The 60948-nt window shown below is 45.4% G+C and overlaps 1 protein-coding gene across 1 annotated transcript; it reads right to left on the reverse strand.

Annotated features, from left to right (window-relative positions):
- Positions 1-14496: 14496 nt before the first annotated feature.
- PHAX (phosphorylated adaptor for RNA export) lies at positions 14497-51915 on the reverse strand. The gene is made up of 5 exons (XM_077462165.1): positions 51720-51915; positions 37697-38298; positions 31618-31738; positions 25375-25458; positions 14497-14919 (listed from the first exon to the last, which is right to left on the reverse strand). The coding sequence occupies exons 1-5, from the start codon at positions 51825-51827 to the stop codon at positions 14659-14661; spliced, it is 1176 nt and encodes a 391-aa protein (XP_077318291.1). The 5' UTR covers positions 51828-51915; the 3' UTR covers positions 14497-14658.
- Positions 51916-60948: the final 9033 nt, after the last annotated feature.

Below are 60948 nucleotides of genomic sequence, written 5' to 3' on the forward strand. Positions count from 1 at the left end.
GGTGGAGCTCCTCTTTAACAGTGGAGTGGACACAATTTGTACTGAACAGAGGGACTGCAGAGCAATTTATAGTCCGGGGTGCGCTTGCTGCTGCAGAGGATATGCCTCATGAGATGAAAGGGCCGAGTGAGATTGATCACATAGCAGAGGTCGTGCCCACAGCCCACAAAGAAGTTAATGGTGTGGTATATCAAACTGATGTTATCCATAGAGAAGACTTGGAACAGATCATTGACACCGAACATGAGTTTTGTGGTGAATCCCACACCTAGCTACGTTCTGGGAGAGCACCAGGTTATTGCATTGGATACCTCCAGAGGGGAAGAAGCCCTTTTAAGAAGCATCACTTCTAAGGCATCAGTAAATTAGTCTCTCTATGTCCCCGGTGTATACCTTGCTGTCTCTTCCACATTAGGGAGTACCATTAATTGAAGTTGGGTATTACAGGCTGTACTGGACAAAGGTGGCCAATATGGGAATTCTGTGATACCATCCCTGTTCATGTTGAAAATTGTCTCACTGTGCATTGCCAGGTTGCCTCCTAGTATTGTTCTGTATGAGAGGCACTCCAGAGTACTGTTAGAAAGGACAGAGGTCTTGGTGCACAAGTATATGTGATGTGGTTGGGGTCATCAACCCAAATGTGGAATTGTGTAATGATGGTTTGGTGTCAGGTCAGTTGCTGGAAGAGGTCGTGTCAGTGGAATTGGTGAATAGTGACGATGCCATGGGAGACAACTACTCCATTGACTGCAGACACTGCTTTGCAGAACACTGGTAAAATGAGTTCTGAAATATTTGTTGATATTTCTAACAATGAGGAAAAGTGCAAGGCACTGGTAAATGTTGATTTTGTTACCTTGGTTGACAACAAAAATAATGAAAGACCAGATAGATGGTCATGTTGAAATGGTTCCTACTAACCATGAAAAATGTGATGAGATGCATATTGGTATGACAGACACAGCAGAGGTAAATAGTGCGGTAGAAGCAGGCCCCCTACAGGTTGAGGAAAGTAATTTTATGGAAAGATTTTCTACAATTTATTCAGTGCCAGGGAAAGAAAACTTTGAATAGCTTACCTGCTTGGAAGGAAAACTTGGATAAAGATCTGGGATCCTTAAAGGTGACACCTGACTTAAAATTCTCTAAAGGGCAAGGGAATCTGCTCTTCAGGAAAAGAATAGGATCTTGCTGCAGTCATATGGAAATGTTAGTGATGAAAATGACAAAATGAAGAATGCAGAGTATATGGGGAAACAAGTGAAGCTAAGTTTGGACAGAGGGACCAGTGTCACCTCAATAAAAGTACCCGCACTTATTGCTAAAAAAGGTGTTTAGAAAGGTGACCCCTTTAAAGGTAAAGAGAAAAGAGTTAGAGAAAACCGAAGTCCTTGGTAAATTCCTTAATAGTAAAAAGTCTACTGTGATCACAAAGAAAAGATTTGGCTTTTGAAAGCGCACCTCTAAAAAGTCATGGGGACACAGGGGAAATCAACTCACAAGACAGGCAGTAGAGTTTGCCTTTAAGATCGATGCCATTTGGGAATAGGCCCATGTGGATGATAGCTGGCACAGAGGTGCAAGCTGAAATGTTTAGGCTTGTGTGTTGTGCCCCCTCTCGGGTTTGAAACAAAGGTGGGGGGGGGGGGAGATATGTGGCAGAGTGTTGCCCTGCCAGGGTCTAGAAAGAGGTTATGACCCAGAATTCTCAACCAGGCAGGTTGAGGTGACCCAGGGAGCTTGTGTCATGGAAAGGAAACTGGATTTTCGGGTTCCTAAGTGTTTGGTAAAGTTCTTTTTGGGACTTGGGCCTGGAGATGTGGTCTAGGTGGGATGAAATCTCCAATCCTGGGTCCAGGTATTAAGAAAAGCCAGCACACTAATTGGTCAGGTGTTTGCTTGGCTTTTACCTGACCATGGTTCTGGACTCCACCTGATAGACAGGAGGTGGTTGTCCAGGGGTCAGGAGAGCTCCACCTAGGAGAGAGATGGGAGCCAGAGCAGCAAAGGGGCTGCTAGCTGTGTGCACTGAGTTGGTGAGCAGTCTGTAGGAGACAGACAAGGACCTGGAGTGTAAGGTCAGAGCGACAGTGCTGCAAGTGCAAGTCAGAAGGGCTAAAGGTCTTTTATTTTGATGGAAAATGAATGCTGAATCGTGAATCCCCTGCAAAGGCAACTCATGTTTGTGTTTTTTTGTTTGGAACTCTCTTTTAAATAAAAATGGGCAAGAATAGTTTATAAAAAGAAGAAAAGTGAGTGGCGGTATCCTATAAAAGCTCTAAATTTGATGCTAGTTCTCACAAGGTTCTTAAGACACACACTGAATTCCTGAGTGTTTCTCAGCTGCAGTCCTGAAGTACTTACAAGTCATGCCTTCAGAATGTCTAGATTTGATCTAAAGGCCTATTTACACCATGTGTTGTGTTAATGCACCTGCACTAACCCAATGTAGGTTACCACACATTAGGGTGTGTTGTATTAAGGTAGCCCATTTATTTTAAATGAGCTTACAGCCACTTTAGGGCCACAAAAAAAGAAAAAACAACAGAGTATGGCATAAGTCTTGTGATGGGAAATCCGCAATTCTAACAGCGTGTTGGGGTACCATTCAAAATGAATGGCACTACAATGCAATTACAGTGATGTGCACATTATCATACACTGAGGTAATGCAGTGAAACATTGCGATTTACCAGGTTATTGCAACTCGAATGAGAATGTTTAACTACCTCCCACCCACCGTATAGTAAAATGACAGAGGGCAGGATCCTCTCTCATTCTGGGGCAACATCAAATGACATCGCCCCAGTGTCATCACTCTCATGTGCCCGGGGGGGGGGGGGGGGGGGGGTGCACAGCGCGGCGGTCATGTCATGTCCCTAGGACATGGTGCCACCTTTATCTGTGTAAAGAGACGATGACACAGCTCTTTAACTATGTGTAATCGGCTGTGTCCAATCACATGTAAACAAGGAAGTGCCGTTTTTCAGCTCTCCTCACCTCACACTGACATAGTGTGAGGCAAGGAGAGCTGATCAGCGGCATCTTCTTTCAGCAGAGACTGTACAGATACAGTGATGCCAGTCGGTACTGTCTTTCGGTGCCCAACAGTGCCACCTATCATTGTCCATAAGTGCCAGCTATCAGTGCTGCATATCAGTGCCACCTATCAGTGCGGCATATTAGTGCAGCCTCATTAGCGCACATCAGTGAAGGAGAAAAATTACTTAATTTACAAAATGTACTGAAAGTGCCCAGTATTGAAGCAGTTAATTATGACATTATTAACTGATTATTTTGCTCCCGAGTGTGTAACAAAGTAATGTACCAATAGCACATTTAGGCCTTATGCACACGAGACGCTGTTAAACGTGTGTTCAGAGGCAGTTGGACACTTTTTTCAACTGCCCCTGAACTCATTCAATGTTATCCTATGTGTCCATGTACACAGTCTCGTTTCTTGCCGTTTTTATGCAGTTGCGTTTAAGCTTGTTTTTTCAGAAGCAAAAAAAAATGGGTTCAGACGCAAAAGTTTTCCACGTTTCAGACGCAAAATGCGTGTTTTTGTTTATAAGCGTTTTTAAAGGTGACCTATTTTTTTTTTACATAAACATCTCAAAAATGATGGCAAATGATGAAAAACCATTAAAAAAATATTTGAAACAATTGCAATTGCAAGTGGACAATCCACAACTTGTGGCAAATGACATGGCAGGTGGCAAGTGGACAATCCACAACTTGTGGCAAGTGACATGGCAGGTGGCAAGTGGACAATCCACAACTTGTGGCAAGTGACATGGCAGGTGGCAAGTGGACAATCCACAACTTGCGGCAGGTAAAGTGGCAAGTGACGTGGCAAGTGGACAATCCACAACTTGTGGTAGGTGACGTGGCAGGTGGACTATCCACAACTTGTGGCAGGTGACGGGGCAAGTGATGTGGCAAGTGGACAATCCACAACTTGTGGCAGGTGACATGGCAAGTCATGTGGCAAGTGGACAATCCACAACTTGTGGCAGGTGACGTGGCAAGTCATGTGGCAAGTCATGTGGCAAGTGGACAATCCACAACTTGTGGCAGGTGACGTTGCAAGTGGACAATCCACAACTCGTGACAAGTGACGTGGCAAGTAATGTGGCAAGTGGACAATCCACAACTTGTGGCAGGTGACGTGGCAAGTGACACGCTAAATACAAGTACACAGCTGCTGCTACTCACTCTGGTCTCACAAAATGGCTGAAATAGTTAATAATACTGTTTTTTTTTGAGCTTGGGGAGGGTCTATGATGTTAGCTTAACTAAACGCCTCTAGACACAAACGCGGTAAAACGCAGCTAAATCACGGTAAAAATCACGGCAAAACTGCGTTTCTAAACGCCGGTTTCAGCTTTTAAAAACATGTGTCCAGCAGAGTTTGCACTGGCGTCTCGTGTGCATGAGGCCTAACAAAATTTAAGCTTAACTACAAAAAAAAAATGGAAATGAGAAATCAATGATGAAGTGATCATCTTCTTTGAAAGTTGTTAAAACATACATCAAAGCAGTGTACAGGCATACCCCACTTTTAAGTACACAATGCGGTTTATTTATTAAAGCTGGAAAGTTCAAAAGCTCACGGACAAAGCCCAATACAAAGATATGTGCTTAAAGTGACACTAAAGTTTTTTTTTTTTTTAAATAACATCATAATTACCTCTACTCTGCAGCTCGTTTTGCTTAGAGTGGCCCCGAAGCTGCTCTTCTGGGGTTCCCTCGGCAGCTCTCAAGGCCTCCCCACATCAGATAACACTCTGGGAAAAAGAAAAGCGCTCTCCCTGGGGGTTACCTTGCAGGCGCACTCCCGAGTCCAGCATTTGGTGACCATAGAGACCCAATGCAGGACTCGGCCCTGCCCCATGGCACTCGCGTCATTGGATTTGATTGACAGCAGTGGGAGCCAATGGCTGCGCTGCAACAATTTATCCAATCAATAGCCCAGAACCCCGGGCAGAGAGACAGCGCGTCCCTGTGGGTCAAGTTCGATAGTTCAGGTAAGTAAAACGGGGGAGGGGCTGGTCACTTACAGGTGTTTTTTTTTCACCTCAACCCCTTTAAAGTGAAAATTTACCCATAACAACTTGAAAGAACATGAATAATTATGCTACCGAAATTAGTGTGTGGTATAAATTGCCATGTTTCTTCATGCTGGAGGCTGCCATTTTGCTGAAGTCCAGAGCCCCTGAACAGCAGTAAAACATAAAGCAGAATTAAATCCATCTATTTAACAGTTTCAAAAAGCAGTTACATTCCTGAAAGGCCAGGAATGCTAACTACCACATTTGCTTGTGTCCTCAACCAAACCATCAAATAGCTGGTGTCATAACTGATCACATGTGCAGCACCATGGCAGATACAGATCAAACAGAAGCAGCTTTCTTGGCTGTAAAGGATAGGAGGGTTTAATTCCAATTTAGGGCTGTCAGCAGATCGGCCTCTACAAACTCAGCGGTGCCTACAAATGGAAAGCAACTGAGCATGTGCAGAGCAGGGTGAGACAGTGTATTACTGGCTTTTAAATAGTATAGGCACTTATTTAAAAAAAAAAAAAAAAAAAAAAAAAAAAAACATAGCTATACCAGCAAAAAGGGCCAGCATGAAGTGATCTAGCATGACTTAATTTTCTTAATATAGTTCACTTTAAAGATCTTAAGGAATAGTATAGTCCAATTCCAGCCAGCACGGCCATTACCTTTTAAGAGGAGTTCTATCAATAAATCCTTCAGCCATACCAATGTAGTATTATTGAGGAACTCTATAACTTTATTTGGGTTACATTTCCACAAACACCTACTCTCTATACCCTCCCCAAAACACTGAAAAGCCTTAGGCACATCTCCGATAGGCCCATCATATCTGGCATAGGATCACATACTGAACCAGCAAGCCAACAGTTGATGCGTACTTACGCCATGTTACCCCACTACCATCATATATCAAATACACACCAGACTTATTACGTCGCTTGGAAAACATTGCAGTACCTGACAATACGCTTCTGGTTGCTATGGATATTGAAACTCTTTACAGTAGTATTCCCCACGCTAAGGGCATCTCTGTAATTTATAGCTTCCTAAGGGAAAGACCATCAAATTCATTGGGGTATACTTGATTCATCCTGTCAATATTGGATCACTTATTTGCTAGGAATGTGTTCACTTAGGCTGGCTCCCACTACCTCCAGGTACAGGGTGTCGCGATGGGCACATGTTGTGTGCTCTCCTATGCAAACCGGTACCTGGTGGGTGGGAGCGGATGGTCTTTTCGGATGAGAAATTTTCTCAATTTTGGTATATTTTTATTTTGGCATCGCTTTATTGATGATGCCATGATGTTCTGGACTGGTTCTAATGCTGAACTAGAAATGTTCATGACAGCTTTAGGTCAACATTTATTTAATCTTAAATTCATGATGCAGTGCAATCAGAGAATGGTCTCATTCTTGGATATTCAGATTTTGAAACCAGATAATGGGGCGATCATAACTACATTGTATCGTAAACCTACTTCCGTAAACACAATACTGCATGCAGGTAGTGCACATCCAGTCCAATCACGTGAGGATAATCACACCATATACATGCCAACATTTCCAGTTTAAGAATATACTACAGAAGCATTGGTACTTACTAACAAATGATCCAATCCTAAAAAAATATCTAAGCGATTTTCCAGAGATTACATATAAATGAGCCACATCTTTCAGGGACAAACATACAAGCAGTTATTTCACCAATGAAGGATGTTTGACCGGAGGAATCTTTACCCAATTGCACCTGGAATGGTGGGTTTGCAACTATTGTAAATGGATCTTTGAAAACCAAGCTATGTACCTGCCAGATGGCAGGCTACATCGATATCATCATGTGGACTACTAAACGGCAGGAGTTGTATACATCATGTTCTGCAAGTGTGGTGTTTTACGTTGGTGCAGTATACGGTACCCTTAATTAGGATGTTTACATCACTGGGCTTCTCTGAGGTTCTGTTACCGTGTCTATGTTCTCCACACACTTGTTGACGTTTTTTTTTTTAATATCTATATGATTTATTCATGTTGATTACTTATCTTTATATTTTGTAACTTTTGTGGTTGATCCTGGGATGACTTTCATGCAGGCTGTGGGTGGGCATATGAACTTTGGCACCCTCCCTTTGGGGGATGTCTCTCCAATCCGCCTTGTGCACATACGCAGTGTCAGAGAACATGTGTGACGTTACTTGCCCACGATGCTACATGGCAGGGGCAAATAGGGGTGTCCACCAGAGCAAGATCATGTAGCATGCTTTGGCTACAGTATACCAACAGGCAATCTGAATAACTATTGCCATTATCTGGGCCCCATTCCCATGTGGATCTTTCTAACTATGAAGGACAATAAACATGCTCGACTACTCAGTCTGGTCTCTCATTAAATCTATAGATGTTACCCACTATAATATTGGCTGGCTTTTTTAACTTTAATTGGAGTACTATATGACAATCTGTATGGGGGGGAGGGGTGTCTGTAGACAGAGACCTTACAGTTCCTAATTTTTATTTGGATCCCTAAAACCCTGGACCTATTTTAATATCTTGTGGCCGAGCAGTACCTTTCTGTGCCTACTGACCAAAACTCTCCTGTAAGTTTGTTATATATACACATACAGATATTATTGAATTTATACTCTGGACTCTTACTACTGCTTGCACTCTACCTCTGCACACTGGTCCGCCAGCCCGTGAGATGCCCCCTATGCCTGCCCCCAGGCTTTGCTCTGTGGACGCCTTTTGATCCACCACATTGTAAGCAGTTGTTCTATACACTTATAATATATGTGATTATGTTGAGACGTTTGGAATTTTATGATGTACATTTTCTCTCTTTACCAACATAGTCAATGTCACTCTACTGTGACATAATTGGGTCCTAATGAAGCTGTGTAACTGGCAAAACGTTTACCATGCAGACCTGGTTTAGCGGCAGCATACAGTTCTTACATCTATGCAATCTTGTTTTAAACCTTACATGTAGTGGACGTCTGGTAACAAGTGTAGAGTATCTTTGGGACATTGTTATGTGGATTATCTGAATGCCTTTAAACGTAAGCTTTTATAATTCGATTTTATTTGTTTGTAAATAAAGATATTATATTTTATTATAATTATGTTTGGGCTCCTCTACTGAGCCTGTAAAGTCCAGTTACCTAGGCAGAATCTGGTTAATGCCAGTCCTGCACTTTCTTTGCATGTATAGGCATGAATACCTTATCCAAAAAATGCAGGCACCCTCTTTAAACATAGGCATTTAAAACATTTTTTTTTTCTTTTGTTTTTTAATAAAGAGCAGCAACATTTGCCAATTAGTCAAATCTGAAGAAAGTGCACTTAAAAAGTACAAATTAAGCCAATTGTAATATTCAAAGAAAATATGATGTGGTAGAAAGCAGCTTACACAAGAGCGCATATTATGATAGACTGTAGAAAATAAACAAGACCACATTGAAATGAAGCACCTCGTATAGAACATCCATTCCATGACAGAAGAACTACAAATACTTTTTTCTACACATTTCTTGGGAGTTTATATAGTCTACTTCAATAAAGAGGCACAGCGATGTTTGTACATAAGACTACAATTACAAAGTAAAAGTAAAGCGTTTTTTTTTCCCCCTGCATTTAAGCCTGCAAGAAACAGTAAAAAGAAAACCTATAGATGACCGAACAGTTAGCTACATGGAATATGGTAGACATTTTCCCGCCTCCATATTCCTTCCTTGGTGATGCTAAAGAAATGCAACTTAAACCTTTAGAACAGCCAAGGAATGGTGGCCACAGACGCTTTGATAAATAGATTTCTTTTCAATAGATAACTTCTGATAGGAATAAAGTGATCTATAGCCAACAGCTCATTTGATTGATATGCCACACTGTAAAGTGGAATGCTAACCATAGTTAAAAGAGCAGCATGTGGGCGTTTTTTTTTTTTTTAGGTGATTGCAGATTTAGATTTGCCTAGGTGGATGCAGCATCTGTCTGATGCTACCTGTCTCAGGCCAGCTCTAACACTGAAAACTGAGCGATCAAACACTGCAGATTACTCGGTTCTCACAGGGGCAGCTCAGGCTCTCAGCAGCATGCTGAGAGCCTGAGCCGGGTGCCGGGCCAGGCATGCGAGTGGATCCCAACTCCAGTGTCGCAATCTTGCCCAAGCTGGGACTGACCCTCTGACATCAACAGGCAGTGGGCTGAAGTTACGTGGGTGCAAAATGAACTACAGCCAAACGAGCTTGGGCTGCACTCCAGTAAGAGATGATCATAACTTACAATTGTAAGTTATCGATTGCATCTGTTTCTACCATGTAATCTCAAACCCATTGCTTGAAATATAATCAGATTCATGAGCAATGGGTCTCTGTACTTCTGATTTAATGAAAATTATCAATAATTTTCAACCTTGGCCAATAAACTCAGTTTGATCAAACCTGATCTACACAGTCAACATTGAGCAGAAGGGACATTATGGCCATCAATTGTTTGAGGTTTAAAAATTGTTTGAATTGAATACTGACTGGAGGAAAAAAAGTCGAAGCGGGTCTAGAAGTCAGGATATAGAGATTACAAAAAAAAAAAAAAAAAAAACACTAACCATACACAAAAGTTTTAAATAAGACCTAAAATGAAATCTAAACCCATACCCCCAGCACTAAATTAAACTACATTGTGAGATATAAAATATTAAATACATAGCCTTAGATAAACTGCTGCTCCAGGATTCCATTATGGCACCAGCTAAGACTATGATTTAAACTCAGATTGGCTGATTCTCTCAAATCACTAAACATCTGCTCAGGTAACCACCCACTGTAAGATCCTTGAGCAAGCAGTTTCCCACTATTAGTAGTTAAAAGGGAACCTATACTGTGGGATAAATGGATTTCCATGGCTGACCTTTTCTGTACAGACTGGGCTGCTTTACTCAAAATACTCTTTTCCTGGCTGTTATTGAAGTTGTTCTGGGTCATGTACTGAACAAAGTACAAAAGTACTGAAATTACTGGTTCAGACAACTAAAGATTATGCAATTTTTTTTTCTTCCATGGGTGGAAGAAGGGGGGGGGGGGAAAAAAAAAAACACCAGCACAGCGCTATTGTGTTCGGCCAGCATTGAGTCGACTTAGGTACAACCAGCCTGCCCATAGTTGGATTCAATTCTTGGTCAGACACTGCTGATCTGGCCAATATTTCATCCATCTATGGCTGGCTTAAAGTAGAACCTCCGCTTAACTGACACACGTCACACCAACCCCCCCCCCCCCCGCCCCCCATTGGGCAAATTTTTGGCCAGGTACCTGCCCCCACTTCTGAGAGACGGCACTGTCCCTTGAAAGTTCGGCCCCCTACTCCTTCCTCCGCACCAATTACAAAGTGCAGCATGCTTCGCACATGTGCAATAGGGAACCAGCTGCAAAGCCGAAAAGGCTTCACCGCAGAGTTCCCTTACTACGAACAGTGGCAGCAGTAGCAGCACCAAAGAGCTGATCCGAAAATCAGCTGGGATGCAGACATTGTGGGAACCCTGAACAAAGAGGTGTCCTAATATCGAAAGTCAGCAGCTACAATATTTTTAGCTGCTGATTTTTTTTTTTTTGTGGGGGCCTAGAAATTCTCTTTATGTAAGCAATGACAGCTTATATAGTCTTCTTTTCTTTAAGGCAGCAGGGTGGAGAAGATGCCAAGGGAGTTATTCTATTTTATGCTTCCCTTTACGGTGCATTCACACCTGCAAATGTACCCGCTCAGCAATTAGCTGCAAAAACTCCAGCAAGGGTTCCCACAATTCACTTACAAGGGGCAGCCCCCCACTGACTGTCGAAGGCTGCCAGTTCCCACAGCTAATCACACCCACTCACAGGTAACCACTCAAGCATGAGCAATTACATGAGGGGACAGGATTAGCTGCAGGAGCCAGCAGCATCCCATTGCTTTAAATGGGGCAGCTTCTCGCATCTAATTGTGGGAATCCATGCTGGGGTTGTCGCATCTAAAATCGCCAAGTGGTTTGATTGTGAATGCACCCTTAATCACCAGCCTAGAAATAATGACTCCATTTATTCATCCTACTTTCACAAAGCACTGCCCAAAAAGTTTTTGACCCTTGGAAGCATCAGCTTAAACTGCTGTTGACAGGCACTTTTGTCTCAACATACTGAAGTCATTAACAGCTTGCCAACCCCTGCCCGTATATATAAACGTCGGCAGAATGGCATGGCTGGGCAAAATAACATACCCGTACCTTGCTTTGAATTTTCCGCTGCGTGCACACGCCTGCCGCAAGCTCCGTGGACTCCATGTCCGTGGCGATACACATGATCGTGTCACGGAGCTGAAGAACGGGGAGATGCCAATGTAAATGAATGAATGAAATACTTGTATAGCGCACAATGCGAACTGAATCGCCTCTAGGCACAGCATCTCCCCATTCTGCCTAGTGACAGGACACTGATCATCTGATCCCTGTCATCGGGAGCAGCGATTAGTGTCATCTCACTGCTAGCCCATCCCCCAGACAGTAAGAAACACAACCCAGGACACACTAAACCCCTCCCCACCCCCTAGTGGTTAACCCCTTCACTGCCAAGTGACATTTTTACAGTAATCAATGCAATTTTACAGCATTGATCACTGTATCAACGCCAATGGTCCCACAAATGTGGCAAAATTGGCCGATGTGTCCACCGTAATAACGCAGTCATAAAAACCGCAAGAGGTGAATACCACCAAAAGAAAGCTCTATTTGTTTGTCGGGAAAAACAATTTCCAGCATCATCTAGTCCAGGGTTTCCCCAGCTGGGCGGCAGGGGGGTTTTGCTAAGGGTTCCTTGAGCAATGAGCAGTTTCTGCCTCTTACATAAGTTTCCAGTAACACCTTGATCTGTTTTGCCATTTGTAAGAGAATAATTCTTCCCAATAACCACAAGAGTAAGGAGCATTCTTCCAACTGACCATCAAACTAATGTATCATGAGGTAAAGATCTAGTCATTTTTAGCAAGGGTTTCCTGATATCAGAAAATTATTTCAAGAGTTTCTCGGTGTAGAAAAGGTTGAGAAAGTCTGATCTATTCATTTCCTTCCCAACGTGCTCTGGCCCCATCCCTTTTATTCACTGGATTTCAGTTCTTCTAATCATGAAGACTGGGGATCATGTGGTCATTACTTAAAGAGGAAGACAACCCTGATGGGTTTACTTCCCCTTTCTCTCCCTGCAAAGGTAAAGCATAATGGGCTACTATGCATCGCATAGTAGCCCATTATTGTCACTTACCTGACACAGGAGCCAGCGATGCCACTGCTGTCCCCTGAAGCATCCATCATCTTCCGGCTATCGCTGCTCCGGCCAATCACAGCGCCGGAGCAGCGATGTCACTCCCACGCATGCACATTGGGAGCCGCCACTAACAGCATATCGCCGTTAGCAGCAGCATGCTCAGTGCACCGAAGACAGCGGTGCCTGCCTTTGTGCAAATATTTCCTAAATCCTGTAGGTTTAGGAGATATTTCATGGACCTACAGGTAAGCCTTAAATGTAGGTCAAAGTGGTCTGTAAGGGTTTACAACCACTTTAAGGCAGTCTAGTCTGCATGCTGCCTAGGAACAGCCACTCCTCAAGAATGGCATTTTAATATTTGTAGAACTACAAGAGCAAGCCCATTACAGGAGGGAGGGGCCAGGAGCGCCAACAAGGGACCCTAGAAGAGGAGTAGCTGGGCTGCTCTGTGCAAATCAACTACCTAGAGCAGGTAAGTATAACAGGTTTGTTATTTTTAAACAAAAATAAGACTTTAATATCACTTTAAGAGGAGTACCAGTGCAGGGTACATTGAGGTTTTTGTGATGCCATCTACAGCACACATTGTGTTGACCCCTCCCCACCAGTCACAATCTGCCTGAAAAGCATAGAGATGCACAGAGGTCAGGTCATGTCATCACTGGGTCTAAAAGAAGGAAGTAAAAACAGAAAGATTTGAAACTTTGCAAGAAGTGCAACTCCTGTCAAAACATAACTAAGCCTAAATCTACTCCCATCCCCATTCCAAGTCTATTCTATCTACCCTTTAAAAAAGAAAAGATCTGTGTACTTACCTACTCTGAAGCTGCTTCAGTCCAGTCACATGATCTCTCCAGTTCCAGATTCAGAGTAGAGGAGAGAGCAGTGACAACAGCTGCAGAGCCTTGGTGATGTCGTCAACCACAGGCTTATTTTGGGGCAGTCGTCGTCAGCTCTCCCTCTACACTGAAGCCAGTCCTGGGACCCAATCATGCAACTGTGGCTGGGAGCGACCTCAGAATAGGCAAGTATAGACTCCTTTCTTTTATAGGGTACATAGAACTTTAGAATAAGGGTGGGAATAGATTTTAGCTCAGTTAGGTTTTGACTGGAATTACACTATAAATTAAAAATTGCATTAATATGTTGGGAGAAGGAAGGCAAAATACAAAAAAAAAAATGAAACTTCAGCTTTAAAGACTGAGCTGAAACGAAATTGAAGTGGTACAAAACGATTTTGGAAAGCAAATTTGGAGAAAGCAATCTGTTTTTTCTTCCCTGACCAATGAGGGCAATTTCAATTCCACCTTCTTGAGGTAGACTGAAACCACCATTTTAGGTCTATTGCTTTGTGATTTGGACAAGCGAGCTGAAAGCTCTATTTAAAATTGTAACATGTAAGGCTGGCTTTTTAGGTTGTAACAATTACTACTGTGCTGTAAAGAAAAACAGCTGGGACTGTGCCAAAAAGTTCAACCATGGTAATTCTTTACAGCAGACATTGATTACCAATTAGGATCAGCCTATATACGGTTAAATGATTGTGTGGGTGTGCATTTCACCAAAAAGCCAGCTTTACAAACATGCTGTTGCCTGGATAACATGGAAAGAAATATCTGCCTCTGAACAGCTAGCTGCATCACCACATGTAGTCCAGAACAGGCTGGCACAGAACTCCAAATTCTGTGCCCAAGGTGCAATAATTCCTACCCATCCACTGGTAGCAAGATTAAAATTAAATATGTCTGCCTACGCAATTGGGACATGAAAGTCAAAGGAATAAATGCGCTCTATAGTGGTAAATAGGCAACAGTACCAACAGACCAAATCCTGTGTTTATAGTATATTACACCAAATATAAAAAAAAAAAAAAAAAAAAAAAAAAGTACAACCAAAGAGTTTCCAGCATGCTGGGAAAAGGATTACCCTCACATTCTGTTTTAGCAAGTTCAGAAAACTTCTACCAGATTATCGTTTGCAATACCCAAATAGGATAACATTCTAATGTTACCTCATCATAAGTCCAGCCATCAGGGCCTAAACACTCATGCCTCTGGTGCTGTAACAATGCTTGGGAAAAAACACACGCACAAAACAGAAAAACACTAATAGGGCGTAAGGCAAAATACAAACATAAAAAGTACAAAATCAAAAAAACTTACCCCAAAAAACTGAGGCACATTTAATAAGCAATGCCATTACTAATTTCAATCTACACTTAACTGGTAAATTTTGTCAATTCTGTAGCAACAAAGTCTCACATTTTTACTAGTAAATACACATTTGTGCAAAGTCCTAGCAAGGCTCCAGTTAAAATGTTTCCAAGTCATGGGAATTGTCAATCTCAATGGCATCTTCGGGGTCTAATTTCATCTCTGGGGTTTCATCATCAAGAGAAGCTAAAGCTTCATTTGTGTCGCTTGCAAAAGTCTCCCTTGATGTATCATCATGTTCTTGAAAGTTAAGGCTTTTGATGGCCTCCTTGGCCTTCTTCCCCAGTATGTGACGTCTCCTTTTCTTTGCAGCCTTCTTAATCTCCAATTCCTTCTGGTTTTCCACATAAAATATCTCCTTAAGAGCAATAAAAAAAAAAAAAAAAGTTAAAGGAAAATGGTTTGAGGTTTTTTTTTAAAGCTGACAAATGCAGCCCTGTACTTAATAATGCAATATCTTTCCAAGTACCCAATTTTGATTTGCTATCAGCTCCCTGCCAGTCCCTGTGGAGAGGGACACAAGTGGGTTTGGGGCAGGGGGAAGAGATCTGCAAGTAAAAGTGAAACCTGCAGCGCAGCATACCTGCGGTTTCTCATGGGCTTATGTTAGATCCCGTGTTTTGGCTATACTTCTCCTTTAAGTCACATAACCACCCAAGCCACTCCATAGTGAAACACTTTGAGGAGATGTGTTGAGTTTGTTAACCCTTTGCTGACCAGCTCACAACGATGTACGTCAGCACAATGGCACAGCTGGGCAAATGGGCGTACAGGTACATGTCCTTTAAATCGTGGCATTGTGGGCGCGCCGCGCACTCCGTGACCATGGACTAGGTCCGCCAGGGGCCCATGATCGCGTCATGGAGCGGCATAACGGGGTGGTGCCCATGTAAACAAGGCATTTCCCTGTTCTGCCTAACATGACGGTGATCTACTGCTCCCTGTTATCAGGAGCAGTGATCTCATGTTCTAGTGAGACTACCCCACAGCTATAATGAATCACTCCCTAGGGCACACTTAACCCCTTGATCACCCCCTAGGTGTTTAACCCCATGCCCTGGCAGTGTCATTTACACAGTAATCGGTCCATTTTAAAGCACTGATCGCTGTATTAACATTGGTCCATAATATATATATATATATATATATATATATATATATATATATATATATATATATACACACATACAAATTTTTAATCCTGAGCTACTAGCCAGGCCTTAAGGGTTACTTGCCACCAGTTGCCTCAACTGATCCCTACCCTGCACTGCCCTTAATCCCCCCCCTTAAATACGGCCTCGTAAATTATCTCATGAAATGACACTTAAAGAGGAAGTAAACCCTGATGAGTTTACTTCTTCTTTCATTCCCTGCAAAGGTAAAGCACAATGGGCTACTATGCATCGCATAGTAGTCCATTATGTGTCACTTGCCTGACACAGGAGCCAGCGAAGTCACCGCTGTCCCCTGTAGTCCGGCGCATCCATCTTCTTGGTGGGTCTCGCTGCTCTCATTCAGCGAAGCCGCAATGACGTCACTCCTGCGCATGCGCACGGGAGCCGCCACTCACGGCATATCGCCGTTGACCGCGGCGCCTGTCTTTCAGCAAATATCTCCTAAGCCGTGTAGGTTTAGGAGATATTTCTTGGACCTACAGGTAAGCCTTAATCCAGGCTTACCTGTAGGTCAAAGTTGGTTGTAAGGGTTTACAACCACTTTAAGTGTTTTATGCAGAACATTACAAAAATAAAATAAATATTAAAAACTATCAGTGCAGCCACACCTGTGCCTGCCATTGCAGCCGAAGAGGAAGAATCGGTGCTAGACAAGAAGAAGGAACCGAGTCCTCATTGTCAAAAGAGATAACCGAACACCCAGTAACCATAGTTAAGTAACTTTTGAGCATACTTTTACTGTGTAGAGACTAGGGCTGCAACTAACGATTATTTTCATAATCGATTTGGCCGATTGTTTTGATTAATTGGTTAATAACCTTTAAAAAAAAAAATAAAAAAAAAAAAACTTTAAATGACATTTTCAGACATTGTATGTGGTTTTCGTTCAGAAATTACATTCATTTTAAAAACAGAATGTTAAAAACAAGTGAAAATTTCTTTCATTCAGCTAATGTACAAAGATTTTTCGTCTTAATATTCTCATCTGAAAATTGATCTGTGTGGCCAGCATAAGGCTTGGTACACACCTATGCAGTTTGCTTTTGATATGTTTCTGCAGTGCGTTTTGATTTTTGCGCATATTTTACTGCAATTTGCATTTTTGCATTTTTTTGGGGCAGATTATAAAAAAAAAAAAAAACACAAATTGCTGCAAAAACGCATTGCATGCTTTTCTGCAGCTTCTCCATTGAAGTATATGGAACCAATAAAGCACCATTTTGTGTAAAAGTCCCTGACCCTTTCAGATGTGATTGTGTCCCATAGGAAACCATGCAAACGAACTGTAGGGCATTTCTGCAAAAAGCACCAACACATAGATGTAAACCAGGTCATAGCCCTTGTACACGGTTGAATATTCCCATGGACAATGTCCGATAGGACCTTGTTGTCGGATAGTCCGACTGTGTGTGGGCTCCATCGGACTGTTTCCATGCGAGTATCCGACGGACCAAGTTTTCCAGCTGGGCTATAAAATTTTCCGACAACATGATCCGATCGTGTGTAGAGAATTCCGATCGGACAAAGTGGCACGCATGCTCAGATCAAATTCCTAGACCAAAGCTATTGGCTACTAGCCTGAACGTAGTCCCATCATAACGAAATTGCATCATCACGTTCTGAACAATCTGAGTTTCCGGCAACTTTGTCCAACCGTGTGTATGCAACAGTTTCGGACAAAATCCAACGGATTTGGTTGTCAGAATGTCCGACCGTGTGTACAGGGGCCAAGGCATTTAGTAACATAATGGGGCTAAAAAAAAAAAAAAAAAAAAAAAAAAAAAATTAGCCCTTTATAGTAGAAAAAAAAAAAGAAGATACAGTGAAAACTGTAGAACAGTGAAAGTAATACTTACTGTAGCGATTAACTATAAAGGGCTCATTTTAGTTTTTTTAACCCCAATATGTTACTGCCGATCAGATTAATAGATTATGAAAATAGTAATCGATTTCATAATCGATTACCGTATATACTCGAGTATAGGCCGACCCGAATATAAGCCGAGGCCCCCAATTTACCCCCAAAAAAACTGGCAAACTTATTGACTCGTGTATAAGCCGAGGGTGAGACATGCCTGTCCATCCCTGTGTGTGTGTCCGTCCATCCCTGTGTGTCCGTCCATCCCTGTGTGTCCGTCCATCCCTGTGTGTCCGTCCATCCCTGTGTGTCCGTCCATCCATCCCTGTGTGTCCGTCCATCCATCCCTGTGTGTGTCCGTCCATCCATCCATCCATCCCTGTGTGTGTGTGTGTCCATCCATCCATCCCTGTGTGTGTGTGTGTCTCCATCCATCCATCCATCCATCCCTGTGTGTGTGTGTCTCCATCCATCCATCCATCCCTGTGTGTGTGTGTCTCCATCCATCCATCCCTGTGTGTGTGTGTGTATCCATCCATCCCTGTGTGTGTGTGTATCCATCCATCCCTGTGTGTGTGTGTCTCCATCCATCCCTGTGTGTGTGTGTCTCCATCCATCCCTGTGTGTGTGTGTCCGTGTGTGTGTGTGTGTGTGTGTCTCCATCCATCCATCCATCCCTGTGTGTGTGTCTCCATCCATCCATCCATCCCTGTGTGTGTGTGTCTCCATCCATCCCTGTGTGTGTGTGTGTATCCATCCATCCCTGTGTGTGTGTGTGTATCCATCCCTGTGTGTGTGTGTGTATCCATCCATCCCTGTGTGTGTGTGTATCCATCCATCCCTGTGTGTGTGTGTCCGTGTGTGTGTGTCCGTGTGTGTCCGTGTGTGTGTGTGTCCGTGTGTGTGTGTGTCCGTGTGTGTGTGTCCAGCCTACCTGTGTCCCGAGCCTGTGTCCCGAGCCTCCGTCCCGTGCCTTGCCTCCGTCCCGTGCCGTGCCTTGCCTCCTTGCCTCCGTCCCGTGCCGTGCCTTGCCTCCGTCCCGTGCCTTGCCTCCGTCCCGTCCCGTGCCTTGCCTCCGTCCCGTCCCGTGCCTTGCCTCCGTCCCGTCCCGTGCCTTGCCTCCGTCCCGTCCCGTGCCTTGCCTCCGTCCCGTCCCGTGCCTTGCCTCCGTCCCGTGCCTTGCCAGGATCGCCGCTCTTCGTCGGCGCCTCGGCGGCCATTCTAAAATTCAAAAGCCGCGCCTCCGCCTTCGCCTGTGATAGGCGGAACACTGAATTTCCCAGCAGCCTGTGTTCCGCCTATCACGGACATCGTCTCATCCTCGTCCGTAGTACGAGGATGAGCGGATGTCCGTGATAGGCGGAACACTGACTGCTGGGAAATTGAGTGTTCCGCCTATCACAGGCGGAGGCGCGGCTTTCGAATTGTAGTATGTCCGCCGTCTGTCTGCTCGATACGCTGATCGAGCAGTCAGACGGCGATGACTCGAGTATAAGCCGAGGGGGGCACTTTCAGCCTCAAAAAAGAGGCTGAAAATCTCGGCTTATACTCGAGTATATACGGTAGTTGCCTTTTAATCGATTAGTTGTTTCAGCCCTAGTAGAGACCATAGTTTATTTGCTAGGCTTCTTGCACAATATTTCTGTCAGTCTTGTACTATATTCCTAATATTGTAATAGTTTTATATGTACAGCATTTTTGTTCAGTAAAAACACATCTATACAGTGCAGAGGTCACAGCTTTCTTGCTTATACTGCAAAGTAACCTTGCTAGACAGACTTAAGCAAAACAACTGGGGGCTCCTCTGCATTTTGTACTAGAAGTCAATTAAAGATGACCTTTTTTTTGTAGTGCGTTGTGTAGCTTGTGCTAGGTAAAAATGAGCGTAAGCTGTTTAGGAAAAGGATGCAGAGATTTGTGGGGTATAAAGGGGAGTGTGCAGTTTACCTAGCTGGGCCAGAGACAATGAGTGGGAGTCTCTTGCTAAAAAATTTGGAAAGTATGCTTCTCCCTTGAATAAGACTTGGGGTGATAGGGTCAGAAATTTTTGTAGATTTTAGCCTTAAGGGGTTGTATTTTAGTAAAGCACATAAGAGGACAGTGTGCAGTGTGGGTTGGCATTTTGCTCATGGTCTCTATACTGAATCACAGAGAAGGAAGAAGGCAGAGGCAGAAGTTAAGGTATTAAAAGACCAGCAGTTACTTCTGAGTGTGTTCGTTCAACTGCTAGTCGGGCTGATGATTTGCAAGAGCGGTGTGAAGCCCTCATGACCAAATCAATGAATGCCTTAAGGAAAAGGAAGGGCTGTAAACCTGTTAGTAAAGTCAGGGTACGTGCCATTGTCACATCTCAAGACTTAGATTGTGAGAATGTGCCCTTTTCAAAAAGATAGTGAGGATGAGGAGGTGGCCTTTCATATTTCGGATGATCTGCTAGTGGGAAAGAAAAGGTATGCCAGACCTTTCATTACTAAGCATAGTAAATGAGAGAGGATATGGCAGATGGGGAGGTGCATTATTGCGGAGATGTGGAATTTGTAGTAGTACAGGAGTTTACACAAACTGAACTCCATAAGCTGGCTAAACAATACAACGGTCAGGGGAAACCCCTATTGGCGTTGGGTCCTACATATAAGGGATGAAGGGGGCAAACAGTGGCGTTTTGTCATCTGGTAAGGAAGCAGTGGCTATTAGAGAGTGTTGGGTCAGGGTAATGCGAAAAGCTTTAGAGTTTAGTGTGAATTTTTCACCATTGGACCTTGTGAGAGATGGAATAGTCCAAATGTACGCTAGTCCTAGTGAAATAGAAAAACTACTACCCCTGGAGAATAGCAGAGGTATTTCCAGGTTACGTGATACAGGTTGTATAACCAGATTAAATATGTTTCCAGAATGGATGGGTCCAGATATGGAACCCTTTACGTCTGCTTTGCGCTCTACCCTGATGAAGTCTGTGCCATTTAATCTCAGGGCTCCTTTGTCTTTGATGGAAGGCCTGGGACTAAAAAGCAAGATTCAAGAAGCCACTACCCTTTTAAGCCAGTCGGGGGAGTTGGAGACTAAAGGCAGGGCAGTAGATATGGTCTGGCCAGATAGGAAGAAAACAAAGGAGTGAGGTAAAGACAGGTGGTGAAGAGAAAACCAGGCTAGTTATCGCTAGGAAACAAATGAGGGTGGCCCTATTAAAAGGCAGGTGTACCTAAAGATTAGATAAATAGGATTTGTACTGCAGAAATGCAAAAGAGGTGGAAACATTTAGTGAGTAAAACTGTCAGGGTTAGGAACACCATTCCTAGTGAAGATACCAGCCTAGACTTAGAGAAAACAGAACAGACCCAAACCAAATCCCAACACTGCACATGAGCCCAAACACAAGTCTCTTTATCCTGGGGAGGAGTTCCAGAGACTCAGAAAAAGGGGATTGGGAGGTTCTTCATCTTTTATAAAGAGGTGGGTCTTCAGTAATAGTAGTGTGGACAGTGACAGAAGGAGACAGGCGCCCCTATGCACAACCTGTCATTATATGGTGAGGGAAGTGGTCTTCTACACATGCGATGGCTTTAGTTTATACTGGAGCTGAAGTTACACTTTTGCAAGGAAATCCTTCACATCACAAAAAGGAGAATTGATTTATGTAGAAGGTTTGGGAGGGAAAACCACACCAGCGGTTAGGACATGGGTGAAACTGGCTATTGGATTTTGGTATCAGAGTTACCCGAATATATTCTTGGGATGGATGTACTTCAAAGTCAGTCTATTCAGTCTGAATGGGGTACGTTCACTTTCGGGTAACCTGATAAAGCATATCTGGTTAGGGCGGTGAAGGCTGTGGTCAGAGGTCATGCAAAATGGACCAGTCTACATTCCTCCAAAGAAGCCAGTCTGTCTCGAGCCATACAGACATCCAGGAGGCCACAAAGAAATTGGGGAGACTATTCAAGAACTGTTGAGAGTAGGGATAGACCTGCTTTAAGTCCTTTCTCTGCTCTGGTGTTCCCAGTAAAGAAACCGGATGCGACATATAGAATGACTGTGGATTACAGAGGTTTAACCACTTGCCGACCACCGCACGACGATGTACGTCCTATTTTTAAAGAGGGATATCTCGGTAACGGCAGCAACTGCTGCCACAACCGAGATATCCATCTCTTCAGGCGGCGGTCGGCTGTACGATAACGGTGGTCTCCGCGAGATCACCGCCATCGGCGGCGGGAGAGGTGCCACCCCCCCTCCCGCACCTTCCGTCGCTTACCGGAGCAGTCGGTAGCGGCGGAGGCGATCGGGTCCTAGCTGGGCATAGAGACAAGTGAGGCTAAGATGGCCCCCACTCGTCTCTATACCTAGAGGGAGGGCGGAAGCGACGTCAAAACGTCACTTCCGCCCATACCTCTTAAAAGGTATATTTTTTTTTTAAATGTCATTTTTTCTTTTTTTTTTCTTTTCTTTTTTAATTAATTAATTTTTTTTGTTGCATTTTAGCCCAAATATGAGATCTGAGGACTTTTTGACCCCAAATGTCATATTTAAGAGGACCTGTCATGCTTTTTTCTATTACAAGGGATGTTTACATTCCTTGTAATAGGAATAAAAGTGATCCATTTTTTTTTTTTTAAACAGTGTAAAAATAAATAAAATCAATTAAAATAAGAAAAAAAAAAGTTTTTATAAAACACCCCGTCACGACGAGCTTGCGCACAGAAGTGAGCGCATACGTGAGTAGCGCCCGCATATGAAAACGGTGGTCAAACCACACGTGAGGTATCGCCGCGATCGGTAGAGCGAGAGCAATAATTCTAGCCCTAGACCTCCTCTGTAACGCAAAAAATGCAACCTGTAGAATTTTTTAAAATGTCGCTTATGGAGATTTTTGAGGCTAAAAGTTTGACGCCATTCCACGGCGGGCGCAATTTTGAAGCGTGACATGTTGGGTATCAATTTACTCGGCGTACCATTATCTTTCACAATATAAAAAAAATAAGGCCAATTTTACTGTTGTCTTATTTTTTTATTCAAAAAAGTGAATTTTTTTCCAAAAAAAGTGCGCTTGTAAGACCGCTGCGCAAATACGGTGTGAAAAAAAGTATTTCAATGACCGCCATTTTATTCTCTAGGGTGTTAGAAAAAAAAACAATATAAAATGTTTGGGGGTTCTAAGTAATTTTCTAGCAAAAAAAACTGTTTTAAACATGTAAACACCAAGTCTGAAAAAGAGGCCTGGTCCTTAAGTGGTTAAACAGAGTGGCACCTCCATTGAAGTCAGATGTACCAGATATGATCTTAATCATTAAGAAAACTGCTAAAATAGGCAGGAGAATATTATGCTGTGATAGACATTAATGGTTTCCTTTATATTTGATAGACCCACTTTTCCTTTGTGTGGGACGGCCGCCAGTACACTTTCGTCATGCTTCCTGAAGACTATGTTCATTCTCCAACAATTTTTCATGGACTGATTGCCCGAGATTTAAGTTCCCTGAATTTGAAAGTCACCGTGTTTCACTACATTGATGAAATCATGATCTCTGGGACAGAAGATGTAACTGAAGCAATGCATCTGCTGATATAACACATGGAGAACAGAAGGTGAGCCATCAAAGGACCTGCCAGAGGGGAAATTCCTGGGAATGATGTGAACTGGGGCACAGAGGGAAAATTCCAGAGACAGTTGGGCAAACTATCCAGTTGCTGTCGCCACCCTACTAGCAAAAAGGAGGCCATTGGAAATGTGGGTTCTGGAGATTGTTCATCCCACATCTTGGACTGATTCTGAGACCTATATACAATGTCACGAGAAAAAGACTGTTTCCCATGGGGTTCAGAGCAGCGGACCACATTCCCGTCTGCTAAAGAAGCCATTTTGCAGCATCAGGGATCGGGACCCATGAGACAAGGAGTACACATTTCAGCTGGATGTAGGGAAGCAGGTAGTAGACACCTGCTTCACTACAGCCAGCTGAATACACCAAATGTACTCTGAGGCAGACCATAACACATGGTTCCAGTAATCCACTTCTTTAATCTGCTCCTCTTCAAACTGCTGGCTTTCTAGTGCATCATCTTTAGAAGAAGCTTCCTTCTGGGACGACAGCCATGCAGATCAAATTTGATGCAGTGTGCTGTGCATGGTCTGAGCACTGATAGGCTGACCCCAACCCTTCAACCTCTGCAGCAATGCTGGCAGCATTTATACGTCCAATTCTCAAAAGACAACCTCTGGACATGACTATTCACTCAACTTCTTTGGTCGACCATGGTGAGTGGAACCTGTCCTGTTAAACCTCTGTATGGTCTTGGTCACTGTGCTGCAGCTCAGTTTCAGGGTCTTGGCAATCTTCCGATAGCTTAGCCCATCTTTATGTAGACCAACAATTTTTTTTTTAGATCCTCAGAGAGTACTTTACCATGAGGTTCCATGTTGAATGTCCAGTGACCAGTATAAGAGAGTGAGAAAGATACCAATTTTAACACACCTGCTCCCCCATTCACACCTGAGGCCTTGTAACACTAATGAGTCACAAGATGCGGGGGGGGGGGGGGGGGGGGGTGGCTAATTAGGCCTAATTTGGACATTTTTACTTAGGGATGTACTCACTTTTGTTGCCAGCGGTTTAGACATTAATGGCTGTGTGTCGAGTTATTTTGAGGGGACAGTGAAATCGCACTGTGGACTGTTTACAAGACCCACCCTAAAGACAGGTGGAACATGTACCATGTTCCAAAAAGTTTAACTTATCCTTAAGGCTGGGTTCACACCACAGCGACGCGGGAACGCAGCGAATCCACGGCGTTTTCCCGCATCGCATTACTCCCGCCGGCAGTTCACACTGCCCTATGCGAACGGCTGGGAGTGTCAATGATATGTTAATGACACCCCCAGATCAGTCTGCATATCGCAGTGCGATCTGCCGACTCGCACAGGAATCGGATCGCATGGTGTGAACACCCATGCGATCCGATTCTGTTGCGGACCAAAAAAAGGGTCCCGTGCGAGTTTGCTGCAGGAGCGATGCAAATTCAGCCATACTATTTGTATGGCTGAACTCGCATCGCTACGGAGATCGGATGTGATTTGCACTGCGGTGCAAATCACATCCGGATCTCCCCCCGCAGCAGTGTGAACCCGGCCTAAAAGTGGTTTAAAGGCAGACGTTCATCTTAATGCATTCTATGTGTTCTATTCTTTGAATCTGTTCTATTCTTTGTGCAGCAGCCGCTCAAGCCCCCCTAATACTAACTTGAGCCCCCTCTCTGTTCAGCGATGTTGCACGAGTATCTCGTCTGCCTGGGACATGCCTCCCAATTGGCGGAGACAGCAGCGTGGCACCATTGGCTCCCGCTGCTGTCAATCAAAATCAGTCAGCCAATAAGGAGAGAAAAGGAAATGGGGAAGCTGCTTGCTGTGGTGGCAGGAGGGAAGGGCCAGGAGCTCCAGCGAGGGATCCGAGAAGAGGAGGATCCCGGCTGCTCTGTGTAAAGCCACTGCAACGGAAAAGGCTTGTTATTTTTAAAGCAAAAAAAAAAAAAGGGGGGGGGGGGGGGACTTTATAATCCCTTTAAGCCAATAATACGCCAGCATAGTTATTGCTGCCAGGGTCATTTTTCTGACAGGGGGATTTCTGCACCATTTCCCAGATTGAACTCGCCCTCACAACCATCATATAAATGAAACGAAAAGATTTCACTAAAATAGGTTTTAGGTGAAATTATAACTCTGGCCCACAAAGCCTGATAATACATTTACGGAATTTTTTTTCAACCCCAATCTTAGCTGTGTACATACCTTCACTTGATCTGATGTAATACTTGGTGTGTTTTTTAGAAGATTTAAATAGACGCCACCAGGTGTCCTCCTCCTGCTTCCATTCTGTAACCAAACCAGAAAAGATTCTTCTAAAGACAATAAAACTAAGGGTAAAAGTATACCTGTGGCCAGACTATGGACATTAAACTATTTGCATTGTTAAAATGCAAAAGCAGTTAAAAATCTACTTAAAACCACAATACACCAACCGCTCTAGCCGATTTTTAATATGAAGTTATTTATTCTCAAACATCTCACATACTAGAATCAGGTTTTAGTTTCTAATTGATAAAAACACCTGCTGGTTGTTTACATGAGAAGGCTGACAGCATATGAACTGAAAATTAATTTTCTCTACAATGCTTATAGATGGAGATCTGGGCACAGGTTCACTTGATGGAAATCAATCTAAGCCACATGATAAAAATGAAAGGTCACATTTTAAAGATATCATTGCCAACTTGTCATTAAAGCGGGAGTCCGGTTTTTTTTTTTTTTTTTTTTTTAAAAGCCAGCAGCTACAAATACTGCAGCTGCTGACTTTTAAAATAGTGACACTTACCTGTCCAGCGCGCCCGCGATGTCGGCACCCGAAGCCGATCTCTCGATCGTCTCTCGGGTTCTGCCGCCGCCATCTTGGGTATGGGAATCAGGAAGTGGAGCCTTTCGGCTTCATTTCCTGATTCCCTACTGCGCATGCGCGAGTCGCGCTGCGCAATAAGAATGGACCCGCTGCCTCTGGGATCTGTGTGTTTCCCAGCAGGCAGCGGGGGACCTTCGGAAAGGGGCGTAATGTACGCCCCTTTCCGCAGACTACTATCCCAGAAGTGGGTGCAGATACCTGTGCTGTACAGGTACCTGCACCCCCCTCCCCCCTGAAAGGTGCCAATTGTGGCGCCGGAGGGGGGGAGGGTTCCGATGAGCGGAAGGTCCACTTTAGGGTGGACCTCCGCTTTAACCACTTCGCATCCAGGCCAATTCTGACACTTCACTCTACATGTAAAAATGATAATGTTTTTGCTCTAAAATGACATAGAACCCCCAACATTATATATGTTTTTTTTTTTTTTTTTTTTTTTTTTTTAGCAGACACCCTAGAAAATGCAATGGCGGTCATTGCAAATTTTTATCTCGCATGGTATTTGTGCAGTAATTTTTCAATTGCATTTAAAAAAATTAAAGTTTTACTCTTTTAAAAGACAGTAAAGTTACAGAGGAGGTCTAGGGTTAGAATTATTGCTCTACCAATCACGGCGACACTTCACATGTGCTTCGAACACCGTTTTCATATGTGGGAAGGACTTACATATGCGTTCCCTTCTGCGTACGAGCACACGGACAGGGGTGCTTTTAAAAAAAAAAAATAGGATAACTTATTCCTATTACAAGGAATGTAAACACCCCTTGTAATAGGAATATGACAGGGCCTCTTTACAGTTATATATGTGGGGGGTCAATAGGACCCCACATCTCACCACTAGACTGGGAAGCCTGAAAAAAAAAAAAAAAAAAAAAAAAAAAAAAAAAAAGATCCTGGCTTCCCAGCGGAGGAGGTGCTGTTTTTTTGAACGCAGAGGCCGGGCGTGACATCATAACATCACCCTGGCCTCCGAATGATCAGAGACTCCGGCGACCATCTGGTCCAGCGGATCCTCTGACCGACTCACCGATTGCTGCGGTGAGTCGGTAGAAGCACCGGAGGGTGGCAGGAGGATGTCCCCTTTCGCCGCCCAAAGGGTCAAGCGCCGGAACAGCTGCTATGATCATTCTTATGGTGTAGAGAAGGGATATGCAATTAGCGGACCTCCAGCTGTTACAGAACTACAAGTCCCATGAGGCATAGCAAGTCTCTGACAGCAACAAGCATGACACCTAGAGGCAGAGGCATGATGGGACTTGAAGTTTTGCAACAGCTGGAGGCCCGCTAATTGAATATCCCTGGTGTAGAGAATCGCCGGCTTAAAATGCAGATATCTGAATGATGCCTGAGGCTACAGACATCATTCAGATATAACCCCACAAAGCCAAGGACGTCATATGACGGCATGCGGATGCCAAGTGGTTAAAAGGTGCAAAAGCTCCAAAGCTGTCAACCTGAGCCTGGACTTCCTAGTGAGTTACTTAACCAGTTGCCGACCGCCGCACGACGATGTACGTCGATAGCATGGCACGGGCAGGCATATTGGCGTACATGTACGTCCCTTGCCTCCCGCGGGTCGGGGGCCCGATCGGGCCCCCGCCCGGTGCCTGCGGCGGTCGGTATTCGTGCGGGAGCGATCCCGGACGAGGGGACGGCCATTCGTTCATGGCCACCCCCTCGCGATCGCTCCCGACGAATAGGAATCCCCCGTGACATCACTTCCTCTCCTGTAATGTAAACACAGGAGAGGAAGTGATGTATTCTCTCCTCCGTGTCGGTATTTTTCGTTCCGACACGGAGGAGAGCGGATCGGTGAGTTGCACCAACACTCTACACACACAGTAGAACATGCCAGGCACACTCACACCCCCCCTTTACCCCCCGATCACCCCCCCAATTACCCCTGCCCCCCAGTCACAGTGACACCAATGTCATTTTTTTTTTTTTTTTTTGCATTGGTGTCATTTGTGACTGTAATAACTGTTAGGGCAGTTAGAGTTAGCCCCCTTTAGTTCTAATGTACCCCCCTAACCCCCCCAATAAAGGTTTAACCCCGTGATCACCCCCCGTCGCCAGTGTCACTAAGGCTGGGTTCACATTGCAGCGGTTTATGAGAACGAATGTGATTCGCACCGCACTGCAGTGCAAATCACATCCGATCTCTGTGCGATTCGAGTTCAGCCATTCGCCGCACCCGCCACACCCGCCGCACCCACCGCAAATTCGCACGGGACCCTTTTTTTGGCCCGCAGCAGAATCGGATCGCATGGGTGTTCACACCATGCGATCCGAGTTTGCAGATCGCACTGCGATATGCGAACTGATCTGGGGGTGTCAGTAACATTTCACTGACACTCCCAGCAGTTCGCATAGGGCAGTGTGAACTGCCGCCGGGAGGCATGCGATGCGGGAACCCGCCGCGGATTTGCGGCGTTTCCGCATCGCTCCAGTGTGAACCCAGCCTAATAAGCGATCATTTTTCTGATCGCCGTATTAGTGTCACAGGTGACGCTAGTTAGGCAGGTAGGTATTTAGGTTCGCCGCAGCTTTTTATAGCGCCAGGGACCCCCATATACTACCGCATAAAGCCCCCTGATTGCCCCCTAGTTAACCCTTTCACCAGTGATCACCATATAACTGTTACAGGTGACGCTGGTTGGTTAGTTATTTTTTATAGTTTCAGGGCACCCGCCATTTATTACCTAATAAAGGTTTAACCCCCTGATCACCCGGCGGGTGTCATTTGTGACTAATAACTGTTAGGGCAGTTAGGGTTAGCCCCCTTTAGTTCTAAGGTACCCCCCTAACCCCCCCAATAAAGGTTTAACCCCGTGATCACCCCCCGTCGCCAGTGTCACTAAGGCTGGGTTCACATTGCAGCGGTTTATGAGAACGGATGTGATTCGCACCGCACTGCAGTGCAAATCACATCCGATCTCTGTGCGATTCGAGTTCAGCCATTCGCCGCCGCACCCGCCACACCCGCCGCACCCGCCGCAAATTCGCACGGGACCCTTTTTTTGGCCCGCAGCAGAATCGGATCGCATGGGTGTTCACACCATGCGATCCGAGTTTGCAGATCGCACTGCGATATGCGAACTGATCTGGGGGTGTCAGTAACATTTCACTGACACTCCCAGCAGTTCGCATAGGGCAGTGTGAACTGCCGCCGGGAGGCATGCGATGCGGGAACCCGCCGCGCATTCGTGGCGTTCCCGCATCGCTCCAGTGTGAACCCAGCCTAATAAGCGATCGTTTTTCTGATCGCTGTATTAGTGTCACAGGTGACGCTAGTTAGGCAGGTAGGTATTTAGGTTCGCCGCAGCTTTTTATAGCGCCAGGGACCCCCATATACTACCGCATAAAGCCCCCTGATTGCCCCCTAGTTAACCCTTTCACCAGTGATCACCATATAACTGTTACAGGTGACGCTGGTTGGTTAGTTATTTTTTTATAGTTTCAGGGCACCCGCCATTTATTACCTAGTCTCACTAGTGTACCCCTAAATTTAGGGGTGTCTACTTTCCAAAATGGGGTCATTTGGGGGGGGTTTGTGCCATCTTGGCATTTTATGGCCTTCAAAACTGTAACGCCCTTAGAAAGCCTGAAGGCGGTGCTTGGTTTTCGGGGCCCCGTACGCGGCTAGGCTCCCAAAAAGTCCCACATATGTGGTATCCCCGTACTCAGGAGAAGCAGCAGAATTTATTTTGGGGTGTCATTTCACATATGCCCATGGCATGCGTGAGCAATATATCATTTAGTGACAACTTTGTGAAAAAAAAAAAAAAAAAAAAAAAAGTTTGTAATTTTCCCGCAACTTGTGGCAAAATATAAAATATTCCATGGACTCAACATGCCTCTCAGCAAATAGCTTGGGGTGTCTACTTTCTAAAATGGGGTCATTTGTGGGGGTTTTGTGCCATCTTGGCATTTTATGGCCTTCAAAACTGTAATAGGTAGTGAGAAGTGAACTCAAAAATGTACGCCCTTAGAAAGCCTGAAGGCGGTGCTTGGTTTTCGGGGCCCCGTACGCGGCTAGGCTCCCAAAAAGTCCCACATATGTGGTATCCCCGTACTCAGGAGAAGCAGCAGAATTTATTTTGGGGTGTTATTTCACATACGCCCATAGCATGTGTGAGCAATATATCATTTAGTGACAACTTTGTGTAAAAAAAAAAAAAAATTTTTTTTTTTGTCATTATTCAATCGCTTGAGGCAAAAAAATAAAATATTCAATGGGCTCAACATGCCTCTTATCAATTTCCTTAGGGGGTCTACTTTCCAAAATGGGGTCATTTGGGGGGGTTTTGTACTGCCCTGCCATTTTAGCACCTCAAGAAATGAGATAGGCAGTCGTAAACTAAAAGCTGCGTAAATTGCAGAAAACGTACCTTAGTTTGTAGATGTGACAACTTTTGCGCAAACCAATAAATATACAATTATTGACTTTTTTTTTACCAAAGACATGTGGCTGAATACATTTTGGCCTAAATGTATGACTAAAATTGAGTTTATTGGATTTTTCTAATAACAAAAAGTAGAAAATATCATTTTTTTTCAAAATTTGCGGTCTTTTTACGTTTATATCGCAAAAAATAAAAATCGCAGAGGCAATCAAATACCATCAAAAGAAAGCTCTATTTGTGGGAAGAAAAGGACGCAAATTTTGTTTGGGTACAACATTGCATGACCGCGCAATTACCAGTTAAAGCAGCGCAGTGCCAAAGTGTAAAAAGACCTCTGGTCATTTACCAGCAAAATGGTCCGGTCTGAAAGTGGTTAAAGAGGAAGTAAACCCTTACAAACCACTTTGACCTACAGGTAAGCCTAGATTAAGGCTTACCTGTAGGTCCAAGAAATATCTCCTAAACCTATATGGTTTAGGAGATATTTGCCCGAAAACGGGCACCGCTGTCTACGGCGCATGCGCCGTAGACAGCGGCGCGTAGGCGCACTAAACGCGGCAGTTCCAAGAATGGAGCTGCCGCATTTGTCGACTCCCGTGCGCATGCGCGGGAGTGACGTCATCGCGGCTTTGCCGAATGACAGCGGCGGAGCTGCGAGACGCCACTCCCGTGCGCATGCGCGGGAGTGACGTCATCGCGGCTTCGCCGCTGTCATTCGGCGGAGCTGCGAGACGCCACAAGCAAGATGGATGCGGCGGACTACAGGGGACAGCGGCGACTTCGCTGGCTCCTGTGTCAGGTAAGTGACACATAATGGGCTACTATGCGATGCATAGTAGTCCATTATGCTTTACCTTTGCAGGGAAAAAAAGAGGAAGTAAACTCATCAGGGTTTACTTCCTCTTTAATACAGACTAAGCATTCAAGACAGACGTTTACACTTTTCAGGCTTCATTTACTTTATCGTTTACCGCAGGTTAGTAAAAACAAGTAGAAAAGGAAGTTAGGAGGATGATGGAACCAAAGTTTGAACCGCTAAAAAGTTATGAGCTATCCTTATAAACTGCTGGCCATGTTGCCAGGGCTTTAACCCTGAACTAGATAATTTTGCACTTTTTATTCAACAAGGTTGGACAAGTTGCAATTTTTATACAAAATAGAATTGTTAAATCTTACCAAAATAAAGAGCCCTCCATTTTGTTCCACCTCGGCAGTCTCCATTAGGAGTTCTATCGCCTTTTTGGTGCCAATGCTTTTCACAACTCGCTGGATGAGATCTGTTTTAGGTTCACGAAGCCTGCAAGATAAAAGGGGCATATATAAAACATTCTTCTGTGTGGGGGGCAACCATCTTAGTAGACGCAGGGATTTGCATCATGTCAGAGCCTCCAGCAAGGACAAAACTGAGCTGGAGGCTAATGAGATGAGAGGTAATGAGATTTCCTGAGACTAACAGAGGCAGCAGTACCTTAAATCTCACACTGCATTTATACAGCTATAAGAAAGCTAGGCATGCCTTGGCTTATTGGCATGCTTGGAAGTACACTGCTATTTTTCAGAGGAATTCCCAAAAAATAAAAAAAAAATAAAAAAATAAAAAGCCTCACTTCACGCTAGATGCGGTGCAAATTCACAGCGGATTCCACATCACACCAAAACCCATTAATGCGAGCTGATCGCGGGGCGTATGATAAAGTTAATGGCACCCCAAATCGATTTGCATAACACTGCGATGTGCAGAATCGGATCACACGGGTGTTCTCACCCATGCAATCCGATTCTGGTGCTGACAAAAAAAAAAAAAAAAAAAAAAAAAAGGGGGGGGAATGGTCCCACACGAATTTGGTGCGCATACGGTGTGATTGGAGCTATACAAACCAATGGCTTAAAATCGCAACTCAGACACCACATCAGTGTGAATCAAGGTTGGAAGTTGAACTCTAGTCTTAAACTCAGGTCAAGAGGCTGCCAAGTCTGTTGCTTCCCACAACCATGCTAAAGAGGAGGAGATGTTGGAATCTCCACTGCAACCCTTGCTGTCAAAACACCTGAACACTGGCTATTTTATACCCAGCACCTTTGATTTTCAGCATTGAAGGATGCTGGGCAGGAGGGGTTTCTTTGGTATAAACTTAAGCATAAATAAGGCAATGTTCACATTCACACCACTCAAAAATTTGGCATCACCCCCTTGAAGCCTGAACCTCACTCAGCCTGGGTTCACACTGGTGCGTGCCAAACTCAGCATGCGATTCGCACCACATTCCTGTGAGCATCACATGCGATGTCTATGTGGTGCGATTTGAGCAATACATTTTGTATGGCTCAAATACCATCCACACCAAAATGGTGCAGGATCCCCCCCCCCCCCCTTTTCTTTTTTTCACACCTGAATCAAATCGCATGGGTGTCTGTTTCAGGGTCTTATTGATCTAACATTGACACCCGCCACAGATCAAATGGACGCCTTGCATTTGCAATCCAGGGTGACGCGATGAAACAGCAAATCTTTGTTTCCCGCAATGTATCATTGTGAACCAGGGATCACTCAAGGCTACCATTCACCTAATAATCTCTGAATACAGGCAGGTGTCCCACACAGCTGCTATAGTGCTTCTGCAAGCTCTAGTTTCTACAAATTCACAACTGCTGGGACCATTAGAATCTAACCAAATGAAGTTTTAGCTTACAGTAAGTGTATTTTGTCAAGTAGGCCACAAATGGACTTTAGTCCTATTCTGTTGTAATCCAATAAACGATGACACTACACTATATCCATTTGTACTTATATACATTTTTGCTGCATTTTGTATTCATCTGCTTCTGCTCCTGCTCCTCTTGCCCTGTGCTGTTGGCTCACAATGGTGCCTGATAGTGCAGAACATCGTAACAGAAGCTGCCACAGAGATAAATCCACTGCAACAAGAAGCGGCATAACACCTGGCAACTTTCCTCTGAACTCCAGTTGAGAAACTGATCTAGAAGTTTCTTCCCCAGCCCAACTGTCCCCGGACCGTCCCTTTTATTCATTGGATTTCAGTTTTTTCAAATCAGAGCTAGAGGGACAACATTCCATATTGATTTTACCTAGGGCAGTCCGCATGCAAAATGTCCACTCCATCAAAGGAACATCAATTAAGGCATTTGGATTCTTACAGAAGTCCTCCCATAGAGACGACTGTTTGTATTGGGACCGAAGTTTCTTGACAGCAGTACTGAGAAAGAGGGTTGTGATATTTTCAAGAAACTATGTACAGCACCATTCCAATCACTTTATGTCTGCATTGTAAAAAGGACCTGTGCACACCAAATGCGGTGTGAGAAAATAGGATTTTTGTACTCACCGTAAAATCGTCCTCTGAAGTTCATTGACGGACACAGCTCTTTTAAATCTTGACCTTAGGGTTATGTCGCCACCTTAAGGAGAGGACTAGGAAGAACATGTAAAAACGCAACTGCATTGTACCGCCCAGGGGGTGGTCCCACTGGCTTTAACCCCTCACTCTGCTTCCTGCAGCTCAGTTCGTCAAAAAGCAGTACAAATAGGAGGGGTGGGTGCTGTATCCATCAATGAACTTCAGAGAAAAAGGATTTTACAGAGTACAAAAATCCTATTTTCTCTTTCATTCATTGACGGACACAGCTCCTTTAAATATTGACCTTAGGGAAATCCCCCAAGCAGTGTCAAAAAAACGAGGGGTGCAAATAGCAAGAAATAACTTCACCCACAAGATGAACTCCTCAAACAAACAGGAGTTGCCACCTTAAAAACAGTCAACAAAACCTGCGGCCAACATATGTATCTACAGATGCATTCACAACAAGCTCGTAACTCAATGAAAGTGAATTGTAACCTTACACAGCCGCCTGCAAAACCTAGCGGCCAAAGCAGGCATCCGAAGAGGCGCTCTCTTCCACTTTGTAAAATTTAGTGAAAGTGTGAACAGACGACCAAGTTGCCGCCATACACACCTGGGAAAACAGACACTTGATGTCTGCAAGCCCAGGAGGAATGAGCGGTGACGGGAAAGGAGGGCAGCCGTCCCTTTAAGGCATAAGCCTGAACTATGATCTGTCTGATCCCCCGAGAGAACGTGGTCGACGAGACCGCCAGACCCTTTTTTGGATCAGCCAACAAAACAAGAAGAAAACTATGAGACCTAGGACTCACATGCAGAAAACGCAGCAATGACCACCTGCGGTTCACCAACAACTTCCCCGCAGCTTGTCTGAAAGGAGAAAGACTTGCGACTTTTAGGTTCAGTACCCAATCAAACTCCCAGAGAGTTTGCATGGTGATCGCTACATCCTCCCTTAATTCTAATTCGGAAGCTGCTCTCAGAAGGTCGTCTAGGTAACCCACGATTGCGATCCCACATTGCCTCAACAAACGCCAGAATTGGGGCTACCACCTTGGTGAAGACCTGGGGTGCTGACACTAGGCCAAAGGGGAGAGCCACAAATTGGTAGTGCTCTTCCGACTGCAAATTGCAGAATCCTCTGATGCCTGAGGCATATGGGTACATGTAAAGATGCCAGGAAGTCCCCCTGATGGAGTGCAGCAACCATGGAGCGAACCGATTCCATCCTGAACCTTTGCACTTTCACAAAGCAATCCTGGACCTCAAGGCCCTCAAAAGGACAGACCCCTTCCTTTGGGACTACAAACAGGTTGGAGTAGAAACCCTGAAACCTTTCCAGCGTCTGTACAGGTACTATCACCCCGCGCAGTAGCAGGTCCTGTACAGCCCCAAACAGGGCCTCCCAACGAGCCAGAAGGTTGGAGGGAAAGAATGAAACTATCTTGTATCCTGATGAAACCAATTCGCAGACCCATTGGTCAGACAGTAGGGAGGTCCACCGCGCTGCAAACTCCCAAAGGAGACACCCCCCACCCGAGAGTCGGGCGGGGGCAAACCTTCATGCGGTAAAATGTTTGCTCGCAGACTTGTTTGGCTTGCGAAATCAGGTACGCCTTTGTCCTTCAGCTGGTGCCTTGTCTGACTGGGAACGATTACCTGCCGACCGGGGCGGGCGAAAAAGTCGCCTCTAAACGGAAAGAGGGCCCTTGCCTATAGCGTGGCTCCTTACCCTTCCTGGACTGTGGGAGCAACGTGTATATAATAATGTCATCCAGCAAGGCTCCAAATAGCCTCTAACCTTGGAAGGGCAAATCCGCCAGTGCTTTATTTTTTTTTAAGATGCCTGGTCTGCAGACCAGCATTTCAGCCAAAATTAGGCGCCATAGCACCACTGCTGATACTGAAGCAGGGGGACCATATCCAGGGCCCCATCACAGACAAACTTAAGGTCATGCACCAACTGGTCTGCCAGTTCTACGCAGACAGGGGAAGTCTGTTGCTTCTCCAATTCACGGTGCAACAACTTTGCCCATTTAGTAATCGTCCGCGACACCAAGGCCGTGGGGGGGTGTCAACATCCGGAGTAGACGTTCATTTTTTTCAGGAGGCTCTCCTCAAAAGGCCAGTTGCGGGCTTCCTCATTCCTTGTAGATGAACTTATCAAAAGAAGTCAAACATGGAAGTCAAATACAGAAACACCTTAGGTGTACCTGCCGATTTGCAGGACCCAAAAGGGACCGCCACATCTGCAGATGTCCCTGCTGCAGCCTGTATCTTCAGGGTATCCCGCATTGCTGCGATAAGTGCTCCTACTAGCGATTTTTCCTGCGCTAAGCAGGACACAGTCACTCACTGTCCGAACGGTCCTGGACCACATGCTCCGACATGTCAGAACAGGGGTTGCCTGTCACAGCGGGGCCAGAGTCTTAATCAGAGCTTTCCCCAGAAGATGGGAGGGGCGGGGGTTTAGGGGCCGACAAAGCGTCCATAGGCACCGTATTTTGTGCAGGTGAGCCGGTTGCAATAGCACAGATGTCTGGGGAAGAAGCGCCAGCTTCTGACACCATGCTGACCCTCACTCACCTGCCACTACTCAGGGACTTAAGGCAAGGTACAAAAAAATTCCCACCCTCCTAGCTGCTCGCAGACTGAGGGGCCCCCCGCAGGACTCACCATCCTGACCAATTACTGCTCTGTGCTGCTGCCGTCCGCTCTGCCCTGCCCTGTGTCAGCCAAGAAGTGTAAAAACCTCGCTGTTCTGGAAGCAGCCACCAGTGCTAGAGGTAAACCGCACTGAGGCTACAAGAAAATGGCCACCGGCTGTTTTAGCAAAGTAATCACAGAGAAAACCTTCTAGGAAATGGCTGACAGCAATATACTGACTAAAGCTACAGGAAAATAGCCGCGGCCTCCCCTCATGGCAAACAGCCTGAACACCTCACTGTGGCCAGAAAAAGACAGGGAAAGAAATACAGCCAGCACAGCCTCCCTGCCAAGGCCCGAAGCACCCGCCCCCCCCCGCCCAAGTACACGCACCGCACCCCATGCACAGTCACAGCGCGCCCCCAACATGGGAAGGAGGAAATGAGGGACAAGGAGAGAGAAAAGGGAGCGCAAGAGACCCTAGTCGACCTCCCAGGGAATGCCCAGCTGCACCATCCTGCCGAGGCAGGGAGAGCCATACTTACCCTTCATGTCAGTATTGCTGGATGCATTCCTCCACAGACCCATCACCCGAGCAGTACAGGGTGGCTGTTGGCCACGGCACACTGGCACGGACAGCAGTAGCCCGGTCATATGTGCGCCCCCAAGCATATAGCTCATCGGCCACCCCTGGACCAGAAAGGGGCATGACGTGGCCGACCCAGCGTGCGCCCAACTGTTGATTGTAGATCACAGGATCAAAATTGCAGAAAAAAAATAAATAAAATTCAATGGTCCCCTTTTACACTAGGCAGAAAAAAAACTGGAGCTGCAGGAAGCAGAGTAAGGGGTTAAAGCCAGTGGGACCGCCCCCTGGGCGGCGCTGTGCAGTTTTGCTGTTTTTACATGTTTTACATGTTCTGCCTAGTCCTCTCCTGAAGGTGGCGATATAACCCTAAGGTCAAGATTTAAAGGAGCTGTGTGTCAATGAACAAATGAGAAAAGCTCATTTTGTGTGCATTTCCCACACCCCAGGTGAATGCTCTTCTCTTAACAAGTATGCCAATTAAATGTTAATGGCACCCCAAACACATCTCACATACACAACATGCATGTTTGCACCCACCAAATTGCATGGTACCGCAATAGCATGCAGTTTGATGCGGTGTGTTCTGAAAAAGTAGTGCTTGCACCACTCCATACCTTTACTGCATGCACAATAGCACAATTAAATAAAATTTAGAACTAACCTGTGTGCTATTTCATCAGAAACTTTGTCTTCTGGATCATCCTGGGTTATTTCATATCTGCCTTTAAAGTCCATTTCTAATTTTTCACCAAGCCGGTCTCTCACAGGTCTCTTCCTCTTTAAGTGACCGTTCTCTTCTTTTGGCACACGATCCTTATCTTCATTCATGTACTCATCCAAATCTTTGTCTAGTTTTACCTTCTCGCTATCATTTTCTTTTGTCATCATTTTCTTGGCTAGGACGTAATTGTAAGTCTCTGACTGGCGGCTCATATCCAACAGACCATCCATGTCCATAATTCCAAGTTCAGCAGCTACAGCCTCTTGTGTCTGCTCCTGAAGCACTGCCCCCCATATATTATTCTTTGCACTTCTTGCCTGCTTGTTCTGTATGGGAAGAGCTGAGGCCAATGTTGGTCTTGATATTATGGGAGGAGGATGGGTAGACTTCTGGCGTTTACGTTTCCATGGAGAACCCTCATCTGTATCAGAATCAGAAAAGCTGTCATCGCTAGAATCCAAACCTTTGATATTTCTGTAAGGGACACTGGAAGACAGAGCTGCATTGTTTCTGTAGTCACCAGCACTGGGTAAACCAAGTTTCTGCAAATAAACATATAGAATGCAAGGAGAAAACATATACAGAAATAAATAGGCCATAGTTACATAAAGCTCTCCAACTAAACCACGTCAACATAAATTATGCCTTAAAGTGACACTAAATGATATCCCTATTCTCCAAAAATAATCCACACACATGATTTATTGGCCATGTAATCAATTTTTTTAGAAATTGTGTTCCTTTGTGAGCACCCAAACCTTTTCATTTCCCTCTCAATTCCGTTTGTTTGAAACAAGCAGTGCGTGTTAGTTCATTGCCCTCTGTACATACCATTGTTTATAGTCCCTAGTCCATCTGAGGACCAGGCAAGAGGTGGTGACTAAGTGCCTACATACAGTGGGACCACGAGGAAAGAACGTAGCCTCTCGAACAGAAGTTATATCACAAAACGGGAAGAGGAAAAAAATAAATAAAAAAAAAAACACACACACACACACACACACACACACACACACACCACGTTTTTTACAGTCAAATTTTGGCTGTATTTGCAGTATAATTCAATGACACTGGATACATAGCCAATGGGCATAAAGTAATGAGTTCTTCTATAAGGGGGTCACATAGCTCCAGCAAATAACTCACGTGCAAGGTCTTAAAGCTTGCATGACCTTTCCGTTGAGCTTTGCATAATTTTGCACCGACACAACCACTACATGCAAAGTTCGTTCTAAACCTCTCCACTAACATTCTCTTACAAATGGACACATATCCTAGGCCAGGGGGTACACAACCTTATAAAAAAGGTGGAGATCTACCTGAACATGGGAGAAATCAAAGATTACTGGGCACAGTGTCTCCTCCTCACAACTAATTTAAACATCAATTTGCTGTACTACCGTGCTGCAATCGTGTGCATTTCACTGCAATCATGTGTTTAAATCGGGTGGTAAGGTTGGGGCGTATCTGGATGTAAGAGAAGCCAGACGTACCAGTGAGGAGCTCCGGCTGTCCTTTTTGCAATCCTTTGTAATCAATCCTATTACCGGGGAAAAACCCCGGTCAGAAGAATTTAGCTCCTCATCTGCTCCAGCCTGTGCAGTCATTGTTGAGATTCCTACACAGCCGGCCGTCGGAGGAGCACCGCGTTGGCCGCAAATCGGGAGCATGGACACTGCCGCAGAGAGGAGGCCTCCCACACCCCCCCACCTGTAATTCAAGTGAGGACGCCGGTCTGTGGGGCTGCCGCTGTCCGGCACGGCCACAGCCTAGTGTGGCCTAGTGCAGCCTGCGGCCCACTGCATTTTCCTGCAGGCCGGTTGGCGAGGGAGCTCCGTGGCCGGCCTCTTTGCAAGGTAAAAAGGGTGCGAATGTTTAAATATCTGACCAATCATAGGCCCCATATCTTATTTCTGCAGGAGACTCATCTCCTGGGGAATAAGATCCTGACGCTGCGCAGACCCTGGGTAAGGCAATCATTTCACTCAACGTATTCTAGTTATGCGAGGGGAGTGGCCATTTTATTGAATAAATCCCTTGCATACAAGATTATACACCTCCACACTGACCAGGGGGGCCGATTCATAATCCTACTTTTAGAGATCAGAGGGGTGGTCTATGCTTTAGTGAATGTATATGTGCCTCCCACCTTTAATCAACAGATTCTCTATAAGCTGTCTGAACTTTTGGCTCCATTACAATTCTCGAGATTATACATAGCTGACGACTAATTCTATTTTGGATCCGTCCCTGGATTCATCCAACACAAATAGGGTGTACTCATCAGATATGCTTTAATGGGCGTAAACATATAATCACACTGAGATCTGGAGATGGAAGCATCAAACAGCTAGGGCTTATTCCTTTCACTCCTCCACTCAAATCAGGCTCCAGGATAGACCTGGTCTTTGGCAACACCGGTGCCCTAGCAGTGGTGAGGGGGGCCTCATACTTACCTGCGGGCCTCTCTGATCATACAACCATGGAGCTCACCTTGGGGTTGTCGGACACAAGGGCAAGACTGTTGGCGTTTAGCACCCACATGGTTGCAGGACTCGGGGGTGGGAGAGGAGCTCTCTCCTAAATTACAACAATACTGGGAGATTAATGGAGCACTCCACCTCAACACAGAGGGATGCCTTTAAGGCCAATACCAGAGGCGAATACATCTCGGCTATTAAAAACGGTCTGCTCCGAGATGCCCTGCCAGGTACAGATGCTTGAGGAGGGAGAGGCCAGGGCGGCTGAGGCTTTTTCTGGCTCACTGACTCTGGGTCACTACAGCCAGCTAGCTGAGGCAAGAAGAGCATTGCATCTACATCTTGCTGCGGCCACACATTTAGACTTAAAAACTCTGGCGGGGAGGATCTTTGAGTCCGGAGACAAAAATGGCTTCAAATTCAAAGATGCAGAAGGTGGTATCAGAAATTAGTGGGTTGGATGGGCAACTGATATCTACTCCCGAACTGATTCTAGATGAATTCAGATCCTTCTATGAAAACCTATATAGCGCAGTACCTGGCTGGCCTGAGGATAGGCGTAGGGAGTTTTTGCATTCCCTACAGCTACCCAATCTTTCGCAGGAGGATATTGAATTTCTGGACAAAGATTTTACCATGGAGGAAATAGAAGAAGCGATTTGTTAATTTCCTACTGGAAAAACACCAGGACCTGATGGCCTACATGGTGAGTGGTACAGAATGTACGCGTCCTTAATTGCACCAAAATTGTTAAAAGTCTTCTCTGACAATAAAAAACAGACGACATTACCCCCTTCCATGTATCAAGCACACATAGTTCTTATCCCTAAGCCCGGCAAGGATGTATCCCTCTGCACTTCTTACAGACCGATCGCTCTGCTAAATTATGACCTCAAGATCTTGACAAAAATACTAGCGACCAGACTGCGGACGGTTCTACCATCCCTGATTAATATAGGCCAGACTGGTTTCATGCCAGGGAAATCCAGATATAAACCTACGTAGAGTGTTTACCCATCTTCAACTACCTCCCACTGAGTCCTCCACGAAGGTATTGGTTACATTAGACATCGAAAAGGCGTTCGATTCGGTAGCTTGGCCTTTTATATCCTCAGTCCTGGAGGTCATGGGTTTTGGAGAAGAATTTCGCAAATTGATCACTATTTTATTTAAGGAACCAACGGCGCAGATTAAGCTTGGTGGTGCTGTCAGCACCCTTTGCCATTAATAGAGGAACGAGGCAAGGTTGTACACTGTCACCGGCTCTTTTTGCCTTGGTGATGGAGCCACTTGCCTCAGACAGGCAGACGGGGTTGGCGGGATACAGGTGGGATCCATACATGAGAAAGTCACTTTATATGCAGACGATCTTATCCTTTTCTTGAGTGACCCTGCCCAGTCCCTTAGAAAGACGTTGACCATTCTATCCAATTTTAATAGCTGTTCGGGACTCAAGGTAAACTGGGATAAGTCCCAAATTATGCCAATAGATAGAGCGAAAAAAAAAAAAAAAAAAAAAAAAGTAGCAGATCCCAACCTGCCACTACTGTGGACAGACAAAATTAAATATTTGGGTATTCACATCTCCACTTCTACCTCTGAGTATCATGCCTTCAACTTGGAACCTCTGGTGTATAGGATGAGGACCAGACTGAAGGCATGGGCACATCTCCCTTAGGGATGCACCGAATGGGTTTTTTGGTGCCGAAACCGATACCGAAAATGAAAAATACACTAGGCCGAAAACCGAAACCGATACCGAAAATGACTGTTTTAAAAAAAAAAAAATTTATACAGGAGATGGTCAGAGACTGGGGACGTGGTGCAGGAGATGGTCAGAGACTGGGGACGTGGTGCAGGAGATGGTCAGAGACTGGGGACGTGGTGCAGGAGATGGTCAGAGACTGGGGACGTGGTGCAGGAGATGGTCAGAGACTGGGGACGTGGTGCAGGAGATGGTCAGAGACTGGGGACGTGGTGCAGGAGATGGTCAGAGACTGGGGACGTGGTGCAGGAGATGGTCAGAGACTGGGGACGTGGTACAGGAGATGGTCAGAGACTGGGGACGTGGTACAGGAGATGGTCAGAGACTGGGGACGTGGTACAGGAGATGGTCAGAGACTGGGGACGTGGTACAGGAGATGGTCAGAGACTGGGGACGTGGTACAGGAGATGGTCAGAGACTGGGGACGTGGTACAGGAGATGGTCAGAGACTGGGGACGTGGTACAGGAGATGGTCAGAGACTGGGGACGTGGTACAGGAGATGGTCAGAGACTGGGGACGTGGTACAGGAGATGGTCAGAGACTGGGGACGTGGTACAGGAGATGGTCAGAGACTGGGGACGTGGTACAGGAGATGGTCAGAGACTGGGGACGTGGTACAGGAGATGGTCAGAGACTGGGGACGTGGTACAGGAGATGGTCAGAGACTGGGGACGTGGTACAGGAGATGGTCAGAGACTGGGGACGTGGTACAGGAGATGGTCAGAGACTGGGGACGTGGTACAGGAGATGGTCAGAGACTGGGGACGTGGTACAGGAGATGGTCAGAGACTGGGGACGTGGTACAGGAGATGGTCAGAGACTGGGGACGTGGTACAGGAGATGGTCAGAGACTGGGGACGTGGTACAGGAGATGGTCAGAGACTGGGGACGTGGTACAGGAGATGGTCAGAGACTGGGGACGTGGTACAGGAGATGGTCAGAGACTGGGGACGTGGTACAGGAGATGGTCAGAGACTGGGGACGTGGTACAGGAGATGGTCAGAGACTGGGGACGTGGTACAGGAGATGGTCAGAGACTGGGGACGTGGTACAGGAGATGGTCAGAGACTGGGGACGTGGTACAGGAGATGGTCAGAGACTGGGGACGTGGTACAGGAGATGGTCAGAGACTGGGGACGTGGTACAGGAGATGGTCAGAGACTGGGGACGTGGTACAGGAGATGGTCAGAGACTGGGGACGTGGTACAGGAGATGGTCAGAGACTGGGGACGTGGTACAGGAGATGGTCAGAGACTGGGGACGTGGTACAGGAGAGGGTCAGAGACTGCGGACGTGGTACAGGAGAGGGTCAGAGACTGCGGACGTGGTACAGGAGAGGGTCAGAGACTGCGGACGTGGTACAGGAGAGGGTCAGAGACTGCGGACGTGGTACAGGAGAGGGTCAGAGACTGCGGACGTGGTACAGGAGAGGGTCAGAGACTGCGGACGTGGTACAGGAGAGGGTCAGAGACTGCGGACGTGGTACAGGAGAGGGTCAGAGACTGCGGACGTGGTACAGGAGAGGGTCAGAGACTGCGGACGTGGTACAGGAGAGGGTCAGAGACTGCGGACGTGGTACAGGAGATGGTCAGAGACTGCGGACGTGGTACAGGAGATGATCAGAGACTGCGGACGTGGTACAGGAGATGATCAGAGACTGCGGACGTGGTACAGGAGATGGTCAGAGACTGCGGACGTGGTACAGGAGAGGGTCAGAAATTGCACACATGATACATGACACATGATACAATTGATACAATGCAGCCAGTGTGTGTCTCCCCTCATAGCAGCCAGTGTGTGTGTGTCTCCCCTCATAGCAGCCAGTGTGTGTGTGTCTCCCCTCATAGCAGCCAGTGTGTGTGTGTCTCCCCTCATAGCAGCCAGTGTGTGTGTGTGTCCCCTCATAGCAGCCAGTGTGTGTGTGTGTGTGTCCCCTCATAGCAGCCAGTGTGTGTGTGTGTGTGTCCCCTCATAGCAGCCAGTGTGTGTGTGTGTGTGTCCCCTCATAGCAGCCAGTGTGTGTGTGTCCCCTCATAGCAGCCAGTGTGTGTGTGTCCCCTCATAGCAGCCAGTGTGTGTGTGTCCCCTCATAGCAGCCAGTGTGTGTGTGTCCCCTCATAGCAGCCAGTGTGTGTGTGTCCCCTCATAGCAGCCAGTGTGTGTGTGTCCCCTCATAGCAGCCAGTGTGTGTGTGTCCCCTCATAGCAGCCAGTGTGTGTGTGTGTGTGTGTGTGTGTGTGTGTGTGTGTGTGTGTGTGTGTCCCCTCATAGCAGCCAGTGTGTGTGTGTCCCCTCATAGCAGCCAGTGTGTGCGTGTTCCCTCATAGCAGCCAGTGTGTGCGTGTTCCCTCATAGCAGCCAGTGTGTGCGTGTTCCCTCATAGCAGCCAGTGTGTGTGTGTTCCCTCATAGCAGCCAGTGTGTGTGTGTTCCCTCATAGCAGCCAACCTGTGAAGAGAAAACAGAAGAGAGAAGAGGAGAGTCGCCTCCGTCGCCTGTTTGATCACAGCAGGGGAACATCACAGCTTTCAGTTCAATAGCTGTGTGTTCCCGGCCGCGCGCCGTAACGTACAGCCCCTCCCCCTTGTCAGGGCACTTTGATAGACAGATCATCCGTCCAATCCTACGGGTGATCTGTCTATCAAAGTGCCCTGACAAGGGGGAGGGGCTGTACATGATGGCGCGCGGCCGGGAACACACAGCTATTGAACTGAAAGCTGTGATGTTCCCACGCTGTGATCAAACAGGCGGCGGAGACGGCTCGCCTGCACTATAGCGTGATATAGCTCTTCATGATGGGCGCACCAGGGGCGGGGGGCGCCCCCTACCCTGGCCCCGCCCCATTTTCGGCTCCATTATCGGCCGTTTTTCTCTTTCGGCAAATTGCCGAAAAGGGCATTTTCGGCCGATATGTTTCGGCGGCCGAAATTTCGGTGCATCCCTAATCTCCCTCTCTCCTTGATAGGGAGGATCAATTTATTTAAGATGAAGCTTCTGCCTGCCTTCTCCTATGTTCTCAGACATGCACCAGTCTGGATCCCAAAAAGTTTTTCCGCATGATAAATTCCATCCTAGTGTCTTTTCTCTGGGGATCCGGTCAACCGAGATTTAAGCTGACGGTGCTGCAGAGGCCTTGGGGAGAGGGAGGTTTGGCTTGCCCGGACCTCCACTCCTATTTCTTGGTGGCTGTTATTCCACGACTGCTTGGTCTCAGACGAGTCCAACACGGCGGTGGTCCTGGAAGCAGCAGGTTTGGGGTCATATGAGGCGTTATGGAACCTACTTTATCGAGGCCCTAGAGCTCCTTTCCCTCAGCAATGAGAGCAGTCATAAGGGCATGGTCAGTGGCCAGTTCAATACACTCCATACCCTCGGGACACATTTCCCCGTATAATCCTCTTTGGTTTAACCCAAATTTATCAGAATTCAGAACCATTCCCGACCCTGGTGTGTGGGCGGGTAGGGGCATCAAATATATCAGATCTGTTTTGAGGGCAAAATACAGACTTTCAACAAGTTGAAACAATATAATTTACCTAACTTGCAACTTAGTCACGCTTTTAAGATGCAGTTTAAAAATGCTCCCGTAGCCTTTTATACCATGAGTTTGGAGACTTTGCTCAGAGATGAAAATCTATCTAAGCCCTTATCCAACATATATAAAGCATTACTCCCTAACATCCATACAGGACTAGAAAACCTTAAGGCAAAAGTGGGAAGTAGATTTCCCTACACTGGACACAGAAGACTGGGAAGAAATGTGGGAGTACCCATTTTCACAGCTAGTATTGGCTAGAGATAAAGTAATAGTGCAATTTAAACTAGTACATAAGGTGTACTGCACACCTGTACGTCTACACAGAATCTTTCCATCTGTTTCAGCCTCTTGCTGGAGATGCAACTCACATTCGGCGGATTTCACCCATATGTTCTGGAGCTGTCCTCAGATTAAAATTTTCTGGGTGGAGGTGACCAAATTTATTCTGACAGTAACCACCATTCCTGTGCCATTGTCTGTAGAGGTATGTCTGCTGGGACTAGTCAAACCACTGGCCCCATGCCGGGCAATTAGAATACTGCTAGGACTATTACTATACTATACCAGTAAATCTATAGTACTAAGATGGAAGGCCTCGGCTGCACCCTCAAATTTCTGGAAGAGATTAGAGCATACGGCTCTACCACTGTATAAAGCTACTTACCTGTCACGTGGCTGTGGCAATAAATTTCACACACACAAAAAAAAAAAAAAAAATTTGTGCTAACTTTAACTTTTGTAGCAATTGCCATTTTATTCCCTAGGGTCTCGGAGAGAGAAAAATTATATATATATATATATATATATATTTATTTATTTGGGGGTTCCAAGTAATTTTCTAGCAAAAAAAAAATATTGATTTTAACTTAAGGCGGGAGTCCGCCGGGAGTTCGACTTTTTTTTTTTTTTTTTTTTAAAGCCAGCAGCTACAAATACTGCAGCTGCTGACTTTTAAAATGACACCCGCCCAGCGCGCCCGCGATGTCGGCACCCGAAGCCGATCTCTCAATCGTCTCTCGGGTGCTGCCGCCGCCATCTTGGGTATGGGAATCAGGAAGTGGAGCCTTTCGGCTTCATTTCCCGGTTCCCTAGTGCGCATGCGCGAGTCGCGCTGCGCAATAAGGATGGTCCCCGCTGTCTCTGGGATCCCTGTGTTTCCCAGCAGACAGCGGCGTACCTTCTGCAGAATCTACGCCGGAAGTGGGTGCAGATACCTGTACTGTACAGGTATCTGCACCCCCCTGAAAGGTGCCAATTGTGGCGCCGGAGGGGGGGGGGGGGGGGGGATTCCAATGAGCGGAAGGTCCTCCACTTTAGGGTGGACCTCCGCTTTAAGAAAGAAGTGTCAGAAAAAGATTTAGACTTGGTGGTTGAAAGCTTGGCAGACTGCCCAGATTATTTGTTTAAGCAAGAAGTTCTATCCCTTTGATCTAATAAATTAGTTACAATGTTTCAAGTTCTACATTTGGCAGATTGCCCAGGATGCTTTCTTTTGACAGCTGAGTGAGCAGATAATCTCCCCACTTGTTTATATGAAAGAATCGCCTACTCTTAGTGGGAGATCACGGAGGGGGCTGGGGAGGGGGGGGGGGATGAATCGAGATCGCAGCTCTAAATTTATATAAAATTATATATTTTTATTATACACATACATACGTTATATGTGTGCGTTGCAAGTGTGTGTGCATTTATATGTGTGCATGTGTGTTATACGTGCGTACATATGACGGGCACAGGTAGGCTGCCTTGATATCCTGTACCACATCCGCAGTCTGACCATGTCCCCAGTCTCTGACCATCTCCAGTATAAAAAATTTTTTGAAAACAGTAAATTTCGGTATCGGTTTCCAGAATCAAGGAAGATTTATTTTCGGTATCGGTTTTGGCACCAAAAAACCCATTCGGTGCATCCCTATTTAAAATCCAGCCCAGAGACTTCAGCAATAGTTGAGCTTCTGATGGAGCTGTAAACAGTAGGTCATCTAGGTATGGTACAACGGTCATCTTTCTCAACTTTAGAGGGGCCAAAGTTTCCTCTAATACTTTGGTGAATATCCTTGGTGACAAGGATAGCCCAAAAGGAAGAGCTCTGTTCTGGAAGTGGTATTTCATTCCCTCCATTTCCACCACAAACCTTTGGTATCTCTGGGACTCTTCTCAGATGGGAATGTGGAGATATGCATCCCTGTGATCCATGGTCGCCATGAGTTTCTGGTTGCAGGATGTTTTTGACTGAGAATGTGTATTCCATGCGAAAATGTTTTTATTGTATTGCTTGGTTCAAGGGCTTTAGATTTAGTATCAATCGAAACTTCCCGGAAGGTTTTGATCACAAACACATGAGTGTAAGGACCTTCTGGTCCACCATCTCCCCCAGCAACAGGGGAAGAGGCTTGGCTTTTTCTGGATCCCTGGGAAGTTTCATTAATAGAAACCTCTCTGGAGAATGACAATTGAATTCTAGGGAGTAGCCGTCCTATCATCCCTCACAAATCCAAAAATCTTCGCATAAACTGCATCTGACTGTTTAACCAGTCTGTCAATGCAAATTTGGCATAGGAGTTCTGTGTATTCCGCTTTCTGGGAGTGGGCTTTGGCTCTTTAGGTGGTTTCACCTGACAAAAGATAACACAGGGGGACCCATGGTGGTAAGGAAAACAAACAAACAACCACACACTCCACCATAACATTACTGAAGTGCACACCCAGTGACACTAGCAACCCCCTGGTATGCCCCAGCTGGCTAGTGAACCACACCGTCTAGCTGCTGTCCCTTTTCAATGGATACAAATGTCACCCACTGGTGCCTACCTGCATCCTGCTGGTACTTTCACCTCCCGGAGATGGTACCTCATCCTCCTCCTGCATCCTGGAACAAACTGGTGTCAGATACTGTCGCCTGCATCCACGTGTGATAGCACTATCCTCCCTGTGCCTTTAAGTGGTCAAACCAGGTCCCCGGGACATGATGACATTATCCTGCCCTGGAAAGGACATGCCGTGTCTTCCGGGTCAAGCTAGCCTCTGGTGTGGGTACACAGCCCCCCGCCCGGAGTTTGCCAAGGGGATGCCGCATCTCTCATCGCCTGGGCTCAGAGGAGAATGGATACAGGACACCTCCCGCTGCTGTACAAAGGAGGGTTGCCTGTGGCCTGTAACTCAACCTCCTCCACCAAGAATCCTGGTAAGGGCACTCATCCCCTCAGTCTATAGGCCCCCACAAAATACTCTCTGCTCCAGCTTAAGACCCCTGCCTAGCTCAGCACTTGAGAGATGAAGCCCCCCAGGTCCTCTGGCAACAGTTCTCCGGACAGAGGAAAAACGAAGACTGACCAGGAACATGGGGATGCGTTTTCTGTGTGTGAGGAGCTGCTCCATCTCTCAAGGGCTGACCTGGGCAAAACGCTAGTAAAAGCAAAAACAGTCATTTAAATGTATGCACAAATTGTCACAGGACTGTCAGAACTGTTTGGCCCATGCAACACCTGGACTCTGAATTATGACATCCCAGGAGCACCAGCGTGTACTCCAGGGGTTCCAAGGGCAGCATATCTAGATGCTGCAGAACACTCCATAAAAAAGGATTGGCCAGCAAGTTTATATAAAAACGCAGAGAGGACAGGTGAGAAGCTCAGTGGAATATCAATTCTGCCAATGCCACATAGATTACTTCAATCCAGACTAAAATGTCTAGCCTGTCCTGTGGGTTCTCACTCAAAAGCTGGCAGGATCTACTGCCCCGCAAACACAAAGATGTAAAATTATCAGGAGAGGGCTCCATAATTATATTATGGTAAAAAAAATAAAAAAATAAAATGAACAAAAGTGTAAACAAAGTCACTCTGCACCATGCAGTATAGATCTTTTCAAAAACACCAGTGAACCATGTTCCATCACCATCTGTCACGCATGCTCACCTTATCCTTTGACCATACAACATACAGGTCAAAAGCACTTTAGCAATGTCTATATCCAACTGTTTAGGAAGTCAGGTCCCCAGTGGCTTCAAAGGTCTGAGATGCATGTGACATCACTTTCGGTACAACGGAAGATGCCATATTGCCATCACACTTATGCAAGTGTATTTTAGCGAGATTCCCCCCCCCACCCAATAAAATATTCAACTATAAGAAGCCACCCCTTTTTCCTAATTCTACAAGTAACCCTCTACTAACCAGAGCACTGGTGGGCACTACTTATGAGCAGCCACTGAAAGGCAGCACTGACTGGGATCACTGATGGGCATTGATTGGGCTACATTGATAATCAGTGCCCTGATTACCTTTACAGTCTCTGCTGCGAGGACATGCCGCCTCACAGCACTTCCGTGTTTACATGTAAATTTACTCTTTATCCAGATCAGGGTCGCGCTGTGCTGCACGCCCCTGTGGATGCATAAGAGATGACACAGGGGCACCATCATGTGATGTTTCCAAGAACGAGAAGGGATTGAATGTTTTATAGAAGCAAAAAAGTACACCCCTCATTTTGGTAAATATTTTATTATATCTTCATGTGACAACACTGAAGAAATTACACTTTGCTACAATGTAAAGTAGTGAGTGTACAAGCTTTTATAAAAGTTTTCTGTCCCCTCAAAATAACTCAACATAAAGCCATTAATGTCTAAAACGCTGGCAACAAAAGTGAGTACACCCCTAAGTGAAAATGTTCAAAATGGGACCAATTAGCCATTTTACCTTCCCAGTGTCATGTGACTCGTTCGTATTACAAGGTCTCAGGTGTGAATGGGGAGCAGTAGAGTTGCACGATTCTGGCCAAAATGAGAATCATGATTTTTTTTTGCTTAGAATAAAAAGATTGCGATTCTCACAACGTAAAAGCTTTTACATTATACAAAACTTTACTGGTTAGTTTTATTTATTTTTTAATTCATTAAAGTAATCTTTAAAAAAAAAAAATGCATTTGAAAGAACCGCTGTGCAAATACAGTGTGACATAAAATATTGCAACCACCATTTTATTCTCTAGGGTGTCTACACACACACACACACACACATATATATATTATATATATATATATATATATATATTTTTTTTTTTTTTTTGCTAGAAAATTACTTGGAACCCCCAAACATATATATTTTTGTTTAGCAGAGGCCCTAGGGAATAAAATGGCGTTTATTGCAATATTTTATGCCACACTGTATTTGCCCAGTGGTCTTTCAGGGACACAAAATCCATGATCCCCCTCCCCAATCTCCGCCGCTTACTAGAGCCGCAACGGCAGAGGGCACCGGAGCGCCGCAGAGACCACCTTTGTCTTGAAGTGGACACCAGAGTTATGGCAGCTTTCCTCTTCAAAGTACCGATGTATAAAGATTGTGGGTGGTCTGGAAGTGGTTAAAGAGGAAGTAAACCCTGATGAGTTTACTTCCTCTGATTCCCTGCAAAGGTAAAGCATAATGGACTACTATGCATCGCATAGTAGTCCATTATGTGTCACTTACCTGACACAGGAGCCAGCGAAGTCACCGCTGTCCCCTGTAGTCCGGAGCATCCACCTTCTTGGTGGGTCTCGCTGCTCCGCCGCTGTCATTCGGCGAAGCCGCGATGACGTCACTCCCGCGCATGCGCACGGGAGCCGCCACTCGTGGCATATCGCCATTGACAGCAGCACGCTCGGGGGGGGGGGGGGGGGGGGGAGATAAGAAAATATTAACAACTTCATCATTGCACATCAGTGCAGCTTCGCTAATGCCCACCATTGCAGCCTCACCAGTGCCAAGGACAAGCCGGGTCCCCCGGACATATGCAAGACGACAAGCCGGGTCTAAGGTGACCACCTGTCCGGGATTCACCTGGACAGTCTGGGTTTTGAATCATGTATCCATGTTCCATTCTGCCTGTAATCCAGACACAATATTTAGACAGGAATGTGGCTCAGGACAGGGACTGAAAGGAGGGTGAGGGGGCACTTTGCACCGCATTACTATTCTCTTTGGAGCCCCCAAAACGTGTCCCAGGTCTGTTACAATCCTATAGTATATGCTAAAAGAAAAAAAAAATTGCTGTACGTCGCTAAACTGTTTGGCTTGAAGAAAAAGTGTCAATCCTAGCCAGGTCCCCTCCCCGCACATACAGAAGAGCCCACACTGCGCACTACACCAGGCCCTATGGCGGGAACAGAGCTCAGTCCGCCCATACACTGTCAGCTACCTGCTGCGAAGCTCTGTCCCCCGACTCCTTCATGTCTGTATCGGAGCCGCTCAGCTCTCCATCCTCCAACTCTTCATCCATCATTCCCCGGTTGGCCTCCAGCGCCATGACACTGAAAGGAAAGCGGAATCACGTCAATGCGGAGAAAAGCACGCACACTACACATTACTTCCGGGCGAGAACCGGGAGAGCGCCGACCACGCCTCACTGCTGCGGCACCATTACAGGTAATACGGTACAGCAAGCACTGCATAGGACGGCTTCATAATCCTACCGTATTTTCTGTACTCCGAATGAAAAGTCACATCATGCATGCATTGTGATATGAGAATACACCTGCGCTGTTCATTTTGAAAAAAAAAAATAAAAAATAAAAAAAATTATTTTTTATATATATATATATATATATATATATATAGCAAATGTGTATTTAAAGAATAACTAAATGTATTATAAAGCTCCTCAGAAATACATATGATTAGCATAATGTTAAAAGTTTATAAACTTCCTTGTATAGCTCTGTTTGTAACCATAAACAAACAAAAAAAAAAACAAGAAGAAATCCTGTTCCCTTATAGCATATTAACCACTTGCCTACTGGGCACACTTTGAATGACAATTACTCAGTCATGTAACACTGTACCCAAATTATTTTTTGTCCTTTTTTTCCCCACAAATAGAGCTTTCATTTGGTGGTATTTGATCACCTCTGCGGTTTTTTATTTTTTGTGCTATAAATGAAAAAAGACCGAAAATATTGAAAAAAAAACAAAATTTTCTTTGTTTCTGTGATAAAAGTTTGCAAATTATTAATTTTTCTTCATAAATTTTGGCCACAATTTATATTGCTACATATCTTTGGTAAAAATAACCCAAATTAGTGGATATTATTTGGTATTTGTGAAAGTTAGAGAGTCTACAAGCTGTGGTGCAAATCATACAAAATTGATCACATCTGATGTACTGGTGGCCGATCTCCTTTCTTGTGACCCGAACAAGCCAGGAAAGTACAAATACACCCCAAATGACCTCTTTTTGGAATGTAGACATTCCAAGGTATTTAGTAAGAGGCATAGTGAGCTTTTTGATGTTGTCATTTTTTTCCCACAATTCTTTGCAAAATGAAGATTTTTTTCCCCCACAAAATTGTCGTTGTAATAGGTTATTTCTCTCACATGGCATGTGTATACCACAAATGATGCCCCAAAATAAATTCTGCTACTCCTCCTGAATATTACGATACCACATGTGTGGGACTTTTTCACAGCCTGTCCACTTAGAGAGGCCCAACATGCAGGGAGCGCCATCACGTGTTCTAGGAGCATAAATTACACATCTAAATTGTTGACTACCTATTACACTTTTGAAGGCCCTGGAGCACCAGGACAATAACACGTGACACTGATACATGGCACTGATGATACATGACACCGATGTGGCACTGATGACAGATGCCACTAATACGGGCACTGATGACACGTGACACTGATGACAGATGGCACTAATATGTGGCACTGATGACAAATGGCACTTATACTGGCACTGATGACACGTGGCACTAATACGTGGCACTGATGACAGATGGCACTAATACGTGGCATTGATGACACGTGACACTGATCACACTGACACTGATAACAGATGGCACGTGACACTGATGACAGATGGCACTGATACATGGCACTGATGACAGATGGCACTAATGTTTGGCACTGATGACACGTGACACTGATGTGGCACTGATGACACGTGGCACTGATGTGGCACTGATGACACGTGGCACTGATGTGGCACTGATGACAGATGGCACGTATACGTGGCACTGGGGACAAATGACACTGGGGACAGATGGAACTGGGGACAGATGGCACTAACAGGTGGCACTGAGGACAGGTGGCAGTGGGGGCAGGTGGCAGTGGAGACAGATGGCAGTTTATTTAAATTTTTTTTTTTGTAACTTACGGCCGCTGCAGCCATTCATCTCTCCCTCCTCAAACGCTGTCTCTGTGAGAGGAGGGATAGCGGTGCTGAGAGATGATCTCATATGTTTACATATGAGATCATCTCTCATTGGACACGCCGATCGCGCTGTAAATGCCCGCTGTGATTGGCCATTTACAGCGATCTGTGATTGGCTGTGTCCAAGGGACACGGCCAGCACAGAACTTCCCTGATGCGCGCTCTCAGGAGTACGCATTGCGGAAGTAAACAGGAAGGCGTCCAGGGACGCCCTCCCGGCAGGTAGCGTCTGCGCTGTAGCCGTCTTTCGGCTATAGAACGGGCGCAAAGTGGTTAAACAGTACAGTATTGTGTTGTGTAATCTGCCCCTCTCTAAACGGTAAAAAACCTCCCTGATCATGCCATTTCCTGTGTCCCCCACTGTGAGCTGTACACAACAATCATGGCTGCTGAGCCCTGACTATAGTGGTCATCTTACCTGCAGTGGTGGCTGGTGCTCCATATTTTTAGGGGGGGCACAAACCAAACCCCAACCAACAACCCCCCCCCTGAAGTAACTTGCCCATGATGGAGCCTACAGACAGACAGAGGGATAGATTGGATAGGGCAGACAGATAGACAGATATATAGATAGATATGCAGATATATATAGATATGCAGTTAGACAGATAGATATACAGATAGGTAGATTTTATATATGTAGCGCCAGCTCCTGAAGAGCACGCAATATGTGTTTTTTGTCATTTAATATTCCTGGAACCGCAGTTTGGTTTTGGGTTCAATTACACAAAATTTTGGTCTCAGTACCAGTCTAGCTGGATTGCATTGTGTTCTGCTTGACCATAGGTGGTACTGTCATCTATGGCAGGTGCTAGAATGCAGTCCAGTTAGGTGCATTGGGTGCCAGTTCTCTCTCTGAGCCAGCCCAGCGGTAGTGTCACTCTTGCTGTGCATTCTGGGAGGGGGTACAGAGACTTCCCCTTTATTTGAGCACTCTATTGGCTGCTTGAACTGGTGAGAGAAGGACTATCCGATAAGGGTGAGGATCCAGTTGTGAATGGCTATTCTCTGGATTCTCCTAATGTGAGAGACTTTTTCTACTTAACTTAGTTCCAAGAGTACCTGGACTTTTCTACCTAAACCCTCTAATCCTACCTTGAGAGACTGTGTTTTGTTTACTCATCTTTGCAAATAAAAATCCCTTAAGCGGATCTGGTGTCAGTCTCTGCAGTTCTTGGGCCATCTACCTTGGGAAACCCCTAGACATACACACGGTCAAGAAGGTAACGGTAAGCCCAATCAAATCAGCTACTCCTTCGGGAATCAGTGCTACATATATATAGCGATTAGCAGAAAGACAGACAGACAGATATATAGATATACAGATATATAGATAGATAAACAGATATAAAGATATATAGACAGATAGATATACAGATATTTAGATAGATAGATAGAGAGATAGAATAGATAGATACACAGAGAGAGAGAGACAGACAGATAGAGATGAGAGACTACAGACCTGTACAGCATGACTCTAGGACGCAGTGCTGGGAGCCCTCGTGGTATACATATACAGGAGATGTGTACTGAAGGCTCCAGCACATTGTCAGGTGAAGGGCAGGAACAGAGGTTGATTCCAGGGCAGAGGTGAAGCATGGCTCCCTCCACCCTCAGTCTGATCACAGACTGAGAAGAATACATACGGCACAAGGTGTTACATTATAATACAAATAAATATAATACATTACCTTGCTTCTCCATTCACACAGTGCTGAAACCGGAAGTGACACGCCGCCGGGGACAGCACCGTCTAGACATGAAGATACGAAGGAGAATGACCCAATGAGCGTGTAGAGGAACACTCCACAGTGCCACAGGGCATTAAAAAAAACCCTGCAAATGAAGCGTCTTGCCTGCAATCACAGGATTGCATTGGCATATCGCTTCCATAGTGAAATGTGTCCGGCGCCAACCTCGAACACAGTGCACTTAAATGAACTTTTTTTTTCTTAAAGGGCCATTTAAAAAAATAAAAAATTGTGACTGGCTTTTTTGGGGGGGGGGGGGGGTTGCCCATGTGCCCCCTATGGACGGGCCGCCACTGCTTACGTGCCTCTGCCATCTGCTCTTTCCTCTGTCTCCCTCTCTGCCTGTCAGCTCCTGTGTCTGTGTCTCTGCCCATGCCCCCCTCCTGCTGCTATTATTTAAAAAGAAATGATTAGCAATTGTCACTGCCAGCCCCTTTTTATAATGAGGCATAACACACAGGGTAAATGTTTTTCTAAAACAAAGCTTGTAGTCACGTGACTCCTTGCCGGTCTCCTACTCCGATCCAGGGCTACTGCAGGAGGGTCTGAGCGGCCATGTGACCACCCTGGCTGATGTCAGAGGGAGATCTCAGGTCCTCACACAGTAGCCCTGGGTCAGAATAGGAGACCGGCCAGAAGTCATGTGAACGGCCTAAAGATCACTGGAAAACTGTATTTACAAGCTTCATTTTAGAAAAACATTTATAATAGAGGGGCTGCCGGTGAATATAATTTCTGTGGTAACAACCACTTTAATTATTAGATTAATTAGAACTTACTAGATCTAATAATTAATAAGAAAGTCCTCACCTTATTGACTATAATGGCACCAATCTAATCGTGCATTTAAAGTGGTAGCAAACCCTTTTTCCTTATTTTCATCTACAGGTTAGCTTATAATAAAGCTTACCTGTAGGTAAAATGAATATCTCCTATATATGCACCATTTGGGAAATATTCACACTGTATGCAGCCGGTGACGTCACCGGCGTATGCGCTCTGAAACAACGGCATACCTGTGCTGTTTCTTCAGAGCTGTGTGCCGCTGCTGAGACTCCCATGCGCAAGCCCAGTCACTGCCCAGTCAGAATGCCAAAGTCCTTGAACCCATAAGAAAGACCGGGTCCAGATGGAAGCACCTCTGCAGCGGTGACAGCGCACCGCTGGAGGGCTTCATTTTAAGGTAAGTCTTTCATAACATGCTAGTATGCTGTGCATATTAGCACATTATGATATTGCCTTGCAGGTGAAACTTTGTTTTTTCTTAAAGAGATTCCACTTTAATTGTAGCAAAAATGCAAATGTGTCCTAAGGAATCAATTTCCCCAATCCTTGAATGGTTCACGGAGAAATAATAGCAAACAATAGGCAGCCGCAGCCTGGATGTTACTTATAGCATCTCGGTTGCCGCTCTGCCATTCTATGCCATATGTTTGCATGACTCCCAACAGCCCCTGATTTTGAGGTATTGTCCCTGATTTTGAGGGAATGTCCCTGATTTGGGACAAAGTCCCTCTGTCCCTCTTTCTCCACATTTTCCCCTCATTTTGGCCTGATCTATATAGTTGTCTATAAAACGCACTTTTTATCTTTCCCAGTGCTGAACTTTTTATTCAATTTCTAAATTGCTGCATTTGTAAATTTCAAAAGTCAGTATAAAGGAATAGTAGTGGTAAAAAAAAACACTTTTTAAAAAAAAATTCTGCTTTAAGGGGGCGTGGCAGGGGGTGTGTCCTATGCCTACATACTTTAGCTAATAGGTGTCCCTGATTCTCACCTCAAAAAGTTGGGAGATATGCGTTTGGGTAAATTTCTCTGCTGAGTTCATTGTAACAGCCTGTAACCAAAATACAGAGCAGGACCTGGCTGTCAAATGAATGCTTATATTGGGAGAGTAGGTGCTGCACCACCTTTCCCAGGGCTGCTGCCTCTTGTTTCTCTGCCTTGACTCTTCTGAACTGTAGATACCTAAAGGTGCTTACAATCTAATGCAGTGCTTTACAAAGTCCTTTAAGACCCCTTTCACACTGGGGCCGTCCGTGCATTAGCAGTAAAGCGGCGCTCATATTAGCAGCACTTTACTGCTGTTTAAGAAGTGCTTTTCAGTCCGCTAGAAGAAGGGGTTAAAAGCTCCTGTGTTTCGGCGCTTCCAACACACTTTTCAGGGGCTTCCGAGGCACTGCCCATTCTTTGCATTGGGCAGGAGCGCAAACCGCCCCAAAGATGCTGCAAGCGCACAGCCCGGTTGTGAAAGCTCCCATTGCAATGAATGGGAGGCAGTTTTCAGGCGCTTTACAGGCACTATTTCTAGCGCTAAAATGCCTGAAAACTGCCTCAGTGTGAAAGGGGTCTAAAAGCTCGTTCACACTTGTGGCAGGCCATTCAGCCCCCCCTCTGAAAAGTGATGAAGGATTGCTTTGCAGAGAGTGATTGACAGATGGCTGGGAGGCCATATGTCACTTCTGGACCACCTGTTTTAACTTTTTATTGGTTGAACTGGATGGACTTGTGTCTTTTTTTCAACCAGACGAATTATGTAACCCTGAAAGCCCACACCACCGTGCCACAACTATGTGCATAACATGGTTGAAGGGAGGTTGCTGCAAGGCCCCATTCACTTGGAATATTGCTGTTAAATATGACATATGGTATCATTTTGTTTTGTGGCATATGTACAAACCCCTTCCCCATGTTGAAGCTGAAGGTACCCTTAAAGTGGTTGTAAACCCTTACAGGCCACTTTTTGCTACAGGTAAGTCTATAATAAGGCTTACCTGTAGCTACCTCGGATATCTCCCAAATCTGCACGGTTTAGGAGATATCCCCCTGTATTAGCATGTGCCAATGTCATTGGCACATGCTCACTGAAGCAATGGTGTTGCGCGGGAGTGACATCATCGCAGCTCTAGCCAATCACAGCGCTGAGGCCGCCATACCCCGATGTAACCCCAAGAGCAGAGCGGTGTACGGGGACCACCACAGGGGCTTCGATCTAAGGTGAGTATTTCATAATGAGCTAGTATGCCATGCATGCTAGCTCATTATGCCTGTGTCTTTCATATTATTATTTTTTGTGCGTTTACAACCACTTTAAGGTTTTTCAACCAATGCTCTAGTTAAATAATGCCTACTACATCCTATTTTTAATGCAATCCTTAATCCAAGTTACATAGTTAATCTGGTTACAAAAAGACACAAGTCCATCCAGTTCAACCAAGACACACATAAATAGAATGTGGAGGTCTGCTATTGAAACTTTTTTTAAAACTTTAATGCTGAGAATGCATTAAGTTAAAAACCCCCTGGACATCATGGTCCATGTTCCGGTACTCCTCTGAGTTTGTCTCCTGGGCTGAGCGTGGCCTGGATGGCGTCGCCCTGGGACCATGATGGAGTGATCCTTGTCCCCTATCTCTATGCCCTCTCTTATATGCCCTTGATCCTTTTTCCTTTCTGTATATTTCCATACATCCCTAGAAATCCATGTAGCTAGTGAACCATGGCTTCGGCTTATCTGTTCCTGAATCGATGTAAGAACCCCACGTAATATTTTTCTATATAATTTCGTCTGTTGCTCTGCACGGGGGTCAGCCTTGCTCCCCCTGGCGGAGCGGATGACGAAGGGTTCTTTAGCTTATATGCTTTATCCGTTTCAGTCTATATGGATGTATGTGTGTATGTATGTGTGTATATGTGTATATATATATATATATATATATATATATATATATATATATATATATATATATATATATATATATGTATGTGTGTGTGTATGTGTATATATATGTGCATGCATGTTTTTTCCTTTTCTTTGCCCCCTTTTCCCCCAAACAAGGATTGTTATCATTAAAGGTTTCTTGATAGGCTTTCTATGCATGCTCTCAGTCCTTTTGTTTGTACCATGGACATGTTTTTGTTAAGACACATACGATGCATATTGTTGGTATATCTTGTTATTGTTTGTAATGTTTAACTTCTCTTTCTCAACCTTTCTCCTGAATAAAATTAAGATTGAAGTAAAAACCCCTTTGCCTTTGAACCACTTTAACTGCCCTTTGATGGAAAGCAGGTGAAAAGTTAGAAATAATGCAAAACAAACAAAAAAAGAGCACACATACGCTGCACAATAATGCAGAACAGATTATGTAAACTGCACAAACATGGACTCTTCACAGCAATGTAATTTTGGCTCAACTGGGGTAGCATTTGGCTGCATAACATGGGAGATTTACTAAAACCTGGGCATTCAGAATCTGGTGCAGCTGTGCTATGTAGCCAATCAGCTTCTAACTTCAGCTTGTTCGAATTAGGCTTTGGCAATAAATCTTGGAAACTGATTCGTTTTTATGCATAAATGCTGTAGATTTTGCTCTCCCCGGTTTTAGTAAATAACCCCCATAGTTTCTCTATGACTCTATAACAGCTGGGAGTCTTGCTGAGAATCACGACAGTAAAACAGTCAGAACACAAACAGGTAATTGTGCTTATCCTTAGAAACAGCATACTTCACAGTAAATTCCAGGCTAACTCTGGTAACACAGGTAAACAGCTGGAGGAATTTAAGGCCCAAGTACATAAGGGGGCAACCCACTGGAACTGGGGTACCCTGGTAGCAATTGGGGACTTCTCACAGTAGCTGGGTCTTCTGGAGAAGCTGTGTGCTATTAGGCTTCGCCTGTCTGCCTGCACTCTGGATATGGATCAAATCGCAGTGCATTGAATCATCTCAAATCGCACTGCATCGTACCAAAGAAGGGCATGCACCTTTTTTGGAGCTGCACTAAACCAAATTGCATAGTTGCTTTGTACCATGCAACCCGGTGCAGGCAAATGCACTGTGTTTATGACCTATGTTAGGGATGCCGTTAACTTTGTATTGACACCCATAGCAGATAGTGATGGACGAACTTCCGACGGGACGTTTCGCGAAAGCGAAATGCGAACGGACCCAAACGTTCGCGAAACCGAACGTTCGCCGCGGGCCCCATTGACTTCAATGGGAGGCGAACTTTGCAAACCTTCATGTCGAATTTGCGGCCACGTGGTAATTATTAGGGGGTAAAACGTAGTCCCACCATCTGGACAATGACATAATACATGTATGAGGTGAATTTGGGATCGATAACTACAAGCATTTTTATTTTATTTGGGAAATTGTTCTAACAATTCAGGACTATGGAGCTAATGAAGGCAATGGAGGAGAGGGAAGGTCAGGGACCAGGGTAGGCAAAGAAGAGGGTGCAGGAGATGATCACCAGCAGCGTGACATACCGGAATGACACATGCACCGTGATAGAGGCATCTGACAGCAGCACCGTAATACAGAGCACTGACAGCAGCACCGTGACATACAGCGCTGACAGCAGCACCGTGACATACAGCGCTGACAGCAGCACCGTGACATACAGCGCTGACAGCAGCACCGTGACATACAGCGCTGACAGCAGCACCGTGAC

Source organism: Lithobates pipiens, unplaced genomic scaffold (genome assembly GCF_037356315.1).
Source record: "Lithobates pipiens isolate NorthernLeopardFrog02 unplaced genomic scaffold, aLitPip1_a1.2 Scaffold_3, whole genome shotgun sequence".
NCBI lineage: Eukaryota > Metazoa > Chordata > Amphibia > Anura > Ranidae > Lithobates > Lithobates pipiens.

What these genes read in the sequence shown, in the direction of transcription:
- PHAX (XM_077462165.1), bottom strand. Translation starts at nt 51,827, where the DNA reads ATGGCGCTGGAGGCCAACCGGGGAATGATGGATGAAGAGTTGGAGGAT. An exon ending in GGGACAGAGCTTCGCAGCAG is followed by an intron (nt 38,299 to 51,719) that starts GTAGCTGACAGT and finishes GTTTATTTGCAG; the next exon opens with AAACTTGGTTTACCCAGTGC. An exon ending in ATGGAGGGCTCTTTATTTTG is followed by an intron (nt 25,459 to 31,617) that starts GTAAGATTTAAC and finishes GTTTGGTTACAG; the next exon opens with AATGGAAGCAGGAGGAGGAC.